This window comes from Sinohyriopsis cumingii, chromosome 7, assembly GCF_028554795.1.
Source record: "Sinohyriopsis cumingii isolate HCF-2022 chromosome 7, ASM2855479v2, whole genome shotgun sequence".
Lineage (NCBI taxonomy): Eukaryota > Metazoa > Mollusca > Bivalvia > Unionida > Unionidae > Sinohyriopsis > Sinohyriopsis cumingii.
In genome coordinates, this window is record NC_142967.1 from 25,430,810 (window position 1) to 25,485,465 (window position 54,656).

Here is a 54,656-nt window from a genome sequence, read left to right on the forward strand (position 1 = left end):
CCTATTCGACGTAGAAGCCGAACAAGCGATGATGTATATAAATGCCCCTTTTCCATACGAGATGGACATCAACGCAATCAGTGTCTAAAATCAGCTTTACACGGAAATAAATGCCGTTCTATTTTTGGACTAGATATACGAAACAGCAAAAAACAACATTTTACTTCCTTCAAATAGTGTTTCGATGCATATGCAGTATGAAGAAAAACAATTGTTTCCACATGACAAGGAAGACTCCGTAAATACGGTGCAATTCAAGAAAGGCAGGTTCAGTATTATGTCAAAGTTCTTAGTCTTACTTGCTCCAGAACATGTATTATACACACCTTTCATTGGGAAATTTAAGGCGGACCTCGAAGGAGAACGATGTTTTCAAGAGATTTCACGCCTTTTCCCCCCATGATATCGGTTACGACGTACCCAATTCTCGAGCATATAAGAAATTCCCAAGCTGTATGGTCAACATGACTATATACCAACAATACTAATGAGAAATTCTGTGTTTATCCGAAAGAAAGCAAATTTATAGTTTAAAGGTAATTTGTTATATCTCCAAAATGTTTTAAAAATTCAGATCCGGGACGAGCCCCCGATTTGTTATGGTAATGATTAAATGTACTCAAAGTGATCAGTAGAATCATTTTTTGCTGCACACAGAGAGAGAGAGAGAGAGAGAGAGAGAGAGAATCTCCTTCCATGTATTGATCATCTTGCAATGAATAAAATATAAGCAGATGGGATGCTCCTCAATCGAATTCGTTATGTCATTCGGTAGCATACATTACGTTCGTTCATAGTTCTTACAATATGTAACAGAAAGGAGTAAAACCAACAATTTAGGTAAAATAAATAAGCAATTTATTTCTGTAAGGTAAAAAGTGAAAATTTAAGAGACACTTACAAAATAATTCTAAATGTCCTATCTTAAGTCCCAAAATATAAAATATTCCGAATGAGTTCAAATAGTCTTAAAAGTCCTGATATATTACAATGATGCAATCCAGAATGTCTGTGAATGAGTTCACCAAATCCAAAGTAATGTATTAATCCAAAGGTGAATGAGCACTATTTTAGTTCTAGTGAATATTTCAGACAAGTAATTCCTCTCGAATTCAACAACAAAACTGTAAACTCTGATTATAAAATAGTTCCCACAGACCAATCTAAAACAGGAATTAGTTATTTGTTCATCAAATCCCCATTTATATTAGTATTCTCTTGACCTATAACTAAACAGCAATCGAATCAAAACACCAGCCTAAAATTAAATAAAACTAGCTTTGAACTCAAATGCTTCGTGAACATTCTTTTTCCAAGTAACCAGAATTTAAACTGCACCTTACAATCATAGACAAATGTTTGTCACACAAAATAGCTTAAATATATACACCGCTAAAACCCTACATTCTGAAATTTATCTCCAGAAAAGCGTTTACGTTTGACATTTGAACATTTGATTCCATCACATAAATTCACTGAAAACCTTCCAATGAGTTAGTAGCTTAAAGGATGGGTATCACTTAAAAACAATGTAGTATTTGTCCGCCTTCTTCTCCATGCAAATCCTCCATGGTATGGTAAGACTGATGTGCAGGCGCTCTCCTGATTCATTTTGGATTTCCATACCGTACGTCATCATGGCTTCGACCATAGCATCCAGAGTCTGAAATGTCTGAATAATAATAAGAATAATAATAACAATAATAATATCTAGGGTATGTGCCATTTGTATTTACGTAGTCGTTTTGAAATTTATTAGATTTTTGTGATCATTTGTTTGATTATGGGAAGTCGTTGTTAGAGAAATATTTCTCAGCCCGAGTAAATAGTCATGTTCTACGATCAAACGTCAAAGAGTACAGTATTGATGAGAATTCATGATGGTATAGTTTTTAGTTTCGTTGATGAGTTCTGGTCAGAATTGGATAAGTGATCCCAGTAGTTCCTATTTAAATCTAAAGGTGTTGATTGGTTGTGTATTTCCATGTGAAATATTTGTGATAGGGACTAATAATTTGTACAATGGAAAAATCGAGAAGGGGTTATTCTATTATCTAGAGATGACTTTCATTCTTAGCATGATGGTAAATGTAGCGAAAAAGTCTCATGAGAAATGAGGCCTAAATTCGTGTTTCAGCTGACCCGGGCTAGAGTAGGAAAACAGTTCCATGCATCTGGTGTTTGAGTTCTGATTTGTGTTTATGGTATTTTTTTAAGCACTGGCGTTACTATACGGAATCCTAACAGAAAATAAGCCATGCAGGTGTGAAGCTGCCATGCAATTGTAAAGTTCTGATGCAAATGTGAAGCTGGGATAGTTTGTGGTCATTAATTGGTTAGAGGAAAATTGTTTATCGCCTTGGTGCGTCATGAGAACTTCAAATTGATAATGATTGTTTTCTAGAAGTCTTTGTAAATAGAGAAATCAAGGGTCTTAGAGCAAAATTCATGTAAGCGTTGGATTAGCTCAGTAACGAGACCTCTTTGCATGTAATAATAATAATAATAATAATAATAATAATAAAGAATAGGAAAATAATGATGATGTGATTATTATAATGAGTGAAATATTAAGTGCCTTTAGAATTTTCACCTAAAATAATAACGGTGAGGTTATGACATCCATGTTTAAAGTAACTCAATATTTAAGACTATTACGATACTGCTTCAAATTTCCAAACTTAGGTATCTGTATGTACATTAATGTACCACTCTTCCAAAATGTTTTTGCTTATCTTGTATCAAATGTTCCTTTGTGAATTTATCAGGTCAAAATTTATCTGAAATTCTGCAAATGTTTAATCTATATGGGAAAAATCACAATGACAGGTACTAAATAGTGAAGTGTCTTGATGGAAAATCGATAGATAAAGACGTATATAAGCACTAACCCAATTAACAGTAGTAATTACAGATTAGTAAGTGAATAATGGAGTTATTTATTTTATTGAAAGAAGGGGGTCTAAACAAATTATTTTATCTGCGTGTAGATGCTTTATTTGTAGTCATTTTTATTAAATCCGCTTAATTACTATGTTCTTCGGCGGCGTATCCACAACGAGTCAATTTCTTTCCTGGTTTAGAAATTCTCGTTGAGGTTGTGGGCGATTTTAGTTGGCATTATATCACTGAAAATATGGCCAGAGGAAGAGAAGTGTTCTTCAGCTGGACTTCGTTCCATCTTCGTTTTCATCGAATCAGACGTTTCAAGATTGATTCTATTCTGCAGCTTTTCTGTTTCTCCGACACAGTGAAAGCCATGGATCTTGTACGTAATGAGATACATTAATTCTCTGTCGTACGCATTCAGTTTGGACCATGTATGATCAGATACAAAACACTTCTGTATCTTACAAATTCTGTTTCAGTTGCAGAACACTTTTCTTTTGCTGGTCATAGTTTCAATAATATAATAAAAACTAAACTTGCATAATCTTAATAGAGTAGCGTTTGAAATGAAAGAACTTCATTTTCCAAGAAACTCATATTCGAAGTAGAAGCCGAACAAACGATGATGTATATAAATGCCCCTTTTCCATACGAGATGGACATTAACGCAATCAGTGTCTAAAATTAGCTTTACACGGAAGTAAATGCCGTTCTATTCTTGTACTAGAAATACGAAACAGCAAAAACAACATTTTACTTCCTTCAAATAGTGTTTCGATGCATATGCAGTATGAAGAAAAACAACTGTCTCCACATGACAAGGAAGACTCCGTAAATACGGTACAATTCAAGAAAGGCAGGTTCAGTATTATTTCAAAGTTCTTAGTCTAACTTGCTCCAGGACATATATTATACACACCTTTCATTGGGAAATTTAAGGTGGACCTCGAAGGAGAACGATGTTAGTAGTGAATAGGGACGATTCAGCCTCAATGGGAATTAGCATTACAGACCCCCCCCCCCCCCCCCCGGGGACTGTTTAGCCTCAATGGAAATTTAACATTAACCACCCTGGGACTGTTTAGCCTCAAGGGAAATTTAACATGGACGAAAAATCGTAGGACGGTTTAGCCTCAAAGGGAATTGAACATGGGAATATGGAAATTAAACATGGACGAAAAATCGTGGGACTGTTTAGCCTCAAGGGGAATTGAACAATGGAAATTGAACATGATGGGACTGTATAGCGTCAAAGGAATTTATACAGGGTGGGACTGTATAGCCTCAAGAGAAATTGAACATGGAATTTTTTTTTAAAAAAAATAAAAATAAAAAAATGGGGTAGGCAATGGAAAGTCAATCTCTTTTCGAGAAATGTGGGTGGCCCTGAAAAGGGCCTTTGGGTTTCTTCTGCTTCTAATTTCTTCTATTTCTCCATCAACTTCTTATTTTCTGTCCTACACTCTTTCTCTTCTTTTCTTTCTTTTCTTCCTTTTTTTTCTCCTCTTTCTTCTTCTCCTCCCCTTCTTTCTTCCTCTTCTCATTTTCTTCTTCTTTTTCAATTTTTTCATTCCATGCTCTTATCCTTATCCTTTCCTCTTCATCCTCCTTCTCCTCCTTTATTTCTTTCATCACAGCACTTATCATTTCCTTTACTTTTCTTAAGTTGTTAATCTCCATCTTCACTCGATGGGGGCTATAAGAATAGTGATCCTCGTTTAACGTCACTAACATTTGCTCCATCATACCCAAATTGTCCAGGACGTCTTGCAATGTTTTCATTTTATCAAGCTGGTTCGAAGCCATCTTCTTTTTCATTCATTGTAGAATGGTTTGAACGACGAATACTGTGGGTTCTTATAGTGAAAGCGCGGACGTGATTGAAAAGATCCCCCTAAAACATAAAATTGATATTACCTAGATCATAACCGAACAACGCACGGACGTGAAGGAAAACATCCCCTACTTTTCTCATTTCATATGATCTACTATCCACATCCTTGAAGCATCAATAAACAAACCCCTAATCTAATATTTACACACGCAAAGCATTAAAATGAAACCCAAATCTACTATCCACACAAACCTACCTCAGCGCTTACAAACACAAACACAAACACTATAAAAAAGAGTCAGTGTTTATATTCACACTACTCTACCTACACACATTGGCAAATCTATTGTTATTTCTTTTCTAAAGGTTTGGGTAGCCCTGAAAAGGGCTGTTTGTTTTTTTTTTGAACTCCATGACACCTGGTTAATGATGGCACCTTCCAGGCCTGGCACCACACACACATCTTCTTCCCCAGTCTCTATTCACTTTTTTGGGGGGAAGAGCAGAGGCGGGATAAGTGGCTTCAGAATCCCAATTTTCTGTCTCTGGGATTCTGAAATTTCCTCTCTCCTCTTCTTTGTTTCTTCTCTCCTCCTCTTCTTTGTTTCTTCTCTCCTCCTCTTTCATCCTTCCCTCTTCTACTAGGGCCTCTGCAGCCAGCTCATTCACTATACGCCTGGCATATTCCAGGTGTACATGAAGTTCAAGCAGTTTTGCATGTCTGGTGTTCATTCTCTTGATCAATCAACAAGGGTAGCTAGACTGCCGAACGAGTTTCATTTTATACTAAAAGCGCGGACGTGAAGGAAAACATCCCCTAAAACAAAATTGATCTTACCTAGATCATAACCAAACAACGCGCGGACCTAAAAGAAACACTCACTCACTTTTTTATACTACCCATTACTAATTTAAAAATTTTCATTAATCACTTCAATATACTATCCACATACGCAAATTAATCAAACCCCAAATCTACTCTCCCCACACGTCCAACAGCAAAAAAAAAACAACACATGATTTTAATCTACTATCCACACAAACGTACGTGAGCACTTACAAACACACAATCATATACACAAACACATATCCTCACACTATAAAAAAGAGTTAGTGTTTATATTCACACTACTCTACATACAGACATTGGCAAATGGATTGTTATTTCTTTTCTAGAGTTTGGGGTAGCCCTGAAAAGGGTTGTTTTTTTGTTTGCTATGGCAATCTTTTAGTTTCTAAGAATGCGACGTCCTCTGAGGATAGACTTTCTGACGATAGGTCTGCTTCTTCGGAAAGAGAAGAAGAACTCTTTGGTGTCGATACGACAATCGACAACGCCTCTGTCGGGTTCAGGTTCCTGCTGCTGCTACTGCTGTTGTTGCTGCTGCTGCTGTCTCTGAAGTCTGTACTTCTCTGTCCATTCTTCTTTCTCCCTGTTCACTTCTTCTCTGAAGAGCACTTCTATCAGGTCTTCAGTGACTTTTAACATTCTCACATTCTCTATCTCTTCAGCTTTCGGTATCAGACTGCGTCTGACCCTATGCAAATTCACGTAGGCTTCGCTTAGCTTAGCTAGTTTGGAGCACATCTTCGTAGGAGGATGAGTCGACAATGGATGGTTAGACTGGAAACTACAACGGTTCTTAAAGTCAAAGCGCGGACGTGAAGGAAAACATCCCCACACGGTTTTCGAGCCGCAACGTTCAATGAGTGTCATGAGAGGGATAGTAAGAAGTCAAAGAGCATGAATCAACATTCTTATAGCCAAACAAAAGACAAAGGCATTTTTTTCAAAACACAACATTTTTTATTCAAAAATCACTTAACACTAACCAACAACTCTAACATTTTTCAACAATAATCCAACAATATAACATCAAACAATTTTTTCAAATCTCAAACAATTTTTTCAAATCACAAACATTTTTTTTCAATTTACACATTATTTTGGACAGGGTTGACAACGTTGTGAATGAAATTGTGATTTCCACTATTGGAAGTCATTAGGCCATTGATTGACACTACGTTTCCTAGCTTGAGACAAAAGATAAGCATAATGGTCACAAAACCATCGATCTACTTTCACATCGTTTCTTGAAGAAGAACGAGGATCAAAATGAGTCACTAAATGTTCTAAGGAATAGCCCAGGCTGCGATGATGCAGAAAATACACACAGTACTGTCCACATACCAAGGAATCTGTGCCTTGTAATTTCACATTATTGAATCGGGTGGTCTGAGCAGTTCTTCTCATAAAGTCAATGATATCGTCTTCCAAAGGAGGCAATCCGTACGAATCAAAATATTCCACACATCCTTCTTGAGGAAAGTAGACGGCTACCCAGTGGGTTACTGGGAGATGACTGTCGTCCGTGTTGATCACATAAGCTAGATGGTCTTGAGGTTTGCGATGAGGGAGTTCATCTTTAGCATAGACGACAGGATTCCAAGAAGCCGTATACGAACTGTGGTTCAAAAGGTAATAAAGTTCCCAGGTATCCATGTTTTGTTTTTTTTTCTTCTTCACAGGTAATAATAAGTCATCAATTCGATCCTGACTTTTTGCTTGAAAATGTCTGACAAATAACCGTTTCTTCGTTTCGTCTGCTCACTCTGATTCAGGAGAGCTTCGATACGATGGATCTCTTGAGTGGTTAATGGTGGACAAGAATGTTCACGCAAGTCTTTATACCACTGATGCAACACGACTTCGTCCGAGATGAGACTCCAAGCTTCGTCCAGATACTCGTCCAATTTTTCTTCTTGACTCAACATCAGGCATTTATCGTGTTGAATTTGACTGGGATGATCGTTTTGACATCCATAGCAATCTTTTTTGATCAATTCCGTCATTTTTTCGACCAAGTGTTTGGCAAAACAGTAGACTAAATCGGCTTCTTGTTCTGGCCATCTTGACTTCATCATGACAACTTCTTCGTCTTTGTCTTGGGATTCTTCTTCTTCTTCCACAGTCTCCTCACATTCCATGTCTAAAGTTTCTCCACTAGGTAAAGAGGGATAACAGTCTTCCATAGCTTCTAATAATCTAGAATGACTTCTCTCAAACTGTTGATTTCTATCGTATTATCAAATTCTGCATACAGGATGACGTTCACTGTGTTCCCTGCATCCAGTGGACTCACAAACTGAATTTCCACACGAATTTGGCCGGATTTTATAGGGTGGAAATGTCCCTCGTCGCTGCCTTGGTCTGGAGTGAAATCGAAAACCCACAAAGCATAGCCTCCTGCATAATCCTCGTACGTAATACCGTGAATGGTGTTGGCTCCTAACTGTCCGGTGGCTTCGTACAGCGACAAGTACGATCTCAAATAATTCCTGTCACCAAAGTTAGGCTCAAAGGGTCGGGTACACAAGGCCTTTCAATCGCGACTGACTTCAATCTTGGACACATTGTAATGATGAAAGTTGAAAGGATTTTCATGGTAGGCTCCGTTGAAGGCTGAATTCTTGACGATACCAACAATCAAACGCTTGGGTAACTGTCCTTGGAACAGATGATCTTCGATCATGGATCGCTGTTCAGCAGGAATGGTGAAGGTTTTCACTTCCACGCGACGTATCGGATACTTGGCGGTCGTTCTGCTCAACATCTGACTGACGTCGTTTCCCACTTTAGGTAACACTTCCACACGACGCACGTAGAGTCTGGCTTCTTGGATGATGGTTTTGTAAGTGGAACCATCAGCAGCCATCAAATGGAAAGCGGCACTGCTGCGATTCAGTCTCAAGCGGATATCCACCCCGTTCAGCAAATGCTTTTCTTGTAACCACATGTCTAGATGCAAGCGATCCATCAGTTCTAAACTACGACTTAGATGAATTTTCGTTCATCGTTCTACAAATCCCGTTGTATTTGAAGCATCCCCAGCAAGTGTAAGGCCGTTGAACTTAGTCGCTTTGTCAGGTTTCCATACCACGCAAGCATCCAGATGAGTGTTCTTGGCTTCTTTTCCGTACGTCAAGAGATTTTCCAGGTACGCTCGATAAGGGTAAGTATCCATGCTGCTGCTGACCAGTTTGTTATTCAAGTACAAGTCCACTTCGCTAAACAAGGAATGCATGAAATTGTTGACGGAAGCTACTGCATCATCATTGTCTAGGTTAGCGTTGGATGGTTCGATCACTTTCACTTTCAAGTATAGGTAACTGCTATTCAGATCGATGTAATCTTCGGGCTGTCCTTTGATTTCAAACTCGATGGGAGCGGAATCGGTCAATGAGGAGACGGGATGAAATTCCACCCACTGGGATTATTGCATCGTCATCATGGTGGGGGGCATGGCAAACAGATCCAGTTCCGACTTGGAACAAGCGCAAGATTCTCGGTGCATCATTTTGTTCTGTGTCGCAATAATCGAAAACGTCTCAGTCTCGAACGGTTCTTCTTTTCTTTGCCTTTCTAGCTTTAGACGTGTGAAGTCTGGTGAAAGGGTGTTTTCTTCTTCGTCTCTTTCTGCCTTGTCCTTGCTGAATGCCTGACTCGGTAGCGTGCAGGGCATTTATAGATGTGTCTCCTCGGCCCAAAAGGTCTTTGCCCGTTTGCAGCAAGACATTTTTGCCTGCCCTCATGAAGGCTTCTTTGGGGTTTTGCTTATCGATGATGATATTTTAGAGAAATTCTTTGCCTTGTGTCAATGCTGCATCTTTCAAGGCGTGCAATCCGCGTGTCACCATCGGTTTCAACACCGGAGCCACCGAACGAAAGGCCGATTTTAACATATCTCCTAAACCGTGTCCTCGCTGTCGAGCAACCCCTCGGTACACTGGATACATGACTTACGAGTCGTGAGAGAACCGTTTTCGAAAATGGAGTTTCACCGTGACTTTTCCTTTGGTGAATGGAATATTTTGTCCCAGATCTCCTTTTATAGCAATGTTGACCGTGTCCAAATACGACTTGCTGACAGGCAAATAGTGAGGATGTACAAATTCGCGGTGGACGTGATAAGTGTTTCCACCTTCCTCGTCAGCGTTCGTGGCAGAATCCACTTTGAAAGGAATGACATGCAGTAACGGCACAGAGGTGTGTCCCACCACCTTGTATTCCACTACATCGGAATACACGAACATCAAATTCAGTCCTTGGTTCAGTTCTACCGGGGCACGAAATAACTTGCTAAAAGACTCGTTGTCGTAAATGATTGGCAATTCCTTTTTCTTGATCATGGCCACTCTCATGTCCATGTCTCCGCCCAACATGTCAAACAATTCAGGACAAAATAAAATGGACAGGATTTTACTCCCGTCAAATTTCATCAAGAAGCGAAGAGCTGCTTTGTGGTATTCCATGGTGACACTTTTTTTGACACTTTCCAAAGCTTTAAGAAACACGACATTAAACCTGGAGGCTATGGTGCTGACCAAATGTTGACCACTAAAATAATAGCCTGGAGGAATGAACAAGTGATAGGTGGTGTACTTTTGATTTTTTGTGCCAGGGGTTTTCTTGTCATATTTGCCATAGGTATCCAAGTACTGTTGCAATGGTTCGTCATGAACTTCCATATCAAACAAATTTTGATTGGGAAGGACACTGAGGACTTGGGTCGGGTGAATGATTTCTACTAAAGCCACTTCCCAATGGGCTTCGTGATCTAATGGGATGGCCTGAGGTAATTTGGCCGTGTAACAGCACAACGTGTTGTTGGGAAACACCTCCATGGAACTGTCACTGGGTAAGGTTAAGTAAAATTGGTTTTGGTGACTCATAATTCCAGAGTTCTGTGGCTGTCCGAGGGGTTACTGGACGTCAGAGGCGTGTCTCCGCCTAAAATTGGGTCGTTGTTGTTGTTATTGGAGTGGTGACTGGCACTGGCACTGGACACAAGGTTCCCGTTCGAAGAGAATTTCAGGGAGGGATTGGGAAGCAGGTAACCGATGCAACTGCTCAATAAAATGGTCCACAATTGTTTGTCTCCTTGTTGCAAACTCAAATTGGCAATGGCTGCCCCGATGACACAATACACCACGAAGATTTGGCAGAAAACGACGATTTGCGTTTTAGGCACACGTTTTCCGCACCACACCCACAAGGGTTATTTTCGCAAATCTTGTAGAGAAGAACTGGGTGAAGGATTGGTAGCCGTAGTGGCTGCGTCTATGTGAAAGGGCATGATGGTCACTTCTTTTTATAGTCGATGACTTGCGAAGCGTCGATCCAAGAATCAAAACTGGGTGGATATCCTTTCCAACGTACTTTGACTTCTTTGACACGTCGTTTGCCCACTTTACGGGTTCTGCGTTCGAGAATGCTTTCGATGTCGTACACGTCGTCTTCTTTTTTGGTGACACGTTGTAACTCGGGCAAATAAAACGTTCCTTTGAGCACTTCTCCGTTCATGTCTTCCAATTTATAGACGGCAGGATGACGGCCATGCACTCATCCAGTGACACGAAACAATTCGGTCGTCCAGTTAGGTAAGTAACCTTTGTCGAAAGTGCGTTTGGTTTTGCCAATGCGCACCCAATCTCCTACGGCCAACATTTCACTTTTCTTGGGGACAGCCCTCGTCGGGGACGTACCAAACAGGCACTCAAACACCAACACTTCGTTCTCGGGAGTCACTTCTTGCGGGGCACGTCCGATGGTTGGATGGTAAGATTGGTTGTACGCTTGCACCAGGTGCGGTAAGATGTCGATGTACTTCAGAGTGTGGTGATGCGTAAAATATTTCCACATGCGTTCTTTCAAAGTGCGTTGAAAACGTTCCATGATGCTGGCTTTGGTTTCAGGATTCTCGGTGGTAAAAAAAAAAGAATGTCACGTTTCTTTAATTCATTTTGGAAAGCTTGGTTCAGAAATTCGGTACCTTTGTCCGTTTGCCATCGAAGAGGGTGACGACCACTTTGTTTCAACACCCGTTGCAGGGCTCGTACTAACTCGCTGCTCGATTTGGAAGTCAAGGGCACGACCCAGGCAAATTTGGAAAATACGTCGATGACACAAAACAAATATTTGTAGCCACGGTTGTAGCTGGCCAAATGAGAGACATCGGCTAAATCGGCTTGCCATTGATGATCGATGCCTTCCACTCGGGTGCGACTTCTGGAAAACTTGCGTCGAATGGGTTTGTGTAAAGTGTAGGTAGCTTGTTCTTGTAACCATCGTTGCACTTGAGGTAAACGGAGACTTTTCAGTCGAGGTTTGGCAGCACGATACAATTTTTGAACTCCTGCGTAACCTGCAGGATGCGAGGGATCGTAGTAAATGCTGGCTAACACTTTTTCCATTTGTTGGTTGGTGTGTTAATAAGGCACCCACTCTTGGAGGATGCTACTCTTTTTCTCTTGGGGTACTTTCTTGGATTGCAATGCTTTGCGTGTGCGACCGGCAATAGGTGTTGAAGAGGAGGATGTCTGAGCGGGGGATATCGGTTCTTGTTTCACTTCTGTCTTCACTTCTGTCTTCACTTTCTTTTTCTCTTGTGATGAAGAAGGGGTGGTCATCATCTTTTTAATCCATCCAATTCTGGAGGTAGGTGGTGTTGTTAACTTGCGTACTTTTTCTGGTGGAGTTTGAAACCCTTCTTCCTCTTATTCTCCTTTTTCTGTCTTGGTCACTGGTAGTAGTGGTGGTGGTACTAGTGATGGTGCTGGACTTTTCATCAAGGTCTTAAAATCTTTCAGAGTGGGTAGAGCTGTTTCGTCTAAAGCTTTCTGGTGAAAGAGCTGTAGTCGTTCCAAGAGTTGACCGTACTTTTGCGATTTTTCTGTTTCGGACAAATCTTGGCGATCCATCAAGGACTGCAATTCGTGTTGTAACTGGGACATCTCGCTCAAATTGGGATTGGGAGGTAAATGCGGGGTGCGTTGTTCTTGCCAACGATGGTATTCCATCCATCGTTTGTAAGGCACTAAAGCTAGTTTTCGTCCTTCCATGGGGTTGTCAGGGGTCGATTCTGAGATCTTGGGACTTCAGAGGGCCTTTTTATCTTGCTCCCACCAGTCCTCCCAACATGGTTCCCAAGACTCCCTTGAGTAAGGGACCTAACAAGAGAGGTAAAATACCTCCACGTTGGACCAACATCTTCTTCTTTTGACGAATGGGAATTTTCTTTTGAACCATTTGGCGAAGAACGTGACGATGTTTACCTAAGCATTGTTTCTGGTGTTTGGACAAAGGGATCGTGCCCTTCAAGACGTTCAAACAACATTCGCACACGGTATCGATGACCTCTTTGGAGGCTGATTGAATGAGTTTTTCTCGTAGGGGTGGAGAAGCTTTGGACAGGACAGATAACATGTCCCCATGTTTGACTAAACGAGGAGGCAGTCCTTTCGTTTTCTTTCCTTGGGGTTGTTTAGAAGAGGGATGTTTTCTGGAGGGTGACATCTTTGAGTCTTCAGGAGCACCAAAAACACTGATACCCCTACTTGGTCACAGGCCTTTTTATACTGGAACGCGTCGCCACTGATTGTCTTTACGGCGTATCAACTTCAGGACAGGCATGACACGTCGTGCAGGGGTATGTAACGGACTAAATCGAGCCAGTTCTTGCTTGGACAAATCCAGTAAACTTTGTAACATGGCCGATCTTTCTTGAACTTTGATTTTGAGAGAAGGTACATTGTGAGCAGTAGCCACTGCCGCTAAATTGGAGGGTCCTGCCACTAGGGAAGTTCTTCCTGGGATCATCAACGGAGAAGTTATTGGTGTGATCAACGTCTCCAAGTACTCTTCAGTTCTTTGTGTCATCAACGGAGAAGTGGATGAACGTGAGGATGCCGGAGACGCAGTCACCGCCGTGGCAGGTCGTGGTTTGCGAATGTAAGGTTGCGTCCTGGCCGAAGTGCCTCTTTTGCGACTAGTTTTCTTCTGTGGACTTTTCTTTTTCTGGGGACTTTTTCTCTGTTTCTTTTTCTGGGGGCTTCTTTTCTTTTTCCGGGGCGGTGTCTGGTAAGAGGAGGGTCCCGCCACTGGAGAAGTTCTCCTTGGGGACCTGGTCTTTTTCTTCTTCTTGGAACTTCGTTTGACTTTTTTCTTGGGGATAACTTTGGGAGCATTAGGATCCCATCTTAAGAGAGAGCGAATGATGACCCCTCCTAGAGTACCGCTCCCTCCAGGTTTCAAAATGACTTGTTTTTTGGTTTGAGTGGCGATGCCGGGATCTGCCAGTTGGGTCAAAGCGACTTTGTTTCGATCAAAAAAGCGTTTGGTTTGATGAGGAATCTGAATGATTCCTTGGAGTAATTGACGTGCCGTCACCGTGAACCATCGTAAGACTTCTTTGAGACTAGCTTCTAAGACACGAGCTCGTATTTGTGGATTTTTTTCTCGACTGATGCCATACAAGGCACGAATCAATTTGACGGGAAGATGTGATTGAAGGGACGTCATGTTCACACTGTGTGAGACAGACGAAAAGGGGCTGAGGTTTTTATCGATTTTTTTTGTGGAATGAAATTAAGTAGAGGACGGAGACGTGTACAGGACAGGCCCTCCGTCTTGGCACCAGTGGTGAAACAAGTGGGTACGAAATCGCAAATCCTCGGGGGTCGTAGGTTTCAAATCGACGAGTAAATAGGCGTGTGGTGTTTGGGTGGCATCGTCGTACGCCTGAGTCAGACAAGGCGTCCCTAACTGTTTGGCTAAGACTTGCACTTGCGATTTATCTCGAGGGCTTTTAAACAAGACCACGTAATGCGCATTGAGACTGATGGTGCGATGGGCTTTACTTTGTTGAAACAAATTTTAAGTGATGTAAACGACACTGGCATTACGATGATGCCCTTTGCGCGTGAACCACAGTTTAATTTCTTCTTCGTCTTCTCCTAACATGTCGTCGAAAATGACCAAATGGGTTTGACGGGAGTCAGAGACGATGCCGTCGTCTTCTTTAGGAATGCCTTCCACAAACACGATGGAATCGCCTTGACTTTCTCGCAAGAGGCTGTACGCCGATTGCCACTCTTTGTAACACCACACGATGCGTTGAGGTGGTCGATCGATCAAATGATGTTTATGTTCGATCAAACGTTTGACGAATTCGGTTTTGCCAGAACCGCTAGGTCCAGCAATGAGCATGTTAAAGGGATGGCGAAGATACAAAGCCTCCCAACTGGCACGATCTAAGTGTTCGTCGATGAGTTTGACAGTGGAGGAAGAGGGAGCAGAGACAGCAGAGGTAGCCATAGTGTCAGGAATGTCACTTGTGACACGAAAACAAACCAGACAAGAGTTTATATACTTTTTTCAGGACACGTTTATTGAATGTTTTAAACATGAACACGAAAGACAAAAAATACATAAAAGCCAAAGACTTAAGTACAACGATAAAAGGCACATGATAACCATCAGCGTGGAATAAACACAAGTGTCTGTACAACATGTTTTGGGTAATGTTCTGACCAGTTCTATAGGGGGTAAGGTCACACAAGTGTCCTCCCGAAAGTGTCTTTCAGGCCTGTCCACGACAGTCCTGTCCTGGGTGACGGGTTCTTCTGGCACCGTCACTAACACAGGTTGAAAAGTAACTTTTTTCTTTGGACGTTGAAAGGAAGGATCACAACTCTCGTGCATACCATACTGGGCCACTTCTTGGGTCCAAGCCTCTAAACACCTCTTTTTCCAGTCACAGACATCTGTCCAATGGGAGTGTAAGTCACAAGCTACACACACATCGTCACACACGTCTTGGGTAGCTAAAAGTTGACGAATCTTTTTTTCCCGTAGAGGTCGAGAAGTATCCAGATGAAAATGTTAGGCTTTGAGCAAAAGGAGTCTCTCGTGAACATTTAAAGGCACCACTTTCATGTTGAATGGGGTGGTAAATACTGATCGTAAAGAGTCCACAAAGAATCGGCTAGTAAACGAAATCCCAGAAAACAAGTCACTAAGACACACACCACTTGTCGACCCAAATTGAATGGATATAGTTCTTGTAATAATTGATGGTAATGATCCACGATTTGAATATGGTCATTGAGTTCCTTCCACGGAATCTGTTCAATCACTTGTGACATAAGCCGTGGCATGGATTCCGGTTTTTATACTCTCTTTTTTTCGGAAGCAATACACGTACATTCTACCCAGACATCTTCGTTATCCAGTAGGAAATCTAGAATACTGTAACCTACAGTTCAAACTTCGATTAGAAGTTTTCTCTTCCACTAAGCAGATTCCACGTAAAATATGTTGGCAATCCTTTAACTCGTCTTCCTCAATGCGTTGCTCCAGGTGAATCTCGAAGTAACCAAAATGATGAACATTTCGTTCATTCACTAACTCACTAACAAGGTCTGACCACTGAAACAATTTCTAACGAATCAGTTCTTTTATACCATTCAGGTACCAGTGATTAAACATCTGGTGACGTAACGGATGCAACTGTTCTTTACGTTTCACTTGTATTTTCACCAGCTCTCGGTAAATGCGTTCTCTCAACTCCACAGACAAGCCCAAAATGTTCTCTTGTAAAATATCCATAAGTATGTACGCTGTTTTTGGAATCACTGGGTGGTGGCCAATAGCCTCGTTTACCTATGTGACTGATGTAATATCCACTCATAATCAGTCTTCTTATACTTTGGAACAGAGCATAATTTAAAAACAGATGAATAACTTTGCGTTTGCGTTTCACTTGTATTTTGATCAGTTCTAGGTAAATTCTTTCTCTTAACTCCACAGGCAAGCCACGAATGTTCTCTAGCAAAGAATCCATGAATAGGTCAGTTCGTACAATTCACAATCTTCTCCTAGAGCAAAAGTAATCCACATAGTGAGTAATTTCTGACCACTGCCATTCAGGGTAACGTCCAAGAATGTCACTGAACTCTTTTGATGTTAACGGTCTAGAGTAATACAATAGGATGAATGCACCCTTGACCCACTTTCCTCTTATGAATTTCTCGGCACAAAAGTTCTACAGTCACCCATTGAGATTTCACTCTGGCAAGTCCCTGCCACACTTCCTTGGAAATCTTCTCTTGTAGTTCTTTAGGTAATGATTCAATATCGTTTTTGAAATGCAGTTTAAATACTGGTCTCGGTGATATCCAACATTTGACTCCTAGCCAAACTAGTTTCTTCTTCGTCAACGACATGGTAAGTTCCTTTAATGTCTCGGTCCCACTAAGGGTAAGTAATGACAATTCGGTGACCAACGAGCATGTTCTACGTAGGCCGAATCTTCCGGTTCCCAGTGGTGAAGTGACACACCGCAACTGAAGCACTTCACTATCTCCTTCGCCCAAGTAGAAAAATCCGGCTCTGGCTAATTCTTCGGCGGTCGGGCCTCCCAGATACTTAGGCCATTTTCCATTGAACGATTGAAGACGATTTTCAAAGTCGCAGTATTCCGACAAACGCACAGGAAACGAATATTCGTCTTTCACAGGTTCGTTTCGATGAGGGTTGGGTGACATGGACAGGAGTTTGCTCAGGGCTGGATGACATCGGTAGGGGGGTAGACGTGAAGGTGAACATTCCCCTTTAAAACGAAACCCAGTAAAATGTCCAAGAGGACGAGCGGCATCGCTTTCGCATCCCTCAGGTTTGACACGCACAGCATCACTTTCCATGATAGGGGTAGTGAGAACAAAGTTCCCATGATCCTTTACGGCATCGCTAAGGTCACAACATACAGCATCGTACCCATCGCAAGGCTCACAATCGCATTCCACTTCCGAAGCCCCACACTTGAATTGTGCCTTTCTAAACTTGTTTTGTGTTTCTCTGAAAGTATTCATCTTGTTCGCTTGGCCTTGGTAGTCACAAGGAACTATCGATCTTGCCTAGGGTTCCTTTTTATATACAGACCAATACCAATGTGTCCATACGGTAAGGTGAAATGATTGGGAAGTCGCACTCGCTTCTGGTACACGATTTGATAGACTTTTTCCAAGGGTCGACTGACGATGTGGTGAGTGGGTAAACGTACAATCTTGTTCGGTTGATAGGTGGTCACTTTAAAGTGTTGATCTTTTCCAGACTGCAAGGCTTCTTTCAGTACCCCAAAGTTGACCACTCGACTGGTACGATAATTCAGAGTCAATCCTTTCACTTTGCACTGCATGTGCACTTCTCCTTGTGGGTCCCGGTATTCGTAACCGTAAATTTTACGACCGCCACTCCCGAAACTTAGAATCTTGTCGTCAGGATGCTCGTCTGTCCAGGCTCCTAAACGGTCTCCTTCGATGTCAGGGTGCTGTTGACTCGGGTGATGGATGTAAATGCAACTGTCCATGTCAAAGTACAGGACGCGTTCCCCTAACAGTTCTAAAACTTCGTACAATTTTAAGCGAGCATGAGCTGTCACGTAAGCCGCAATGATGACATTTCCAAAAGGGTCGTCTTGTACAAAGTCCAGATCTTCTTCGTAATTGACCAAGATCAAATCCTCGCGAACGAAGTCCACGTGTTTCATGTATTTGGTTTTGTCGTGAATCATCTGGAAGTAGCGGGAAGGTTCGGTCAAATATTCCGTCTTGGGTAAACACGGGCGTTGTGCCATTTTACCCCACAAGCAATTTAACATCACTTTGGCAAACGATCGCCTGCCTTCGTTTTTCTCGATGTGGTCTAAAGAGATGCCTTCTTGTTCATAGTATTTCTCTTTGAATTTTATTTGGTCTTCGGGAGTGTGACACCAGGACGGATAGCCACTGGCTTCTTGCTTCAGTTTCAAAAAGGCATCCACGTAGTCTGTGAAAGTGCCTTTCTGCGTGGGGTCACCCTTGTGGTATTGTTGTGTCTTGGGAAAGTGGCAAATTTCGTACACTTCTAACAGTTGGTATCCCATGTCCAGAGCTTTGAACAATTCTACGCTGACCCAGGTTCCCGTCAAGGCACGTTCTTCCTGGGTGTGCTGACAAGGCTGATCTTGGTTACACGTTTCGGCACAAGTACGGCACAAAGGAAACACCAGTTTGCCTTGGCAATGGTGAGGTAACACGGGATGGTACAAGTCCGTGGGCGGCAAAACTTTACACTTGATCAGACCTTCGTATTGTCGAATGTTTTTCAGGTCGATGTGTTCCGTGAACAATTGTGGGTGCCCTACAGGAAAGCGACAATATTTGCACACGTAGGGATACAGCGAACACACGTCCAAGTATTTCATTTCTTCTCCTTTCTCTTCGTCGGCTTGGTACAGCAAACAGGTGGCATTGGTCCTTCCTCCGTACAAACTATCCCTCGGGTTCAGCGGGTCCATGAACTGGTAACTTTCCACGAGGCATTTAAATTCGGGATCGGTTTTCAAACGGTGATCGTACTCATGTTCCCACATTTCCACCACTTGGTATCCTTCCTGTTCTAACTTTAGGCGTCGCTGACAAGTGTCCTGGTACAAGTCTTCCATGGTTCGTTGTAAAAACTGATTTTTAGTGTCACGTTCAGGATAACAGACGGGACATCCATGAAATAAGCAACCGTTAAACTCGTACACGATCTTGGGGTTTTCTAAGTCCCAGCCATCGACCGAATGCGTTCCGATGGTCTTTTCGCCTCCTCCGTTGCGGGCATGCTGAATCCATTTGTCTTCCTTGTCGCACAAGTAATGTAACCAGCGTAGGGCTTTGACCGAGTATTGACGTTTGACAGAGTGGGTCGTTTGAGGACTGATGACAGCCACGGTGTTTTCAGGCATGAATCGTTGGCGGTACACTAAGGAACACGCTTTGGCAATGGTGCAAGCTTCTTTCAAAGGATCGACCCCTCCGTGTTCCATGAACAGTTCTCGAAATTTTCCACAGCAACGCCGTAAAATGTCCACGTCGGAACGACAATACTTTAGCATTTCTTCCTGAAAGTCGAAAGGGTCCGAGGCGTGAGCCTGGTACCAAGCGTAGAAAGCTTCTCGTTGTTCGGTACGCATGTTGTCGGGGTCGTAATAATGAGCCTCAGGTAAATGGGGTAGAATGGCGTGTTGATTGGCTTCCGTATTGAAAAAGTGTGGAAAGTACCCTGTAGCCATTTCTGTCATTCCAAACGTTTTAGGCATTCGGCTCAAAGGCATGGCCAAGTAACTCATCGAATCTTTAAACTGTACTTGTCCCACTTGCATGAAAATGATTTTGGCTCCGTTCAAAGTCACTTTAGGACGTTCGGTGCCTTGTTCCGTATAGTATCTGAGAAGAAACTGTCCATCGGAGAAATTGTGAGCCATCACCGTGGCATGACGATGACAATCTCCGTAACGTTCGATGTCCTCTTGGCTCCACGTCTTGTCGATGGGGTCTAAGACCCATCGGGTGAAATCGGCTAGCGTGTTCGGTCCCCGAAAGATCTTTTCACGTCCTCCATGAATCTTGCTGCAGTGAGGGCAGTGACTGAAGATAAGTTCTTGAATGCACTTCTCGCACGCTCGATGAGCCACGCAGAAATTAGGAATGTGAATACCGGTCTCTTGCATGCATTCGAAATCAAAAAAAGATGAAATTGCCTTTCTTCTTGTGACCGTCCTCTTTCTCTGGTGGGGGCTGGTATTTTTGCACGTAGCATTGGTGTTCCAAGTCCACGATGTGGTGACAAATGTGACATTTTTTCTTTCCTGAACATACGTGTATCTTGGCACTGTTGGTACATAGGCCTTGTCCACATGTAGGGCACAATCTCAGCAGCTGACAAGCACATTTCTGCTGTGAACCTTGCGTCTTCAGATGTTGCTGGTAACAGGCTGGGCTGACAAACGTGCGCAGACAAGCAGGACAATGTACTCTTTCTTGTCCTTCGCTCAGACAGGGTGGAGAGGCCAAACATCCTGAGCATTTCAATCCGCAATGTTTGTGTTGCTCTCGATTATTATAACCATTGTCACATTTCTCACAGTAATAACCGTATCCCAGGAATGCTGTGATACTGGTAATGGTATCGAAATGGTCATCGTGATAATAGACATGAATGTATTTTCCGTCCTTAAAGTCTTGGCCTCGAAACAACAGAGGTCCGCGCACTTCTTGAGGGTGCACTTTCAAGGTGTAGAATGGAGCTAGGACATCTTGAATTTTTGCATTTCAGGAATGCCTCAGGGTTTGTCTTTGGGCAAGCCAGCTTGTCGTAACAGGAGTTCTGCTTCGTTTCGTTGTTTGGCTCGGTCCGATTGTCGAAAAGTTTTCCAGGCTCTTTTCCATTCTGTCGTGTCGTTCTTGTTAGCATAGGTTCGTCCCACCACAATGGCTCGGGCTAAACACATCTGGTCTTGAGAATTGTGAATTTGGACGAGACTCTTTTTGGTGCTGCGAAGGTTGTTCACCAATAACACCTTATTGCGTTGTCCGGTCCCTTGAGGAGGAGAGACATGGGTCATGTCCAGTGTGGCTTTTCCATCGGTGATGTCAAACTGGTCATTAGATTGTTGCACGTGTTGAATCTTGTCCATGACTTTGGAAGCGGTTAGTTCTGCGGGTCTGCTAAACTCGATCCAAACAGGGGATTTCAAACCGTCAAGTTGTATGGAAAGTCTCAAGCGATCGTCTTCTTTGGGTTGACATTGTCGCTTGAGTGCGGTGAGCAAAGAATCCCACACCCCAGTGATGAACCCTTCTGCTTTCTCTAACGGTACTTCAGCCTTGAAATCTTTAAACTTCACTGAGTATTTCTAAGCCGTGGTTCTAAATTTTCTAGAGGAGCGCTTTTACGTCTCTCGAATGGAATAGTATTTTTCAGGGTTGACTAAGGGTGGTGAACTTCGTTTAGAGGGTTCGGATTCTGGTTCACTCATGTCCTCTTCAAAATCACTGGCATGAATTTGTGCCAAGACTTCAGCTCTGGTACGAGGCGATAGATCACGTTTCTGCCTCTTACTTTCTTCTTCTTTCTTCTCGAATAAATAGGATCGTTTCATCTTGAGTGAAAAACGTCAAATGACTCAAGTTTAAACACAATGGACTAATTTATAGTCATGGCAGACCAGCGTATATAAAAGGGTGTGTGTCTTGTCCTTTCACTATTCATTTCACTCTCTAACCGAGCACAACGATGGAAGAGACTAGCCAAATCAAACGTTTCATCAGAACTTTGCGAGGGGTCATTAGAAAATTCTCTTCAGACCAGCCGACGGACTACTCTCCTTCCTTTCGAGATAAAAGTCAAGATACTTGCTATATCTGTCAGAAGAAAGGGCATTGGTCTTCAGAGTGTCCAGACCGTCAAAAAAGAAAAAAAGGGGCTAAAAAAGACAGAAGTCAAGATACCTGTTATCATTGTAAAGAAAAAGGACATTGGTCTCCAGATTGCCCAAAAAAGAAACAAGAGGAGTCAGAAGAAAAGAGGGATTCTTCAGAAGAAGAGAGGGATTTTTCAGAGGAAGAAAGCAGACAGGTGAAGAAAAAGAAACAGGAGAAGAAAAGAAGAAGGGAAGAAAGCGAGGAGGAAGAAGAGGAAAAGAGTGTGACGGCGAAGAAATTTAAAAAACAGAGAGACTAAACAAGGAGTAAGAAGAAGTCAATGAACTTTTTAAAGTGTTCTGTTGTGAATTGTGAATTGGATTGTAACAATGGATAAAAGAATAAATTAATTATATAAGGTAAGTGTCTTTGAGTTTTGATTTTAAAATAAGAACGTACACTCACGCACTCATACACAGACACGTACTATAAGGGCAAAATGTTTTTTTTTTTTTTTGAATTTTGAGTTATTGGCAAATTGAAAGGCTATCTCTTTTCGAGAGAAGTGGGTGACCCTGAAAAGGGCCTTTTTTGGTGCAGGGGTGAGTTTAAGCAATCAACTTTAACTGCCTTAAGCCTTTGCCACGGCCAAGGCCTACTTCTGGACTGCGTAATGTTGATGATGATGATTGGGTTGAAATCACTAAGGGTGGTACGGTAGGCTTAGTCACAGGGTTGACGTGTTTAGCTCGGGAAGGTCGTATTCTCTTCGGTCGTAATAAAGAAGTCTGATACATTTGTTTCAGACTTCTTAACTCCGCTAAAATGTCCAACAGTACCGTGACCGTTTGATTTTCACCCTCTTGTTTCTTTGCTGCTACTTCTTGTTGTTGTTGTTGTTGTTTTTTTTTCTTACCTCTTCTTCTTGCTGCTGTTGCTGTAAGAGAAAAGCTTGTTCCGCTTCCTTTTGTCGTTGTATAAATTTCTCCAATTCTTCTTTCTGTCTGTCTAAAATTCTCCACGTGTGGTAATGAAGAAGGAGACGAAGGTTCCGGAACAAATTCTTGCGAGGTAAGAAAATCCACAAAATCCCAATTTACCTCTTCTGAAAGTAAGTCCGGGTTCCCTTGGGCGGTCTCCACTGCTGGTGCACCCCAGTTAATAGTTTTCTGAGTTTCCGTCATGTTGAATCACTGTCGCATAGACTGACTGCACACAGGCGCTAGCGAATCTATATAGACCACGTGACGTCACAGGCTGCTCTCTTCGGATTGGATGCGGGCTGACTGAATTTTGTAACGCGTGTTTGGATTGGTCAATGAACTCAATCCATTTCAATCCTTCCTACCCCTATAAATAAGCGCAGTTCACTGCATTGATTTACCTGTTCTCGGCGCCTCAAGATGTGGACCACAGTCGAATCATCCACCCTTGTGTCTTCAATGATGTTTAGGACGGACATGCTAATGTATGTCCGATCCAAGTAGACAGTTGTCCACAAGTCAGACACCAGTCTGTGGATACCTAGGATCTACGTAGAAAGACATGGATGACTCAAAAGAGTCCTGATTTACGGTCCTACAGTGAGACGCAGCCTAAGGACAAGAAGAAGACCAATGCGGTGCCCCTTATGTTAATGGATACATTAACATAAACCCAAAGGCCCTTTTCAGGGCCACTCATAGGTCTCGAAAAGAGATTGACTTTCCATTGCCTACCCCATTTTTTTTATTTTAATTTGTTTTTTTTTAAAAAAATCCCATGTTCAATTTCCCTTGAGGCTATACAGTCCCACCCTGTATAAATTCCTTTGACGCTATACAGTCCCATCATGTTCAATTTCCATTGTTCAATTCCCCTTGAGGCTAAACAGTCCCACGATTTTTCGTCCATGTTAAATTTCCATATTACCATGTTCAATTCCCCTTGAGGCTAAACAGTCCCACGATTTTTCGTCCATATTAAATTTCCCTTGAGGCTAAACAGTCCCAGGGTGGTTAATGTTAAATTTCCAATGAGGCTAAACAGTCCCGGGTGGGGGGGGGGGGGTGTCTGAAATGCTAATTCCCATTGAGGCTGAATCGTCCCTATTCACTATTGATGTTTTCAAGAGATTTCACGTCTTTTCCCCCATGATATCGGTTATGACGTACCCAATTCCCTAGCATACAAGAAATTCCCAAGCTGTATGGTCAACATGACTATATACCAACAATACTGATGAGAAATTGTGTGTTTATTCGTCCACAAATACCACAACGCACCATTTTTGGAAATCCATTAAAGAAAAATTGTCCATCTTCCTTTGATATCTGAAATTTGTACACCTTTCCTTTGTAGTAAGTCTCCAGTGTATAGACGTGGCAGGGTAGAGTAGACGACGAAGCGTTTCGAACAAGGAAGGCCCCATTCTATATGAAGAGACATTGATATTTTTATGTTACAATTTTAGTTTACTTGGACTATACAATATCCTACAACGTATAATAACCACAAAACGCTTTTGACTGCCGCTCTTTGTTTGTTTGTTTTTTTCATCGAAAAACAATGATCACCCATGTCTGGTCTGCTGATCGCATAAATGTGGATTTTTTTCTTTCTGTTAAATCAGCTTTTTAATGGGCAACAATTTACCCTTGCAGGTGATGAGCCGATGGAAAAAATATCCACCTGTCCCATCTCCCAACAATATTAATTTAAAAATGACAGTCATGTTTTGCTTAAAGTTAAATATTGGTAAATCCATAAAAACAACAAATGATATGGCCTAGTTAGGATTTACCTTTGAAGAAACTTCGTACAATTTGAAGTGGGTTTCTATGTAAAGATGAACGTGGACAATAAATAACATTGAAGAAATAGAATTTTGGGAAAATTACCTTATAATGTACACAAAAGAAAGTAATATAAATTGTACAGACGTACATACGTTTGGAGCAAATATCATCAGAAATAAAAACGTTAAGTGTGCGTAATTCATCATAATCCATATCTTGAGGTACAATATTAATTTTAAAAATCTTGCGAATTGAGGAGGTATGTTTTGTTGCGCAAACTTTCCGATTTTATCTATTACACAACTTCATTTTTCAAACTATGCAAAACACTAATCATCATAATTGTGATTACAAAGTACGTAAAACACTGATCGTCCATAATTACGATTACAAAGTACTTAAAACTACTGATCATCCATAATTACGACTATAAGGTATAGAAAGAACACTGATCATCCATAATTACGACTATAAGGTATAGAAAGAACACTGATCATCCATAATTACGACTATAAGGTATAGAAAGAACACTGATCATCCATAATTACGACTATAAGGTATAGAAAGAACATTGATCATCCATAATTACGACTATAAGGTATAGAAAGAACACTGATCATCCATAATTACGACTATAAGGTATAGAAAGAACACTGATCATCCATAATTACGACTATAAGGTATAGAAAGAACATTGATCATCCATAACTACGACTATAAGGTATAGAAAGAACACTGATCATCCATAATTACGACTATAAGGTATAGAAAGAACACTGATCATCCATAATTACAACTATAAGGTATAGAAAGAACACTGATCATCCATAATTACAACTATAAGGTGTAAAAAGAACACTGATCATCCATTATTACGATTACAAACTACATAACATACTGATCATCATAATTACGATTAATAATTACACAGAATATTGAACAACTAAAATTACGATTACTAAATACATAATGTTTAGGCTTGAGGAAACTGCAATAAATCGAGAGCATGAAATAAAAGTTTAAGACATAATTACTTACTGTGGATATGTTTTCGAGCATGTGTTTAGCAACAAATCTGTCCAAATTTTCGTGATACCAGAGAAAACTTGAGGCAATCTCTGAAATATAAAAATGATTAGAAGCTTGAAATATGACCAATCCCATTATAACACAAAACCTAGGTGTTAAAAGTACCTATAAATAGAGCAGTGTTCTACGAGAATGTTTTTCGCACCGGACTTCAATTTACTTAATGGATATGTAGCAGAATGCATCGGAACCAAATATATATATATACATGTACAGAGACAGACAGACAGACAGACAACAGAGCGTCACACACACAGTCCAAGGAATTGGTCTGCTAGAAAAATAAAAGTATTCCATTCTATGATCTCTGTTCCTGGTAGCTTACTCCTTGTTAAAATTAAAAGGTACATCCGTGTTCAGAAATGATTTATAAAGGAGCTTTATCCTTACCTCTTGGTTATTATAAATGAATCTTATACAAAGACATGTGACATGGGGGGGAGGGATTTTGAGCAAATTCTGGACCAGGTGATCTGGCATGGTTAAAATATATTAGATTATTTTACCATAACAATTTAGACGTATTTGTCAACGCAGTACAAATTGATACTAAGCATTATCTATTTTAAAAAAATGGAAAGTCGTGCATTAGCTCAACGTAAAGACATTGGTTTCTTTACCAAAGTTTACATAATACACCCCTCCTCGTAGGTTTGCGTTCGATCTATGGAAACTGTCCGATTAGATATTTTAAACTTAACAGCTCCAAGATCTATTTATAAACAGAGATAATGACAGAACGAATAATAATAGGAAAATACAAAACGTATTTGGTACCTTGTACAGACCTATCTTCAGTCAGGTTTTCGATAGATTTCCTTCTATTCATACGAATTCTGTCCGTTGAAAGCCTTGTCTGATTTGGACTGACGTGGGAAGTATTCAAGGACGTTTCTCCGATAGCTTCTTTCTTCAAATGAGGTGACGACCAAAACGGGTCGTCCATGAAAGTGTTATCAGTCCTGTTTGTAGAGTTTCCGAAACTGTCCAAAGTATCGAGCCTATTGACTGTTCTTTCGAATTTATCTTCAGGAGACTTGGGAAAGAGAATGGGTGAAAAGGTTTTTGGTTTGGAGTCTTTGACATTTGTTTTCCCTGGTAATGTATAGGATGAGGATTTCGTGCCATCACCAGATATTTTATTTGCTCTCATTTTCGGAGGAAACGTGTTGCCATGATATTGTTCTAAGTTTGGATTTGTTTTCGCTACCGCACAGTTTGACAGAGCAGAAATAGTATGTGGAATGTCAGAGTCGTACAATGGTATAGGAATTTGTTTTTCTTCTTTCACTGCCTCGCCTGCCCTTCGTCTCGGTGGTACAGGTGGAACATCATTGTCTGAATCTAATGAAGCTCCATCATGATCTTCAGATAGAAACCTAGATGGAGATAGGTGCATGTCCTCGAGTAGGATGTGCTATACGCTTTTCCTTCTGGAAATTAAATAGGAGACATATTCGGCGGTATTTAGAAGAAATTCATATTACAGATCCAAATCTCCTCATCCCCCACAGTGTCTAGCGACATTATGAACTACAATTTTCATAAATGCAAATTGTACCAGCTTGATAGATATGGACGGACACAAACAAAATTAAAAAGCCTACATAGAATGATACCATCAATAATCACAAGTAAATATGTTTGTACATACCTTGCATTTTGCCAACAACGTTATTGACCCACATGAATATAGACCCAAACCATAGTTTCAAGATTTTGTCTGGGGGTGTGGTGTGTGATATTCCCCTTTCATCCGTATATAAAGTATCTAGCATGTAATTTTAATATATTTGCACCTTACGTTAGCAAAAGGGTAGGGGTGTAGCTGTGCAGCAGTTTGCACTCGTATCTTGGGATTTGTGGATAACAGAGTCAAAAGTCAACTGACTGCATCGATATTGTCTGAAATCATCGATATAGTCTGAAAGTGTCGATATTGTCTGAAATAAAATATTTAGCCCTTTTATACATCCCTCACTTCTGTACCTTATGACACTTATATCAAAAGATTGCGATAAGAGAGTAAAAAGACACCTCCACTTACCACGATGATATTGTCATCCCATCCTTCGTATTTTATTAAGTTTGATAATGTTTTATGAGGAGCTTAATGCCCCTTTTTAATAGTTTTATTTGGAAACAGAGAAATGGCTATGCAATAACGTTAAAAAAATGTAAAAACAATTCCCTACTTTGTTTTACTTATGATTTATTGATACATACGTACAGATACATACATACATACATACATACATACATACATACATACGTACAGATCAGGTGCTTTATCACAACAAGTGTTTCGCACCATGCCAGTCATATACCCTAATTAATCATTTACCGATATAAAAGCGTAGGTATTTAATTAAAAAATGTGACTCCACAACGATATATTCAACCTTATTCTATTCAGTAAAATACTGCTTTCAAGTCATATATAAATTTTAATATATGTTAGTAAAACAACATTATACACGGAATAGTTTTATGAAACTATTATTTCGTAGTTTTGACTAAACACACTACACACATATTAATGCGCTGCTAACTAAGACTTGTACCATTTCTGCACCTCCTCCCTCTTTTACTCGTTACGAATGAGAAAAAGAAGACGAGACATCAAAAGTAACGGCAGATAAGCTAAGCAAAGTAAAATGCAGGTAACCTGCGTACAAGTTTGAAATTAATCTTACCAAAGCTTTGATGTGGGTACTAAATTCCGACGAGGACTGTGTCAGTGTAAAAGTATAGTCTATAAACCAAATCTGAACATTATCATGTGGTGGTAAACAGTTCTCAACAAGGTATTGAAACCTAGGTGATTTAGAGGTGTAATGAGGAAGTGTGAAAGAAACTACATTTGATCCCAAGTAATTGACCTACTTAGCTCCGAGTTGAGGACAGTTACGCATCGGTAGCTTATCCAGGTTAATTTTAAACACGTGACCTGTACTTTAAGAAAGTGATCCTGTTACATAAGATTATATCTCAGAAAAAAAAAGGGTTTGTATAATTCACGAACGACGCATGCGCGTAAAGTACTTTTCGACTACTTTCAGTAAAACAAAATTTAAGAAATTAAACAAATTATGTACATGACTGAGTAGCATTCCAAACATTAAATTCTTATATATATATATATATATATATATATATATATATATATATATATATATATATATATATATATATATATATATATATATATATATATATATATATATATATATATATATATACATACATACATACATACATACATACATACATACAACATGACTTTTAAAGTGTTGGTATAAAGCAATTTGATATACCTATACTATTGGTATATCGAATTCTGATCTGTCCATGGTGCACTAATATGCATATTTAAACATAATTGCAACTGTATGCTATCGATTCTAGGCATATAGATCAGTGGTGAATTTAAACTCATTAATCAATAGTGACGTATAAAGATAATGATAAAAAGTAATAATAATCCCAGTTTTCTAAATGAATTTACCATGCAACACAATGTCATCGCAATCCTGCTTTCCGCTCCCCATGTCCCCTCTCATCCATATGGGACAAAATAAGCAGAACTTTGGAGTGAGGGAGAAAAATATTTTGGGCTGGATGAAAACCTTGAAACTCAATTTACACCATGTAACCTAAAATACTATGGTCCATTGTAAGGGTACGCTTTTCTAGGGATTTATCTACAGTGTTTATATAATCAATGATACAAAGTTGCAATAGCCTGTCGACACTACGTACAGTTTTTTGTTTTTCTATACAAGCCACACATACTGCAAGATATTTAATGCTTTTGTTGTCGTTGTTGTTCTTAGACCGTCGTAGCAAGATACGGCGAAAATCCATGAAAAGACGAGCGTAGATGATTTTCACTTGCGTCATACGACGATGTCTCTGGACCTTTGAATGATGGTTAAAGTTAAATCAAACCGACCAAAGTGGAGAAAGACACATAGAGAGAGAGAGAGACGGAGACATAGATTGACAGAAACAATGGTCGGCCGTAATGTTAATTAAAGAAGAAGAATGACTTAGATCAACTGTAAATATATTAAAATATTTCAATTACCTCTTGGTGGTTCGTCATTTCGCTTGGTTTCTATTCCACACTAATTTCCATGAGCCGATACGTGAATAGTATTCAGTATTCAAAAACCTAACCAAGTGTTTGTAGTACTCTACTTTCTTCATTAAAACTATCTTTCATGTTTAAATCATAAGTGTGTCTTATATTAATTGAATCAATGTGAATAAACATAGAAGTTAAAAAAAAAGCAAACAAAGTATCAATATGCAAAAGTGACTGTGAATAGCTACAAAAGGCACAAAACTAGATTTTATAGAGCACACACCCGGCAGGCATGTGAGGAGTTCATTCACTCGATCTAAACACAGTGGCCTGTAGCCAGTGTTAACTCCGTTCAAAATGGCTAATATGTGTATCTGTATGGAAAGTAATTTTTGTTTCGTATGAGCTAATTTTCGTTTCACTAGAGTATATTTTTTAATTTAAATGTCAGCGGGCTTTGTAGCACTGTCTACCGTCCTAGTTTTTGGGTCACGTGACATATATATATATATATATATATATATATATATATATATATATATATATATATATATATATATATATATATATATACAGCGACTCAGTTGGCGACCAAGTCGTCGACAAGAAACCAAGAATAAGACGGTATCCCTCTGATGTAGAAACCTTTCGCACTCTGGAGCGCCATTCATCTGACAGATTCAGCGTGGTATCGCTTCAAGTACAAAAAAAACGCTCTTAAAGAAACCGAGATAGCGGGGCTCGGGATAGTGTAACAGAGGGAGATTCTGCAACAGTATGTATGCTGTACCAGTGATATACAACTGGTTGTATTGCAACCGTCGTTTCCTTTCAATGAAATATTTTTACACCTTGTGTTATATCATTGATACATCGTAATGAGATAATGAATAATGAATTATTTAAGTGGAAGAACTATGACATAGCGCCAATGCGATATCACTTTTGGAACTACTTTCTTTTTCATTTAGAACCTTCAGACCTTTATTACCATATTTAGACATATTCATTTTTTTCTTTCTTTTCAGTCTCTATAACTCTCTTTCATCCACCTTCATTCTCCCCCATTAGAATGAAATAGATCTTTAAATGGGTCAACAACGTTGAACCTCTAATATATATTTTTTATAATCAATGAAAACGTACCGTCAAGCATGCATAAAACTGAACCCCAAACAACAAAGCATACAGCAAGCAAAGGTATTGTTTTTCGACTCAGACTGAGGAATCGAATTCTAGTCCAACAAATAAAAACCCAAAATCTGTGTTGATATTGATAGACGATGTGTTGGTCTGATGTCACCTGTTTAGTAAAATTTGCTGTATTTCTGCATGAACATTTTTTTCCGGAACACACGTGTACAATTTAGACTTCGACCAGTATTTGGTAATAACCATATCTAGCGCAAAGTTAAAAATGTTCACATGACAGATGGTTATGCTATTCCACGTGGACTTTTAAAGTCGCCAAAAACAGGCTTTTATCCGGAAATGTTATGTCCGTATCGTGAAACGAACCCTTCACCCGACGGTAGATCAATAGCTGAGAGAACAACCGGTAAGTGAATGAAATGTACACCGATATGTCCAGACACAAGTGTCTGCGAATTTTGGCAGGTTTTAATGAATAGGCGTTATCAGCCCTTAAATAGTCTGGCAATATCATTCCAGGTTTATCTACCTGATCGAATTCAGCCTCTGTTATCAACACCCTATCAGATACTGTTAATCTAAAATGTGATCTCCCCCATTCCTGTAACAAGATACCTACACCTAGGATAAAATGTATGTGCCATTATTATAGTGGAGAGAGAAAGACAGACAGACAGACAAACAGACAGACAGACAGACAGTTTATAATGACAACACCAATTTATAATGACAAAGCCATATAGGTACAATGACAAAGTCATATTGGTATTGATAATAATTATGCAAAATATAATAGCACTGAATAACGTATTTAATTGCATAACAATCTTTAGTTAATAACGAATATTACATTGCTAATTCATTGAGAAAACTCATATAGATAAGAAACAACTTTTGTTGTTGAGCCCACGTTTCACTTAACTAGAAAAGTTAATAACTTCAGTATTAAGCTCAATCCAAATATTTTAGCAATAACTGTAACCTAGACAACGGAAGAATGGATAGACACGTGACACGCACACCGATACCAAAGTGATGAACCCGTCTGCCAATGAATGTAAGAGCAGCAGAGGGGGCGAACAGACAGAAACTATTTTCACAATAAACCCTTCCACGGAAACTTTTCCCGATAGAGGGCTTATTTCGACAAATAAACCCTTCTATTCAGAATACAGGACAAAAAAAAATGTCCCCGATCCCTCGAAGAGTTTTCGCGGGGAAATTAAATCGTGGACAAATAAATAATGGCAAATATTGGAGAAGCACTCACAACTAGATTGGCACGACAACGACTAGCCGCGATTAAAAAATTTATTCCTGTCCGTGATTCCGTCAGAGAAAAATTAAAAGCAAGACAAGAAGCGCAAGTTGAGTTTGCAACATCTGCGGAGGAATTATTTAAGCCTATTACAGCAGCTACTGGTGAAGTTAAAACTGCAATTGTAGGAAAACCTGATCCTGCTGACCCTGCAAAATCAAAACGAGGGTTACTTCAAGCAATAGAAGAACTTAAACAGCAACAGGCAGATGAAGGTGCTGTAGTTGATCCAGGTGCCGCCGGAGTAGTGACAGTTGCCAAGGAAACATTTATTAATAAATTTACCGAAGATGGTATTACTGATATAAAAAATATTCCACTTACTAGCGTGGATGAGCTTAGGGAGTTTTCTGCTTGGATTGTCTTAAATTATCCTAACCGGCAAGATTTTCTAAAACCAGAAGCTGCTTCAGGTATGACCCTGAATGATTGGAGGGATTATGTTTACAAAATAAACCGAGGTATTTCTCGAATATCTAAAATTGATGATACCTATAATTTCATAAAAACTGGCGTAATTGGGGTTAGTAAGGAACTAAGAGACCAACAAATGAGGGCAAAGGAAAGGGAAAGGCAGGCAAAAATACAGGAAATGGAAATGAAAAGGCAGGAAAGGGAGGAAGAAAAGAAGAAAAAAATGCAGGAAAAGGAAATGAAAAAACAGTTAAAACTACAAGAGAAGAAACCACCAGCTCTAAAAATAGACCCCGCAATGACACTGCCTGATCCAGGTGAATACGAGTATGCGTTAGAGAAACGTCCACGTAAAAAACCTCCCAAACGACCTACGACGCCGACACCTCCAGAAGAAGAAAAAGATGATGATACCACTCCTGTTTCGTTGCCCACTCCCTCCGATATATCAGAAAAAAGAAAAAAATTAGAGGGGGAACTAGCCAATTTAAATGATATATTAAACGAATTAAATGAGGAAATAAGAGAACAAAAAAAATTAAAAACTGCTTCTGGTAAAATGGTTTTATCAGATAAAATAGCTCAGAAAAATGATGTAATTTCTGATATTGAAAGGGTAAAAAAGGAACTAGAGAAAATAGGAAAAGGTTACATCGGTCGCGGATATAACAACCACATCTGTCCTGATAATATCGTCAATGACGTATCACGGTTGGAAGTTCTCATCGGAGGAAGACGTGCCGGAAACAACTCTCCGGAAATTATAAATGAAGCCGCAGATATCTGTCAGAGACTATTTCAGCGTGGCATTATGGATATCGGCGTTTACCGGGGACTCATTGATGAACTCGCAGACGGTTACCACAGCGACTAGCAAATTTAGTTAGAGAAACAATAATTAAATAAAATGATCGTGCACAATTCTCAACCCGGACACGCTCGTGTGTTACAAGTCCGCGTAGTGAACTCACGATTACCAGTCTACAGAGCAACTTACGGTGATGGTCTCGGTGATACAATTACTGGTTTGTTTTCAAGAATAGCCCCTAAAGCGATTCCAATTGCAAAACAATTGTCGATGAAAGCTATTGATGTTATCAAGGATAAAGCCCTTGGATCTGTTGGTGATCTCGCCGGGAAGGCATTCGCGTCAATCAAGGATAGACTGTTACGGTTAACTCGTAGATCAAAAAAACCGCCACCGGTGAAACTGGCCAGTACTGAACTTATGCCCGCGGACGTCAGTAAAGTAATAAATCAGGCTGCCAATCAAAAACTTGCAGAGCTTGTAACTCAAATACCTGAACAAATAAATACGAGTCTGATATCAGGAAGCGGAATTTCCCGAAGTGGTCTTCGTTTTAGACGACAATAATTTTATATAAAATGTTTAAACGCGTATCTGATCCAGCATTTGATATGGAAGCACCAATACTCAAAGACGAATCCGTGCGCGATTATCAGTATTATTCTTACGAAGCAAGAAATCCTAATCAGCGAGGACGAATTGAATTACAAGTTCAGGACACAAGTAGATATTTCTTGCCCGCTGAAGCATTTCTTGAAGTCACGGGGGAACTTGTAACAGATGTTCCTATTGATACACCATACGACGCTAATATTCAAGTTGGGTTTGTTAACAACGGTATCATGGCACTATTCAGAAGTGCCTCATACAGCATTGACGGGAGAGAAATTGAAACGATTCAGGATAATGTTGACGTTGCCACAACAATCGTCGGATTAGCACGATACTCAGACGATTACACTAGATCAGCTGGTCCGACTATGATGTTTGCTAAGGATAATTACGATGAACCAGATGGTAGACCTAGCACTGTGAGACAACCAAGAAACAATGTTGGAGCCGCTGATGCTGATGTTGAAGATTTACCATTTCCCAACCCTAATTATAATTTAGGATTTAAGACACGTCAATTAATGTTATTGGATGTACGTAGGAAATTCTCATGCGCAATTCCACTGTCTCACATCTTTGGGTTCTGCAGAAATGTCAGAAAGGTTATTTTTGGAGCCAAGCACACAGTTGTATTTGTGCGAAAAGGTGACGACAACGACGCTATCTGGCGAGACGATAATCCCGCTGTCGCTGCCGGTAAAGTAATATTATCAAAGCTTGCGTTGTGGATGCCAGTAATGTCTCCATCACTCGCTGAAGAGCAACGGTTACTCTCTTTTATGGACACAGGTGGTAAATCACTGATATCATGGTTGACAACATCTACAGATTCTATTCAAGGTGCCGGTGTTGGACAATTCACGTGGCATATCTCATCACAGCAGGGTGTGTCAGCACCGCGACATATTTTCATAACACTTCAAGCTAACGCACGAGTAAATAATCAAACCCGATCGCATATGATATTTGATAAACTCGCTGTTTCTGAGGTTTCGCTGCGAATAAACGGACATCAAGAACCATCCGAGGATATAGTGATAAATTTTGAAAATAATCAAGTTGCGTGTGCGTATCATCGTCTAATGACATTTATGGGACGCGATCAAAATATTGACACGGGTTTGCAGATATCACAGTTGGATTTTACAACGCTGTATCCCATTTACTACTTTTCGCTGGAACATTTGGATTTAACAAAACAATCTGTCGTTGATATACACTTCAAGGCTAACGTTGGTGAGTTTCCCGCTGCAGTTGTTGGTCCACCTGCAATTCCTGCTGGTTTTAGAGCGATCGCTGTCATACTCTCCGATAAAGCAATGCTACTTGAAGGTGTTGGCGGACGAATGAGAGTTATTGACGCTCCAGTAGAAAACATGTAACAATTAGATTAGTTTCTGAAATATAATGTCATACAGTCACGTTAATGTCACCTTGACTTCCGGTCAAACGAAGAAATTGCAATCGAAACACGCAAGCACGTGCGGGACATCAATAACACTAAAACGAGATCAACTTGGTAGTGGTCCAAACAAGCTGTCGTTGACGGCCACTCAGATTAAACATTTTAATAAGGCACTAACAGCAAAAACCGGTATCCGCCTTGATTTCTCTGCTGCAGCTATCAAGGACATGACTAAAACCGGTGGAATATTTCCCCTCATCCCAATACTCGCCGCTGCAATTCCAGGATTACTTGGCGCAGCGGCAAAAGCTGCAGCGTTAGGTACAGTTGGAACCGCAGCTGGAATGGCACTAAAGAAAGCAATCGGAAAGGGATACAAGAAAAAAAAGGGGAGATCCACTCGCGGATCTGGGCTAAGACTACCAGGAACTCCACCATCATGGTATCCAAAAAAATTCTAACGCCGTTGAGCAATTTTGATTTACTCGATGCTGTTAAAAAATTGCGTATAAAACATTTCAGAGGAGTATTTATGCGAGATCAATTACCGACGCGGCCGAATAATCCAGAAACTGGCATTATCAATCTCGACAACAAAGACGGTCCTGGAACTCACTGGGTTGCTTACGCGATCGATCCACGTGGAATTATCTATTTTGATTCGTACGGTTTAGCACCGCCAGTTGAGTTTCTCAAGTATGTCAGCAGATTTTCTAATGTTCCAGTGTGGCAGTCGACGCTACCAACACAAACATTAATTGATCCGCCCATTTGTGGAAACGAGGTTTTAAATGTTCTTGATGCAATCTCAAGAAATCCAGCAACGTCTCCGCATCGAGCAGTGTATGAATATACCGCATCGAGAAATGCTAGGCATTTTCATGCTAGCATTTGAAAAACAGCAATAAGAATAATGGTGGATATTTACGGAAGACCTTTCACAAGAAAAGTCAAACCTGGCACAGATGTTGATCTCTCAAAATATGCGACCCGAGATGAAGTCGATAATCTTTTGAATATAGCTGGAGTTGACCCAGATGAAGTTGCTATTTTTCAGGACAAGCAGGGAAAACTAAGAACGAGCAACATTAAGTGGAATGATATAATTCGCAGAGTTCTTGGAGCTACCAAGGATAACTTCGTTGCATTTAGTGATGGCGGCCGGATCAAGGACTCGAACATATCAATCGCAAGCATCAAAGACAGTATTGATAAAGGTGTTGATAAATGTGTGAAAAAAACCGGCGACGTAATGACCGGCGAACTCAGCATGAATGGAAACAAAATAACCGTACTCAGAGATCCAGCCTCGAACGACGATGCAGCAAACAAACAATACGTCGACACGCAGTACCAACACGTTGCTGGCCTAATCAGCGATAAAGTAACAAAAGCCGGCGACGTAATGACCGGTGAACTCAGCATGAGCGGCAACAAAATAACCGCGTTAGCAAATCCCGAATCCGACCAGGATGCGTCAAACAAACAATACGTGGACATCGTCAACGGTAAACTAAATACGCTGCGTGCAGAGTATGATGTTCACGTGGGCGCGTTTACAAGACTTCGAAGAAACTTCTCAAAAACTGATGAGACCGTTCTTTGGGGATCCTCCAGTCGTCGACACGAAACTTTCTGAAATCATACCAAATCTTACTAATAACGCCAACGATATCAATAAGATTAATACCCGGTTAGGTGTAGTCAGAACGGAAAAAAGTTTTTCAGATCAAATTCAGATAATAGAAAATAACATTAACACGATCAAACAAACACAGCAGAATATAGTATCGGGTATTCCTGAGATCGTTAACAAAACCAGTTTGATTAAAGTTCCCACTGGAGTTACTCCCGGGCATATCACCAACATCGTATTCACGGTATCATCGGGATTCGCAACATGGTCACGACAAAATAACACTATCAAATATACAGCAACAGCCACCGGTGTTTACAGGTTGTCTGTGTTTTCAGCCGCTAAATTTGAAATCTTCACAACATATCCCTGGAGACATTCCACCGATAAATATTCCGGGGTTTGCACTGTAATACTAAACAGCGGAACCGAGGAAACATTTATGCTTGAAGCCGCCGACGATACTTTAATAGCAACATCTTACTGGTTTTGTTTGGAATTCGTCGCTGCAACGCCTCAATTGGTTACCGCGTAATTGAAAATCGCCAGCGATTTTTAAATAATATGTCAACGTTGAAATCCGAAACATTTCCAGATGCTCAACAATATCGATATAATCAAGTCCGTGAGTGGCAATCTGAGTTAAAAACTGTCATCGAAGTAACCAGTCAAAAAGTAAAAAAATACCGCAGACGCATAACAGTGTTAGACGTTATGGTTTATTCAGTATCCGCCGTTGTTGCATCCGCGGGAGTAATACTATCAGCGGTCACTCCAGTGACTGCAGTAGTCGCTGCCACGATCTCTGTTTCCGCTGCTACAGCAACAGCAGGAGTTTTCGGCATCATAGCAAAAAAAATATCCTCGTGTGCTAACACAAAATTACACGATTACACGACAAAATTAAATACAGCCACGACCGCATACCAGAAATTATCATCGCTGATATCATCATCGTTAGACGCGCAATCCAGCGACGCTACGTCGATATCAGATTCTGAATTCAAACTAATGTCAGATGTGTACAATGACTATTTGAAAACTAAACAAATAAATAATGTCAATGGCAACGCCACAAGAACTGCTTCAGCAAATAGTCACAAACACAACACCGGTAAGGACCACAATGATCTCAGTGTCCTCGACGACACCAGAATTCAGCATTAATTTTCGAACTCCAATTGCCGTGAATGAAATCGCGTTGTCGAAGCTCAGTGCGTATCACAGCTGGCCCAATATTAGGTCAGCATCATTTTCCGGTCAGCAGCCGAATAATTCGTTTGTGTTTTCGTGGAAAACCAAAGCCGACTCTGACGAATTCGACTGGGATACAATTACGCTACCCACTGGAAGTTATCAGATCGAAGAAATCAACAATGAGATACAACGCCAAATAAAACGAATCACCGGCAAGGAAGCCAAAATATCTATAGCCGCGCACGAACCAACGCTGTCTGCGGTCATTGAAATCTCAACACCGGGATACGCCGTGGATATTTATAGCAGCTCAATCCGAACAGTATTAGGATGGCCACGAGAACGACCCGAGGTTGAACCGGGTCCACCAAAACCATCGAAGTCGGATTTCGAGACCACGAAGGAAGAACTACACGACCTCGTGTACGGTGAGCATTTATTATTTCCAGATCAATTACGATCAGACCAAGCCCGGTTTTCAACATCAGATAGACTCCCCTTGGATATAATAGGGGTAGGTTTCGAAGACGGGAGATTCCGGAATTACCAGCCAGAAGACATAGAAGCTCATTTTTTTAATCCGATCAAACAAGCACATAAACAACAGCTAGACCTGTTGCGGGGACATTTCCAAGATTATATCTCTGATATAACAAAACCTGGAACTGGAAACGCTAGCGTTTCTGCAAGCAGTTCTCGGAATGCTTTGCATTCTCGCACGAACATTATCACCACCATAGAAAAACTAAACAAACTCGCATCCACGATGGAATTTATGAATCAAAAAGTAATTCAACATCTACTGGATCTCAAAGGCGATTATGGAACCCAAAAAAGATCGAATTTTGCAGCCCGATTTGGTATTCCCGTGAAGGATATTTCAGATTTTAAACTTCCTGGATATAACGTGCACACACTGAGAAAATCAGTCCAGGATCTCATCGCGGAATCTTTCAAAGATATTCTTGCCGCGTACACGAAAATAAAACCACAACCTGTTATTTTAAGACACGACAACAGTACAGCATCCGATGGCAGACACATCTCACCGGGAATTGTAAATATCACAGATGTGATCGCGGTTAATCTTGTATGTGACGTCATTGACGGCAGTTACAGCGCATCAGATACTACGACGGCCCAACAGGGGTTTATCCTGTATACGTTCACACCAAAAGATCCCCCTGGTTTTCTGATTGTGCAAGAACCAATCAATGTGGTCTATCTGCGGTGTAATAATCCGTGGTTGTCAACGATAAATTTTAAACTCGTCGACCAACGGGGGGGGTTGTTGGACCTGCGTGGCGAGACTGTCTCCGTGAACTTACTGGTGAAGTCCTGAAACTCTTCGAGTTTCCACGCTCACGCATTTAAAAAAAAAACAGTTGTATATAATGTGTGAATACATTCACGCACGAGTTCATATTCATGATAAGCAAATTCTTCACACGGCAATAAAAACCGCATTTGGAAACTCACACGAACAGTATTTCCCCGTTAAAATAATCGTTGACGTGTACGGCGACGAAGACTTCTTGTTGACGTCGTCACAATTAACACAGCTACAGCAAAATCATATGATCACAGCTTGGTGTCAACGAGAACAGATTATGAACTATTCTCATTGTTGTATTGATGTTGAAACGCTTAAGCAAATCCTGGAAGTCTAAGGACTTCTCTGGAAATGCAAAGCATTTCTCATGTAAAACTCGAAGAGTTTCCACGCTCGGGCAAAAAAAATAATACACTTTTTTTTTACCGTGGAAATGTGCTTTACACTCGAGAAACTCTTTGAGTTTCCCCGGAAGTCCAAGGGACTTCTCGGGCTAGCGTTTCTCAGGTTCTACTTTCACTTTGTGCTGTGAGTCACACGCGGCGGTTTATACTTCCTTGTCGGCCTCGTAGTCACAAATACTAGTATTTTCGTCAGAAATGCAAGGCATTTCCGTGTCTAGATTCTTTATATAACCTTTTAGCCGTCGTACCCTGGTGCTAATTAATTTTCGAGTCTCATACTCGCTTGACAATACAAGACGAATCTTCTCAACTGCACGGCACAGTGGAATAAATTCAGATACCTGATTTTCAGTTATCGTGGCAAGTGATCTGTAAATGCGATCTTGCAAACCCTTAATGAACCTATAACACGCGGGGAGATTGTTCTTCCCCGATTGTGATAGCTCATTCAAGGATTCAAAATCTGACATAATTGTTTCAGTGTCTAGTAAAATATTAAAACCTCGCTGTTGTAATTCTTTAATTTCAACAAGTATGGTATTTATATTTTCGTGATTCATATTATTATATATTTTTATATTTTTAAATGCATGAAAAATGCTTTGCATTTCTCGTCCAAGGGACTTCTCATGCTAGCATCACCAAAAACAAAAATAAACAGATAGATGATGAGCGGTTATCACTTACTGGGTACTCTTCACCGGCCTACGGTTCTTTCATGAGTCCTTTGTTAGGATTTTTTTTTCTTGGTCTTATATTAGACCTTCGTGTTGTGATTTTTCCCTTAGGCACCTCATGTTACCGTTTATTTTTGGCCAACACTCTTTCTGAATGTTTCTATTGGTGGGCACCCAGGTGACGTAGAGCTTTATGCATCCATCTATCTGTTTATTTTTGGGGGTCACTCCCCCCATGAGGAACTTCTAGATCGTCAAATAACGGTCTAGAAGCTCGGGAGGGACGATACAACACAGAACAACCTTTACCCCTGATTCGAGTATGACAGCAAGTAAAGGCACAATGAACATGTAATCTTATCCTAACTTATCCTATGACGACACAAACATGCAGGTGGGTCATTTTCTACGATCAGCAGCAGAGCAAAACCATCCATTGAATCGACCATTGAATGGTGCACAAAAGACACCCGCCATTGGCGGATTAAATTTATGGTTTTGCTTGCGCGTGCTGACTTTCGATCGACCCAAAGGTCTTAGGGAGCGATTTCGTATATAACCCAACTGTTACTTGCGAGTTGGAAATTCGCTCTAGCAGTGGGCGGGACTTGTTTAAAATATTTTAATTGTATGTTTTCTCGAGCGCGGTCATATAACAAGCACAGAAGAGCAAAACAGTCGGATATATTCAGTAAAACGAGGATATTGTTTGTAAAAAAATATATATTCTACGGTAAATAAATGATTACATGTTATGAACTCGATAAAATATTTTATCAAGGTGGCTTTCTCAGGGGAGCAAATCCTCTGACGACGACAACTCTGCAAAGCGTTACACACTCGTGGAGGAGTTGTCGTCGTTTGTGTCAGCGATAAGAGTTATATAACAGAATGAAATCTTCTGTTTGAGCTTCTTTGAAAATGCTGTTTTGCGGATCCCAGCTGCGACACGCTGTACAGAAGGTGGACAAATACCGAAATACCTACCGGCGGCGTTTATTGAGGGGAATACTATTTCGTCACCTGCGTTTATAGATTTAATAGCTCTTCTTGCAACTGTTTTACAACACCCTGTGTTACCCAGTAGGCAGTTTTTGCTCTGAGTGACCACGCGAAGATTGTTTATAGAGTTATCAAGTATGTTACCGTTAATGTGATCAATGACAAGACCTTTAGGAATCTCTCCAAAGAAACATTCATAGACGAAACGATGGCAGTAATAATGTTTTCTTCCTTTTTCAGCAGTGAACATTCGATAACCAGTATTAGTTGCAAATCCGAGTGGTCGTCTTCGCGTGCAGTGTCTGACTATGCCGTCGCGTGATGCTTCATAATTTTTAATAGTTGGATGTGCAACAAATTCTTGTTCGGGAACAAATTCTTGTTCGGGGACGAATTCTTGATTCATTATACTATAAGCAAATCATTTGTCTAATTCATAATTTGTCTGAAAACTTATTTATGTAATCACGCTCCGAGAACGTGTTCGAGTCTGGATTTTTTTTATCATAATACCGTTTTAGTTCTCGATAGCGTTTCCCCCCACACGCTGAACATAATTGCGTTTTTCCTCGTACTCCAATGCCGCATCTGATACACGGTATCGGTCCTAGACTCCCACCGCGGACCTGTTGAGCATGTTGTCCACAGTATTCGTGTCTGCATGGTTTGCTACACGGCGCTGATGAATTTAGTTTAATCCACTTGCATTGGTGCATATAATATATTTGTCTATTTAAATACTTGTCTTAATTATAATAATGAGTTTTGAAAGACTATCCAGAATAAAACCTGGAAATCTCCAATTTCCCCGAGGTCGATTCGATCTTGACCGGTTAACTTTTGATCGACGACGACGAGAACTCACACTCGTAATTGGTGTTATCAAGAACGCCAAAGAAGAGTTTCGTCGTGATGGTGCCGCACATGTGTAGTCTTCGTATAAAATCATTTCTGAAAACGCCGACGTTTCTGAAAACACGATCATTGATGGTACCATCAATGATACAATCGCGTCGAACATAATTGGGTATCTCGATGATAAAAAATATTTCATTCAGATAAAATTTATCGTTGGCGTCGACGACACGGAAACAGGTGAAACAACGTGGATTATCAGAGACAAACTAGACCCTATTCTTGATGCCCGGCGGGGGAAAACCGTCGTCGTAACCAAAGACTCAAACCCGGGAGTACTTGTTGGGATTGATATACCATATTATGCCAGAGCGTATCCTGTGACCGCAGTCATTTATGGAATTTATCCGATGAAGAAACCACGCGTTGATAAACTCGCCCCGATGAAGATGTCAGAGTCATTGATAAAATCCCCAGGGTTGAATTGTGTAGCCGAGCGAGTAATGGAACATTTTAAAAATGCCGCGCGAGGAAACGGCCTAACACCGCTAAGACAGACTAAAATAACAGCGTGGGCGGCAAAAGTAGTGGATGAAGGAGCGTCAATAAATGATGTTGCCGAGCTCGAACGATTACTAAAATTTCCTATAACGGTTTCATCGTTGACCGGTGAGGTATTGTACAAGAGTAAATATGATTCCCGTGGAGCACCAATAACTATTATCGATCATAACAGTCACGCCTGGACTGACTCGGTTAGGATATTTCCTCGAGATCGTGTTGTAAAGTATTATTCCGAGTTGGAAAATGACAATGGTGAAAATGAAAGTGGAAGTCCAGGGACTGAAACTCAAAGAGTTTCTGGAAATGCCAGCATTTCTATGTTTGATTTTATTTATCAGATAAGTAAAACCGATCCAGTGTCGGTGTGGTTATTCCGAAGTGACCTCGAGGGAGAGTTTGATCAGTTTGTGAAACCCAACGGGGAGGTATACAGAACGGCGGCATTACATCACGAAATGAAAAAACTCGCAGAAAAATATCATGCGACGAACACTGATACGTTACTGACGCAGTGTTTTACTGTCCCGGGTGTTGTCACGCATATAGCCCGAGAACGAAATTCATGGAGACCAACCCCGAAGAGTTTTCTCGAGGATATTCAACAGAGCTGTATCGAATACGGGCACGGTGGTTTGTGGAATACCCAGTATGATCACCGCGATATGATATCCGTGGATATGACGGCATGTTATCCAGGAAGTTTTCTTGGGCGTGGAGAATGTAGTGAGTATTTTGCGCGGTTTGGTCATATTACAAGCTCGATGACAAGAGTTGCCATAAACGGACCATTGCCTGATTTTGACCTGACCGGGGTTGCTTGTGTGTCGTCGTTTAAACTCGCTACGGGTTTACATCCTGTGTGTTATGCTTGGTTTGGTAAACATTTCGTTGAGAAGCGATGGGCACCAATAGTGTTATTGCGATACATGCTTGACAGTCGAATACTGCTGTCGCTGACGGTCAGTGAAGCGATTATATGCTACTGTCGTCAAACCGAAGTTTGGTTGCCAACTCCGCAAGTCATCGAAGAAACTAATAATTTCCAGGAGTATCCAGAATCTTTTATCGACACTATCATCGAAAGAACTCCTAAAATTTCCCAAACTGATGAAAGCACAGCAAAAGATCTAGGACGAAGAATAATAGGAAAATTTACTCAAGGTGGAGCGTATGATCATAAACTACATCATAGTCGATTAATCATGGACGAGGCCGAATTGGATCTTATTGTCGCTGATGCCGCCACGAATAATACGTTTTGTACCCGCGAAGATGTGTTTCTGTCAAACGGGGAAAAATTAGGAACTGTTTTTAGTTATATCGACGGAGAATCATCTCAGTACACACATTTGAGATCTTCGATGCTAGCTTATGTATCAATAAACCTATTGTCGATGATTAATAGGTTTCCCGTTGACGCAGTGAGAGTTGCAACGGATTCATTCTATATCGATAAAAAACACTTAGCGGCGTTGAATAAGGTTATACCGAATGATCCATCGTGGGGTTCATGGAGAATAAAAAATGAAATGTTGCATGGATATTGTGAATCAGCTGATGTTGAAATCGAGGATGAATATCGCGGCGCAGAAATATCTGGGAAATTTTCAATTTCTACGACAACTTCGCTGCCGCCGGTGCACGATCCTGTTGTGAGACATAGAACAGTTTATCTCAACGGGGCTGGTGGTTCCGGTAAGACAACTCGCGCGATAGAATTATTTAGAAACTCTGACATGATTGTGCTAACACCCACACATAGACTTGCCAGGGAGATGCGACAACGGGATGTTAACGCGTGCACGTATCACAGTTTTTTTAAATACAGCGGCGGCACATGGACTCCTACGCGAATGGGAACGAAATATATCCCTGGAATAATCATCTGGGATGAGATAGACACTGTGCCGTTGGATACATTAAAACAGTTTCTGGATTGGTTGCTAAAGAAAAATACCGCAGTTGTTATGTGCGGCGATCATGGTCAACCACCGCCATTTACAGGTGAATCTCCACACACGTGGCTGAAAACTTTTGTAGATTATTATGAGGAAATAACTAACGATGTTAGAGCACTCGATGAAACGCTGAAAGAGTTTAAGGCGTTGATCAGGCTACAAACCAATAAAGTCCAGTGTGAGATAATGCGTGAAATAATTCCAGAGACGGAGCTGAGCGACTTTTGGGAAACGTGGAAACCAGGTGATTTAATTGTGGCAAGTAGAAAGATAGTCAGGGACACACTTCAGCAGCGGTTATTTCAGTTACATCAGAAGAAATTTCCAATGCTGGTAGTGCCGTTGTGTTATAGACCAGCTGATACGCGATTGCAGAATACCGACGTTGATATACCTGGGAGATCGGAAAAACAGAATTTAGTATTAAATGATATTGTCACAGTTGATATTGATGCTGTTGAACAGGCACTGAAAATGAGCAAATCCCCGTGGACGCTAGGATACGCTATGACCATCCACAGTTCGCAGGGACTAACTATTTCAGATACAACAGTTTGGATCGTTGATGATCGCATCGAGTGGTCAAATTTAGTTTATTTAGCCGTGTCAAGAGTAAGAAGGATAGGTCAGTTACGAAGAATTGTATTAGATGATGTTATCAACGACAGCATCAACAGATCAATCGCTGATGATACAATAAGAAAGAAATTAGCCGGTTACAAACAGAGCGACAAAAAAAATGGCAACGAGTTTGATCTCGACGAAACATTTATTATACAATTACAACAACAGCAGAATAATCACTGCGCGAGTTGTAATTGTTTATTGCTGTGGCAGTATTCGAAAAATAATCCAAGGCAATTTACCGTAGATAGAATAGATAGCAATCTCGGTCATACGCGTGAAAATGTGATGTTGACCTGTCTTGAGTGTAATCGACGCAGAGGTGCTGCTGCAGTTATTTAAGTGATCGAGGTGGTAATTGTGTATCCGCGGGGATCACCTGAAGTTGCTCGCGTGTGAACCCACGCTGAGGAGCAGTTGAATCTAATCTGTAGATTGCGTTTCTCCCAGTTGATCTGGTTATGCTGGATATCTTGTGTGTGGTAACACTCCATATAGGATCAGTTGCCCTTTTTTTTCCTCCTTCGAGTTCGCCGGGTTCGTATAAATACCTAACGGTGACATTACCCAGCAACGGGGACGCTAGCGTCGTTGGCTGCGTTGAAACACGCTCACTGACGCGGGGTATATATTTTTTTGTGATTGCATTTACAGGTCTCATGTTTGTTGTTCTGGTAATTTCATTATTCAGTGCGTGGATCACGTTTGGCAGTCTTGCAACCCATTCACGAGATCTCGTATCGTAAATGAATTCCCTCGCGTACTGGTATCCGAATAATCTCTCAGCGAGTGTTCTATTAAATCGCTCAACAATTGCCTGATCCCGATGAATTTCAGTATGTCCTCGTCGTATGGTAACGTTATGCTGCTTTGTCAGTGATGACACCGCGCCCTGAAATTCCTTGCCAGGATCAACTTGTAATAATCGTGGCCAGTTTAGAGGTCCTCGTTGATAAATTCGTTTAAACGCAGAGGCAACTTCGGACGCTGTTTTAGTCGCTAACGGTTCTGCTTCTTTGTATCTACTGGCAACATCAACTACTGTTAGCGCGTATTTGTATATTTTTCTGCGGACAGTATCATGAGGCAGGAATAGTATGTCAGCCTGATGAACTTCATTGGGGGTACTAACATCAAAATGTGCAAAATTGATTTGTCGAGGTGGTGGTAAGTAGATTTGCCATATTGCTTGTTTTGACAGCCATTTTTTGGCAACCTCGCGTGGTACTGATGCCGCGTTGGCGAGTTTATTAATTGCTGAGTTACCTCTCCAGTATCCGATTGGGGAATAATAAATCGCTTGCATTTTTATTTAATTATCCAGCCCCGATTACTAATTTAGATTTCATCGCTGATCTTATTAACCAATTAGCGAGTGACTCCTTAAATGATTTATTTTTTATGGCGCTTAGTGCATGAATTAATTTCACATCCGCGATATGCCTGTCTTGCAGATCTTTACTTCGATAAGCAACATCATGCATGTGACACGCTGCGTCGATAGCGTTTATCGGATACTCTCCCGGTTTTGGTTTAGATTGTTCATCAAGTCTGATATCTAGTCGTGTCCCTGGACCGCAGTAATTGTATCCTGGGAGATGTTTTTCTCCGGGATATTTAGCCCAAGGGGTACCTGGAAGTCGTCCGAGGGTTGCTGCGATGTCACCTCCGCCGACTTTGTCAGGCTTTTTTTTTGAAATCTAAATTTTTTTGTGCCACATCGCGCACACTTACCAGAAAGTGCTTGTCTGTTATTTTTTGTTGTAATGGTTGTTAGATCATTCGTAGGGGTTTGTGCCCGACACTTCACACAATATAGATCCATAATTATTATTCCTTATATACAAATGGAGATCACTGATTTTTCTGCGACGCGAAGGAAAGAATCAGTCAAGCATAATTCCGCGCTACCAAATTCTATCAGAATGATCATCATAGGACCGTCAGGATCGGGTAAAACACAGCTGTTGCTGAACATGATAATGAAGTGGATGAAATGGGACAAACTATACTTGATAGCTCCGTCTGTGGATGATCAACGTTGTTATGATGTTATAAAAGATTTTAATGAGAGTGCAAAAGCGCTGAGTGAAGACGGCGAGGATGTTGTTGAATTTATAACTGATATTGAAGAAGCTCCGTCCGTGGAAGACCTCGACGGGGAAATAAATAACCTAGTAGTGTATGATGATGTGATGCTGGACAAGCAAAAAAATCCTGCAAGAATATTTTCACGAGGTCGTCATAAAAACACCGATGTCATTTATGTTACTCAGCGTTATACACAAATTCCAAAAGTAATCAGGGATAACTGTAATCTTCTTGCTGTGTTTAATGGAGTTGATGTTCACACGCTGAGAAATATTCATCAGACATGGTGTAGCGGCGATATGGATATTAATAAGTTTAAGAATTTCTTTAGTCGCGCTCAAAGAAACCAGCACGGATTTGTTACAATAAATTTACACGACCCGCGTACACGATACCGCGTCGGCCTTGATACACTATTTGCGACATAAAAATGTTTTCTTAGGAATCGAAGATTCCCATGGAAACTCATTTCGTAGAGCAGCAGAGGGGGCGCAAACTACACCTGATTTTTCGATGATACCTCACCGTGGAAATTATGTCGGATACGAGTCGGATTTATTGAAGTAACTCGCGTTATATCAGCGGAAATACAAAGCATTTCTGGAAATGCGAAGCATTTCTCAAGGACATTTTTTTTTGTCCTGTATTCTGAATAGAAGGGTTTATTTGTCGAAATAAGCCCTCTATCGGGAAAAGTTTCCGTGGAAGGGTTTATTGTGAAAATAGTTTCGGTCTGTTCGCCCCCTCTGCTGCTGTAAGACAAAATTTTAGGGAGCAAAAATGAACTGAACAATATTATTTTATTATCTTATTTAAGAGAATACATGGAAATAGAAATAGAAGGTGTTGTATCAGAGGAACATAACCAATAATGTTTATAGTTCTAATGTATAAACATGATATATCTTAAGAAAATTAAACAAAAACTTTTCCTATTCATTCTATTTAATCAAACTAAAATATAGGAATAGTGATATAAAATTAGTTTGTTGAATTTAAACACAAAAGAATGTGCACTAAGCTAGCACACATATACAGTGGATTAGGATTATTGCATTCACTCCCTTACATATACAGAAACAAAGAATTTATGCTAGCTCAGTATATTTATACAAGACTTTATATCACAGTTTCACAGATCAAAATGTAGAGAGCTATTGAAACAGTACAAAATGTCCAGCCAATACTTAAAATCAGTCTTTGGTGCTATGGATGTTAGACTCTTTGTTCATGCTTTCGCAGGGAAGAATTTTTCTTGAAGAAATAAAAACACAATCAGGTAAGACATTCTACTGTTCAGAAAATAAAATACTCATTTAGGTCAAATAATTTTGCCTCTTGTTTCATAGAGAACAATAACAACAAACAGTTAACCTCACTGCAAATGCCAGTTATCATTCTCAAGCAGTTGCAGAAAGAACTGTTAACTATCACCAGCTGGTGACCATAATGCTCCATTGGTTTTTATTGGTTGAATAAATTTAGAATTGTTTCATTACATTCTTTACTTTCTCTTTTTAAAACATAGTTTTGCACAGTATCTACAAATATATTTATTTCAAATGACTTTGTCATATTCATGAGTATCATATTCGTGTGTACAACAATAATGTAATATTGCTGATAATGAAAAATAGGTTTTACCATCGACTACTTTCTTGGAGTTCTTGTATTCGTTTATTTTTCTCAGAACATTTGCAACACGCGATTCCTTCTCAATGGTCTTTGTATGGTTGCTCTTAAATAGTTTTAAAAAGGTTTCGGATGGAATGTGCCACACTCCATCAGGACAGAAAACTGAGGTCACTTTTACAGACATAGTTCAGACGTAATTTCTGAAAAGAATCCAATGATGTAGGGGAAATAAAAGAATTCAGTGACTTTCATTTCATGAACATTTATTCTCCCTACACTTGGGTACATTTAAAAAAAAAAAACATGGATTCATTGAGAGCATTTCGATTTTATTACTAATACAATTTATTATGGCACAAATTACGCACACCAAATGGTTTGATTAATATTTAGACATCTGTTGTTGACAAAATCGTACATATGATTTAAAACATCTTAATTCTATCAAAGGGTTAGCGGATACTTTAGATTTAAAAATACTATGCATTTAATGTCTAGCCTCAACAAAAATGTATATATGATCATTTATATTTTGTTCAGTAAACTAAAAACTGTTAATGTATTTGCACGGCTGTGATGGTCTTCATTTGATAATGACATAAATAATATTTATTGCAACTCAGCTCTTCATCTTACATGATGTTGGATAGAGATATATGAATCAAAAACAAAGAGTGATTAAAAAAAGATCGTGATACATAGCAAAGAGTGATAAAACACAGATCATGATTTATATCAAAGAGTGATAAAACATAGGTCATGATATTTAGCAAAGAGATGATAAAACATAGATCATGATACATAGCAAAGAGTGATAAAACACAGATCACGATACAAAGCAAAGAACGATAAAAACATAGATCATGATGCATAGCAAAGAGTGATAAAAACATAGATCATGATACATAGCAAAGAGCGATAAGACATAGATCATGATACATAGCAAAGAGTGATAAAACATGTATCATTATACATAGCAAAGAGTGATAAAACATAGATCACGATACATAGCAAAGAGCGATAAAACATAGATCATGATACTTAGCAAAGAGTGATAAAACATAGATCATGATGCATAGCAAATAGTGATAAAACATGTATCATTATAATAGCAAAGAGTGATAAAACATAGATCATGATACTTAGCAAAGAGTGATAAAACATAGATCATGATACTTAGCAAAGAGTGATAAAACATAGATCATGATACATAGCAAAGAGAGATGATAAAACATAGGTCATGATATTTAGCAAAGAGTGATCAAACATAGATCATGATACATAGCAAAGAGCGATAAAAACATAGATCATGATGCATAGCAAAGAGTGATAAAAGCATAGATCATGATACTTAGCAAAGAGTGATAAAAACATGTATCATTATACATAGCAAAGAGTGAAAACACAGATCACGATACATAGCAAAGAGCGATAAAACATAGATCATGATACTTAGCAAAGAGTGATAAAACATAGATCATGATACATAGCAAATAGTGATAAAACATGTATCATTATACATAGCAAAGAGTGATAAAACATAGATCATGATACATAGCAAATAGTGATAAAACATGTATCATTATACATAGCAAAGAGTGATAAAACATAGATCATGATACTTAGCAAAGAGTGATAAAACATAGATCATGATACTTGGCAAAGAGTGATAAAACATAGATCATGATACACAGCAAATAGTGATAAAACATATATCATTATACATAGCAAAGAGTGATAAAACATAAATCATGATACTTAGCAAAGAGTGATAAAACATAGATCATGATACTTAGCAAAGAGTGATAAAACATTGATCATGATACTTAGCAAAGAGTGATAAAACATAGATCACGATACATAGCAAAGAGTGATAAAACATAGATCATGATACTTAGCAAAGAGTGATACAACATAGATCTCGATACATAGCAAAGAGTGATAAAACATAGATCATGATACTTAGCAAAGAGTGATAAAACATAAATCATGATACATAGCAAAGAGAGATGGTAAAACATAGGTCATGATATTTAGCAAAGAGTGATCAAACATAGATCATGGAACATAGCAAAGAGCGATAAAAACATAGATCATGATACATAGCAAAGAGCGATAAAAACATAGATCATGATGCATAGCAAAGAGTGATAAAAGCATAGATCATGATACTTAACAAAGAGTGATAAAACATAGATCATGATACATAGCAAAGAGAGATGATAAAACATAGGTCATGATATTTAACAAAGAGTGATCAAACATAGATCATGGAACATAGCAAAGAGCGATAAAAACATAGATCATGATACATAGCAAAGAGCGATAAAAACATAGATCATGATGCATAGCAAAGAGTGATAAAACATAGATCATGATACACAGCAAAGAGAGATGATAAAACATAGGTCATGATATTTAGCAAAGATCGATAAAAACATAGATCATGATACATAGCAAAGAGTGATAAAAACATGTATCATTATACATAGCAAAGAGTGATAAAACACAGATCACGATACATAGCAAAGAGTGATAAAACATAGATCATGATACATAGCAAATAGTGATAAAACATGTATCATTATACATAGCAAAGAGTGATAAAACATTGATCATGATACATAGCAAAGAGAGATGATAAAACATAGGTCATGATATTTAGCAAAGAGTGATCAAACATAGATCATGGAACATAGGAAAGAGCGATAAAAACATAGATCATGATACATAGCAAAGAGCGATAAAAACATAGATCATGATGCATAGCAAAGAGTGATAAAAGCATAGATCATGATACTTAGCAAAGAGTGATAAAACATAGATCATGATACATAGCAAAGAGAGATGATAAAACATAGGTCATGATATTTAGCAAAGAGTGATCAAGCATACATCATTGAACAAAGCAAAGAGCGATAAAAACATAGATCATGATGCATAGCAAAGAGTGATAAAAGCATAGATCATGATACATAGCAAAGAGAGATGATAAAACGAAGGTCATGATATTTAGCAAAGAGTGATCAAACATAGATCATGGAACATAGCAAAGAGCGATAAAAACATGTATCATTATACATAGCAAAGAGCGATAAAACATAGATCATGATACATAGCAAATAATGATAAAACATGTATCATTATACATAGCAAAGAGCGCTAAAACATAGATCATGATACTTAGCAAAGAGCGAACGCTATAATGGTTATGACGAGTGGCAGAATAATTCAGTCTGAGTTTAGGAAATTTTTTAATATTTTTTAAAGTACGCGCTATGTTAATTATGTGTAAGAATTTTAATTGACTCTGCCGGGTTAATTTTTTTTCAGACACTGTACTACGATATATACAGAATAAAAGAGGCGGGGAAGTGTCAAGTGCTGCTCTTTGTTATACACATACAATTAAAGAATGTAAAAAAAATGGAATTTTTTTAAAATAATGTTAAGAAATAAAATTACTTTGTGTAAATTCGTGCTTCTTAGTCTTCTGACTTCAGTGTGGGAACAAAATAACGGGACAATATAGGCCCTACATATTGTATGAATATATGTATATTTACATTTTGTTATTACAAGTACATATGAGAATGACCAAAACAGCCATGCCATACAATACATATACCACCAGCCCTAACAAGGGGGATATCATTGAAAATCTGAATGACCAAAACAGCTATGCCATACAATACATATACCACCAGCCCTAACAAGGGGGGGGGGGGTATCATTGAAAATCTGAATGACCAAAACAGCTATGTCATACAATACATATATTTCCAACGCTAACACTGGATGTGTCTTGTCACAGAAATGGTGGAAATAATGTCTTGATTAACAGTACTGTTCAGTTTAATTAATAAGGTGATGATAACAGAGCTTGAGTCAATTTGTTTTTTCTTATTCTCATTTTTGGGGAGGGGAATATTAGAATAAAGCATTGAATACATTGGATGCAGATGACAACGTTTTTATCTTCTATATCTGCGTAGACAGTACATGCACCCCTTGACCGAAATTGGACTCTTTAAACTTTTAGATAATGACATTAAGCAGGATCCTCACTAACACTGAATACTTCCGTTTGATATGAAGCGCGAAGAAGTGTGTGTGTGTGTGTGTGTGTGTGTGTGTGTGTGTTTTGGATTTTTAACGTCGATTTAACCATTTTTTAAAGTCACATCGCTACGATGTCTGTAGTATGACAGCTTTAGCGAGGAAGATGTTAGTACCATTTTTAAAAGTTTTTGATATGACTCGGCCGGGGTTCGAACCCGTGACCTCACGCATCTGAGGCGGACGCTCTAACCACTAGTCCACCAAAGCTGTCAAACGCGAAGAAGACAGCCGAGTTAGAAATTATAAATCAATGAATGAAATAAGTTAGTTCTGAACATTTTTATATCCTTGACACTTTTGCTTTTAAAACCCGTATGTGGTACAAGCTGCCTGGATATAGACTGCAGCTATACATACGGTGACAAACGGTAAACAATTTTAAGAAACACTCTTGATTACGTATAGTAATAAAATTGTTAAAGTACGATTTTAACTCCAATGACAGTAGTATTTATAACTGAAAACGATGGAGAAATCAGGCGAATAGTTTCGATTGCAAACCAAAATGAAATAACTTTCGAAATTACGGCGCAGCGTCTTACCGAAATACAATTTAAACCTGCCAGCACACAAAATGCAGAAATAAACAAAGCTAGTAGACAAAATCGCTTCAAATAAACTCAGAATCATTAAAATATGTTTTTTAATGATGTTTCGCTCTCAAGTCTGTTAGGCCGTTCTGTCATGGTGCGATATTATCCACATACAAGCAAATTGTTATTCGCAACGTTCACTGTATCAATCCGAAACGTGTTAAAGAAAATAAAAATCTCTTCATCAATTTGGCAAAATACACAAACTGAGGCATGGTATGTACAATCTGAGTTTGTAAAAAGGTGCCGTCGTGCAATTATTGTACAAATTTCAAACATTCTTTTTATTGATTTAGTAATGCAGCCGTCAATCGCATTTACACACAATGAATAAACAAATTCGTGCAAATTTACGACTTTCGCTGAAGTATATAATACAAAGAAAATCTACGTTTTCTTTATTATATATAAGGAAAGATGTCACTCTTGAAGTGGCAACATTTTGTATTGTCACGAGTGGCTTTACTATTCGTGACAATACACAATTTCCAAGTCTTTCTAAGCCGA

The 54,656-nt window shown here is 39.7% G+C and overlaps 1 protein-coding gene across 3 annotated transcripts; it reads right to left on the reverse strand.

Annotated features, from left to right (window-relative positions):
* Nucleotides 1-841: 841 nt before the first annotated feature.
* On the reverse strand, nucleotides 842-28,480 carry LOC149794915 (uncharacterized). Of its 3 annotated transcripts, none has more exons than XM_089964003.1 (5): nucleotides 28,356-28,480; nucleotides 26,437-27,092; nucleotides 25,609-25,688; nucleotides 24,121-24,204; nucleotides 842-1,672 (listed from the first exon to the last, which is right to left on the reverse strand). In XM_089964003.1, the coding sequence occupies exons 2-5, from the start codon at nucleotides 27,056-27,058 to the stop codon at nucleotides 1,517-1,519; spliced, it is 942 nt and encodes a 313-aa protein (XP_089820129.1). In that variant the 5' UTR covers nucleotides 27,059-27,092; nucleotides 28,356-28,480; the 3' UTR covers nucleotides 842-1,516. The 3 variants fall into 3 exon arrangements, with proteins under 3 accessions (XP_089820129.1, XP_089820128.1, XP_089820130.1); XM_089964002.1 differs by having other exon boundaries at nucleotides 24,058-24,204; XM_089964004.1 differs by lacking the exon at nucleotides 24,121-24,204.
* Nucleotides 28,481-54,656: the final 26,176 nt, after the last annotated feature.

Coding starts and splice junctions, on each gene's coding strand:
- LOC149794915 (XM_089964002.1), bottom strand. CDS start 27,058: ATGCACCTATCTCCATCTAGGTTTCTATCTGAAGATCATGATGGAGCT. Junction 25,689..26,436: donor TGAAGATAGGTCTGTACAAG/GTACCAAATACG, acceptor TTTATATTTCAG/AGATTGCCTCAAGTTTTCTC. Junction 1,673..24,057: donor TTAATGGATTTCCAAAAATG/GTGCGTTGTGGT, acceptor ATTATTATTCAG/ACATTTCAGACTCTGGATGC.